General features: G+C 45.8%; 2 protein-coding genes and 1 long non-coding RNA gene across 5 annotated transcripts; 2 read left to right on the forward strand and 1 right to left on the reverse strand.

Moving 5' to 3' along the window:
- Nucleotides 1-14,305: 14,305 nt before the first annotated feature.
- Dusp10 (dual specificity phosphatase 10) lies at nt 14,306-54,435 on the reverse strand. 3 transcript variants are annotated; one of them, XM_028894547.2, is made up of 4 exons: nt 54,331-54,435; nt 51,305-52,156; nt 19,451-19,822; nt 14,306-14,866 (listed from the first exon to the last, which is right to left on the reverse strand). In XM_028894547.2, the coding sequence occupies exons 2-4, from the start codon at nt 52,113-52,115 to the stop codon at nt 14,601-14,603; spliced, it is 1,449 nt and encodes a 482-aa protein (XP_028750380.1). In that variant the 5' UTR covers nt 52,116-52,156; nt 54,331-54,435; the 3' UTR covers nt 14,306-14,600. The 3 variants fall into 3 exon arrangements, with proteins under 3 accessions (XP_028750380.1, XP_028750381.1, XP_028750382.1); XM_028894548.2 differs by lacking the exon at nt 54,331-54,435 and adding an exon at nt 53,686-54,240; XM_028894549.2 differs by lacking the exon at nt 54,331-54,435 and adding an exon at nt 53,333-53,538.
- On the forward strand, nt 14,754-18,389 carry LOC119089140. Its single transcript, XR_005092979.1, has 2 exons — nt 14,754-14,855; nt 18,024-18,389. It is a non-coding gene; the product is annotated as an uncharacterized LOC119089140 (long non-coding RNA).
- A 129-nt stretch (nt 54,436-54,564) lies between the features above and the next one.
- On the forward strand, nt 54,565-55,893 carry LOC114710426 (translation initiation factor IF-2-like). The gene has a single exon (XM_028894574.2). It carries the CDS (start codon nt 55,056-55,058, stop codon nt 55,758-55,760), a length of 705 nt encoding a protein of 234 aa, XP_028750407.1. The 5' UTR covers nt 54,565-55,055; the 3' UTR covers nt 55,761-55,893.
- The last annotated feature ends 15,924 nt before the right edge of the window (nt 55,894-71,817 follow it).

A 71,817-nucleotide genomic window follows, 5' to 3' on the forward strand; every position in this document is an offset into this window, starting at 1 on the left:
AAGGTTTGAAGACCATCTATCTATCTAAAATATATCTCTATATATGATCTGGAAAGCACACCTAACATATCTACAAATTTGATTGTTATGAGTGACTAACTAACTACTGACCTATGTTTCTTGATTGTCCTATATATTGCATAATAATAGCTTTCAAAAACTAGAACTTTATCTTACATTTTTAAATAAACTGCATAAGTACAATACTTTAACCAAGAGTAGAAGCACAGATACAATATGCTGTAACAAAAACAACCTTAAATTTGCATTGATATACAAAAACCCCTCAGACAAGAATGGAAACATATACAGTGTAACAAAAATACCTTTAATTTTATATCAGTATACTATATTCTCCTAAATGATAACAAACATCCATACTCCCCCAAAAGAAAACCCCCCAACAACAAATTGGCATAATGACTTGGAGCTTGTATATCAATCTAGAGCCTGAGAAGGTTGAACAACAATAAAAAAGGGATATGGCTTATTTAAGAGTTTCAGTCAGACAGATCCTACTGGTCATTGAGCCCTTGAGCAGCTAGTACATTAAGGTGGAACAAAAAACTAAGTAAAAACGCCTGCCGCAGTGCAAGCATCAGCATTCTAGAGCTCTAGGAAAGTTGGATGCAGTTCCTGATCAGACAAACCTCCTACCGGCCTCATGCTTGGCTTTCCAGCTGAGAGCTGCTCATGTGGAGAATCCAGGTGTACCTTATTAGCTTAAAAGTTTGCTCATACAGTCAAAAAAGGTTAAAAGATACACAATAAAAGAGATCCAGACAGAAAAATGTCGAAACAGGTTCCAGTATGTTTTACAATGTACGTAGGCTTAAGAGAGAAAGAAAAAGGGTATGGACAGTCAAAGAAAAAAATAGTTTAAAAATAATAAAGTCTTTGAAGAGAGAAGTACAATAATAAAAAAAATAAGCCATGTAGAAATGGGAAATACACAGAGAGTTTGGATCCTGTATGTTGTGTTGATTTTGAATTTTTTAAATGGTCATAAGCAAACAAGAGCCACTAAGAGACATATGATTGAAAGAAGGAGTGTTGAAATAAATCAGCCTTTATACTTAGGAATGCCTTAACTTTTGAAAAGTCAAAAAATGTATTTGTCAAATAAAAATCAAAAATGCCTTGGAGATTTGTTCCCACAGGAGATGAGAGGCTGTGGATTCCTTCAGGGTTAATATGGATCAGGTTTGATCAGGCGAGACCTCCTGAACCTTGACTGTAGAGAGCTGCATACAGCCGCACCCCAAAATGGTGCTGGCTTCCGCCTTCCACCCTCCCGACGGTGAGTGCTCTCTGTGAAAAACAACTCCATATTTGGCTTGGCATCATGACATGGTTTGCTCAGGCAGACGTGTACCAATTCAATAGCCCCACATGGCGTAAGGAGGTTGGTGAAACAGGACCTATATAAGGTTGGGACGGAGCTCCTCTGGAGAGAAAAGACACTTGTTAACAGCCTGAATAAACAGCTTGAAGAAGAGCTTGGTGTTGCGTTTTCCTTGCTGGTCGAGGAAGCCACGACACTTGACAGATGATATCTATCAGCAAAGGTCACTGCTGGTCTTCCCAGGACTTGGTTATTATCTCACAATTTTCTCTTTAGGACCCTAAAGATACTTCATTCACAAACAGCTGGAAGAAGAATGGAGAAAACTATACCATATTCCCAAGAATTGGGAGCTGGGGGTAGTTTTTGGCTATTTGGTGGGTTATGGATGTTGGTTATCATTTAGGAGAATATAGAATATTGATACAAATTTAAAGTTATTTTTGTTACACTGTATATATGTTTCTACTCTTGTTTAAAGGATTTTCTTGTATACTGATAAAAATTTAAGTTTATTTTTGTTACAACATATTGTACATGTTTCTTTTTTGGGGGTTTTCAAGATAGGATTTCTCTGTGTAGCTTTGCACCTTTCCTGGAACTCACTCTGTAGCCCAGGCTAGCCTTGAACTCACAGAGATCCCCCTGGCTCTGCCTCCCAAGTGCTGGGATTAAAGGTGTGCACCACCACCGCCCAGCCATATGTTTCTATTCTTGTTTAAGGTATTGTACCTATGCAGTTTATTTTAAAATGTAAGGTAAGAATTTTAATTTTTGAAAGCTGTTATTATAAACTATATTTACTAATCAGGAAACACAGGTTAGTGGCTAGTCATTTATAACCATCAAATCTGTAGATATGTTAGGTATACTTTCCAGATCATATAAAGAGATATACTTTAGATAGATAGATGGTCTTCAAACTTTTCAAGGCCTACAGAATATGGCATTTAAAATGTTTTGTTAACTTTGAGTTTTTCATGACAATGAGACACATCTGCTCCTGGCAGCACCAATTTACTTCAGAGAAAATGATGGGCACTGAAGAAACTCCTTATGGGTTTGCTTTCATTGTGTCAAGGTTAGCCACTGGGCAAAGAAACTATTCTTGCCTTTGACTGCTGACAATGTGCTGAGCAGACTGGACATGCAGGACATACAGGAAAAGGACTGTTGAACTTTGCCAAAACAAGGCAGGACAGCCCTTCAAAATTCCTGCTTCACAGAAGAGTCTGCCAGACATTCTGCAGGACACAGAGGAAAGTGACTGATGAACTTTGCCAAAATAAGGCAGGACAGTTCATAATTCCTGCTTCATATAAAAGTCTGCCACATACTCTAGGCCTGTAAGCTGAAGATGGATGCCCCAATGTTACAGAAGAACTTTGGCTGACTTTCCAGCAGTGAAATGTCTCTGTTGTTAGGTAATATTACATCCTTCTGGGTCTTTGATGGAATTCAAAACTAGATAGTTATAGTGGCAGTTTTTCTTAGTTATGATAGAAAGTAAGTTGGGTATAAAACATTGGATTCACTAATATAGGATAGATAATACATTATTTTCTCTGACTATGCTAACTAAAAATGGACTGAATATTGTAAATTAATTCTTGATAACTGTTTTTGTTATATGTAGTTATATTTTGTTAAAGTTAAAACCTTTCTTTTTATTTAGACAAAATGGGGGAAATGTAGTAGAATATTATTTCAAGGTGTGATACTTTTGTTTATGTTGCATTTTTTAACTCTGTGAAGCTGTGTTACTTTGCCTGTCTAAAACAACAGATGGTCTAATAAAGGGCTGAATAGCCAATAGCAAGGCAGGAGAGAGAAATAGGTGGGCCTGGCAGGCAGAGAGGATATATAGAAGGAGATATCTGGGAGGAAAAAAGAGAAGTAGCCAGAGAAGATGGAGAATTCCAGGGGCCAGCTACCCAGCCACACACACAGCAAGCCATGGCATAAGAGTGAAATTTACAGAAGAGAATGGGAAAAGCCAGATGCAAAAGGTAGATGGAATAGTTTAAGTTAAGGAAAGCTGGCTTGAAATTTAGTCAAGCTAAGGCCAGGCATTCATAATTAAGAATAAGCCTCTGTATGTGAATTTATTTGGGAGCTAGGTGACGACCCCCTCCCCCAAAAAAGTAAAAAACAAAACAAAACAAAACAATTCTTTCCAGGCAAGAGACTGGTCTGAGCACAGATTCTCCCTAGAGTTTCTTCTCCCAAGAAGAAAATTAGAGCATGATGTGAACGGAGGTCAGTTTGGTGGGGCTTTGTGTGCCTCCAGTGCAAGGATGTGCCTCTCATTGCTGTCCTCATCATCACTTGAGGCATGAGGATCCTGGGCAGCAGAAGGACGGAACAAAGTAGAAAGCAACAGATCCGAACTCAGGTCTTTCTCCAAACCACCTGTATATACTTTCTGCTGCTCTTCTGCTGAAACTGGAAGAGCAGGCAAGGGCCACACATTCCAGGAACGGGTGAAATTTGGGCTGTGCTTCTAGGAATAGCACATAACTCACCTCTCAAGGCATTTCTCTGGGCAGGCAATTTTTTACCTATTTGATTCAGAGGACACTGGGAAATTTGATGGGACGTGTAGACATACTCGTTGTAATGAACACATGTGCAGATTTGCACATGGTTTCTGGGGCTTCAGTGAAACCCTAAAGCTGGATTGTAACCTCTGTGATTCAAAAACTTTAGGGGAACGGCCCCCATGGTTGCAGCTTCCCATGCTGCCGTCTTTCTCTTGCTTGATTGTGAACATCCTGTCTCTGGTGAGGGGGATGATCCTCACCCTCTGTCTGCCATCTTACTAGGTGTCTTTTAGCTTCTCTTGTTATTGGTATAACAAGAGATTTGTCTTTTATTGGTGTCCCCAGGCCATGTCATTTAAAATACCTCTTCCAAGGGTGTTGGATTAGAATGATTTCCATTATCCTGAGCACTGACAACTTTGTCCCCTGCGTCTCTAGCCACCACGTGATATTCCATTAACACCTATTTTTAGTGCTCCCTTTGAAGACCCGTGCCCTTGGACACCCTTTGTTAAAAATGTGTCATTAAAATATCCCTGAGTCTTTCAGCAGTTCAATTTCCAATAAATCCACTTTACATGGACTAAATTATACTCATGAGTAAATTTCTTTTTTCTTTTTTTGGTTTTTTTAATGTACTAAATTTGATGAGTAAACTTCCAATGTAGTTGCTCTTCTTTCTTCACAATTCAATTTAAAGGAGCCTTTTTGAAAAGTGTTATGAACCCTTTGAAAATAAAGAGCCATTAAAACACAGAGCTTACAATCCTGACTATAATTATTTTGCTTCAGTTCTAGTACTGTGCCCCATCTCACTTCCAAACCTTCCAATAAGGAAGAATAGGTTTAAGTTAAAGATGAGCTCCCACAGCCTCATGAGTTCTATGATCTCTCCTCTATTCGGCCACACATAAATACATTGGCCCATGAAAGCTCATAGAGCTCCTGAGAGTTAACAGTTAAAATAGTCAGGAATTTTGTGAGCTGTCAACTGTTTCAGATGAGAAACACTAATGGGGGAAAGATGCTCTCATCAGCCAGTAATAAAATAATGAGCAATATGGCCATCGAGGAATAGCACTGGAGGTGATGAGCGGACCATGTCCTGTGGAATCGCGCAGTCTAATACTCTGTTTGGGATTCTGTGGGCTCCTCTCAAGGGTGTAGTCTGGCTATGCAGTGGGCCACAGCTCCATAAAAACGAAGCAAGTATTTGTTGAATGGATACATGCTAAGGCATTCATAAAAATCACCCCAGGAGAATTCCAGTCACTCACATCCAGGTTAAGAAAAATTATGCATTTCAGAAGATTTTCATATGGACATATTGGACTTCTGTTAACTTATGGATGGAGCCTAATGTCCTTTCCTCTGCGCCTTTGCCTTGTCTCTATTTAGATGACCGGCCACTTGAACTTCTGCCCAGTGGCCCACCCATGAGTCAGAAGTATCTGTGAGGGTTGATGATTGTCTCACTAAGTTTCATCTTGGAGAAGTGACATTTGTCCGACTCCGAGTTCTGCATTAGTCACTTGCTACATACTTTGCTCATATGAGCTCATTAGCTCACTTCATCCTCCAAAAATGTGATGGAGGCAAATAAGACTCAGAGGAGCGAAATGACTTGGCAAGTGATACATAGCATTCATGACTTGAGTTTCTATTATTCAAGAGGAACTCATAAGAAAAAAAAAGTGTGATATTTAATCTTCCAGGATACTTCAGAGGGCACTTACCCAGAGGCAATACCCTGCCTATCATAGGATGGGTGTAATAATGAAGAAAAGATCATTGTCTCGAGTTTTCATGCCTCACTTTGAACTTCAGATTTATTTACTCTTGAGTCAGGAGGAAATAATTATAATTTAATCATTCTCTGAAGTAATCATCATTCTGATATGTATGCCCATGGAGTGCTCAGCAGCCTCATGATCAAAACTTCATTTTTAGTTTCGTACCAAACCTAAGTGGCTTCTGAGGAATTCTTTTTAAGCACATCTCCCCTTTTAGTAACAACAAACACACATCTAAGTTGCTGAAAGCACACTGGCCGGGTGATGGGTACAGATGCAGGATGAACTAGAAACTGAAGAATCCGAGGGCCTAGGGTATGGATGTAGGAAGCCAATCATCAAACACTAGAGACTCTTTGGAAGTAAATTGGGCTTCAGAAAGTTTAACTCTTTCAATGATAATAATAATAATAATAATAATAATAATAATAATAATAAATCAAGAGGGGAAAAATGAAAGGAAAAAGAATTCAGAGTGCTGTTAGTAAGAAATAATAATGTCCATGAGTTGAACAAGAGGGGAAATGAGCAAATATGATAAGTCTCCTACACAATGTAGGAATGGCTCCCCTTAGCCTTTGCTGAACCTATTTTCACTGGAACTGTGAAGGGTGGAAGGTTTTGGTGAACTCTACCAGCTGCAAGTCCTGTAGCCCATAGGATCGTGTTCAGTCCAGTTTTGTATCACTTAGCATTTCTGAGACAATGAAGTGTGTTTTCTAAGTGGTAGAATCTGATTCCCTGAGGACATTCTCTGGCCATTGTGCCTTCCCTCTAATAAGACTGGAAGTAGAGGGGATGGACATGCCCTCACCTACTCAAGGAAACTTGATCTAATGACTAATGAGAGTTGATGAACAAATGCACCAGCTCCCATCCCTATGAGGGTAATTCTTTCATGTTCTACATTGGAAACAAGATCTTGTTTTTTAATTTGTTTGTCCATTCATTTCCCTAAATCCTGGCCTTAGTCCTCCTCTCCATTGCCAGTTTTATTGGATCATTTTGTCCACTGCTTCTTTTAAAATCTCTGCCTTGATTTCTGCTTCAGAAAAAGAAAGACAGACAGGAAGGAAGGAAGGAAGGAAGGAAGGAAGGAAGGAAGGAAGGAAGGAAGGAAGGAAGAAGGAAGGAAGGAAAATTGAAGTTTACTTCCACCATCACAGAGTGGGCTAATAGGGAATGAGCCACCCTGTAGAAGATTGTTATTTAAAAGTTCATGCTGTGCAGGCACATGGAACAGCCATCCCCGATGACGGCAAGGGACCAGTTCAAATGCCAATGGCAGACCTGCATTTTGGTCCCCAAGTCCTCAGGCATGACATAATATATAGAAATCGGACAGATTCATAGAATGATCATTGTTTTTGGTCTTCAGGTGCATTCAGGTTTCTCTTTGAAATATAGCAAGCCAAAGGGAGAAAAGATGCCCAGACGCTTGGCCACGAGTTATGGAGCATCAAATGCCTCTCAGATCAGTAACTTTACATGTAGTACATTGCTGAAGTATGATTTAGGTGAGCCAAGATAGTGGGTGGTCACGAAAGCTGGCACCCCATCAGAAGCAGGAGGGCAGCAATCATCAGCAGATGCAACTCTCCCCTTGTGACCTTTACCCTTATCCCTGGGGCGTGGTTTGGGGCAAAAAGAGTAGTTCAACTTTAACCTTGAATTACAACACTATTTGAAGCAATATTTGGAGGAAGCTGATGTCATTGCCTGACTTGCTGTCATTCCAACAGCCCTGCCTCCTGTAAACTATTTTCCACACACTGGTTTGGTTGTGCAAAAAGAGCTAGTGTAGATTAAAAATGTTTGCAAGTTTCTGGCTGCTCTTGCTGTTGAGAGGCGGAACCCAATTGCCCTCCCCTGGAATTTGTGCTTGAGTTTGTGGATTTCTTTAATGACAGAACTTTGAAGAAGTGATCTGAGACATCTGTGTTTATATGATTTTAGGAGCCTTGCAACTTCCATCTCCATCACTTGGAAAGTAACTACCATGTCTTGAGAAAGCCCCAGCACCTTTGAGGAGAGGAGCCAAGGTATTCAGTGGACAACTCTGGCTGAATTTCCAGTCAGTTAAAGCAGCACTTGCAAGACCTTGGTAATATATCCTCCAGCACCCCCCAAAGCCACCCCAGTTCTCATCCTTGATGAGTTTACGGCCTGGAAGGACCTGTCTGTTGAACATGTTGAAACAAATGCATGAACAAACCCAACAATTTGAATTCTTTTAAGTCACTAGGTTTTGACATAGTTTGTTATGAAGCCACCAGTAGCAAAGGTGGTAAATGCAAGAGCAATACTGAACTCCTGAAGGATTGTAGGGATTAGGGACAGCAACAGGAACTGAAACAAAATGCAAAGATTTGATTCCTTCCATGCTCCCCTTTTATTTCAGCCATTTGTCCTATGCAGAAAAGAGGTGAATTTTGAAGGAAAGTGGGACTTTAAAAATGTCTTTCAGTTGTTGGCTCCTATTACAGATGCTACAGCAGTTGTGTTTTATTAATGGAGCCACTCCACATGGCTCTTGTAACCTGTGAGTACCTGTTGATATGGCAAATGCTTATTTTTCTATAGTTGTTGTAAATTTGTTAAGAAAGAATAGGAATTAGCAGTCACTTCCTGTCTGTCTGTCCAGACCTCCAAGCCTTTATGGTTAATTAGTGTTGGAATTTAAGGCATGTGCTACCAAGCCTGGATCTGTTCCCAGTGTGGCATTGAACTCACAGAGATCCAGAGAGATCCCTGCTTCCTGAATGATAGGACTAAAGGCATGTGCTACCATTGCCTGACTTCTATGTTTAATATCGTGGCTGGCTTTTTCCTCTGATCCTCAGATAAACTTTATTGGGTTGCACAAATAAAATATCACCATAGGGACAAATTAAAAGGATCAACTTTTCCTAGTGGGGGCAGATTGTCCCCTGCCCACAAAGACTAAATGTTAGGACAGAAGTAAAGACTGATCAAGTTCACCAATTCTGAGGATTCTGAGTATCTCTGTTCAGTCTCCCTTCTCTATCAATGAGCTCCTGGTCAAAGTCGCCATGGTGGTCAATCAGGCACATGATCATCTACTCACCCAAGTCTAGTCTGACTATAGCAACTAATATGTGTCCAACAAACTCCAAACAAAGCCAACACTGATTTCCTGAACCAGCAAACCACCCTAGGGGGAATTACTCAGCTATCTGATGACCAAACCATGTTTATCCTGGAAGGCAATAGTATCTTTTTACTCCATAGAAACGTACTTTTTATATGGATTTGCCTTTCCTACTTACAATAGCTTGCCAAATACAGCAAGTGGACACTTAGAGAATTATTCTTACCCATCACCATGATATTTCATGCTTTGTCTCTGACTGAGGAACTTACTTTGTGGTAAGTCGTGCATGGAAACAGGTTCTGCTCATAGAATTCATGAGTCCCACCATGTTGTCTCACACTCTGCAGCAGCAGAAAGGTGGAGCGGTTCTTCTCATCTTCTCACAAATCTGTTGCTATGCTAATGAATGGAAATATTTTACAGACTAGAGTAATGTCGGGTAAGATGCAGTCAAGTCTGAGTCATCAACCAGTATATGTTGTTTCTCCTTTATCCAAGATTCCTAAATCCAGAAATCAAAGGACAGAAATAGGACAAGCTTCTCTAGCTGCTGTCATTGAAGAACAAAACTTGTTCTTTCTAGCCTTAAATTTAGAAGTTTTCCTTCCTATGGTAGAAACACTTCTACTGGAAGATGCAATATGGATCCATTATGCTAGAAGCTGACATTGATGCCTACCTTGGGTACCTCATATTTGGAATCAAAAGTAGGGTTGGACAAGCACTGGGCTGAGCTCCAGGAGTCTTGCTGAAGAAAGGGAGGAGGTAGGGGAGCTAGGGGAGCTAGGGGAGCTAGGGGAGTCATAATGGAGGAACCCACAGAGACAGCCAACCTAAGCTGGTAGGAGCTCATGGTCTCTGGACCAACAGTTAGGGAGCCTCTGTGGAACTGACCTAGGCTCTCTGCATGCATGTGACAATTATGTAGCTTGGTCTTTTTGTAAGGCTTCTAGCAGTGAGATCAGGACCTGTCTCTGGCACTTAGCTGGCTTTTGGGAACCTGTTCCCCATGCTGAATTACCTCACCCAGCCTTGATGCAAGGGGAGGAGCTCCATCCTGCCTCAACTTGATGTGCCATGCTTTGTTCAAGTCAATGGGAGGCCTGTCCCTTTCTGAATGGAGATGGAGGAGGAGTGGGAGGGAAGGGGATAGATGGGAAGTGTGTGTGGGGGGGGGCAGGAGGGAGGGGGTTGGAGGGTAGGGCAGATGGAAACTGTGATCAGTATGTAAAATAATGAAAAAAATGTATTTAAATAAAATAAATTTTAAAAAATTATCGCTTGATAGATTTAGAAACAATAAGCAAGCAAACAGACAAAAAACAAAAAACAAAAAAAACAAAAGTAGGGCTGGAGAGATTGCTCGTCTGTGAAAAGCGCATGCTGGTCTTATAGAGGTCCCAAGTTCAGGTACCAACACCCATGTTGAGCAGCTCATACCTGCCTGTAACTCCAGCTCCAGGGAATCTAACACACTCTTCTAACCTTAGAAGATACCTGCACTTACATGCACATACTCAACACACACACACACACACACACACACACACACACACACACACACACCCCACAATTAAAAAGGAAATACATATATATATACATATATATTTTTAAAGAATCAAAAATAAAGTAGATTTTGTTCCCCTGACTGACATGACTGTGACTGTCGCAGTACCTTGGGCTGGAACTGGACTATAAGGTTAGGTAGAAGTTCATCTGGAATGCTGGAGTGTCTCTTGCACTGCTGTTGCCTTGTAAATAATTGCTTTTGTTGCTCTAACACAATAAATGGAAAGTAATCTCAGTTGGCAAGGTTTGGACCCCTCGGAAGGCAAGGATGAAGGATGCTCTTGCTGAGGACAAGGGATGTGATAAGCAATGAAAGAGGGAATTTTATAAACACTATGACAACAAGATCAGCCCCGACAGAAACTACCTTTCCTGGAATTCCCTTGCCAGTGTCTTCCAGGGTCACACTGCATCAAGAAGTCTTAGAAGAAATATGCATCGAGTTGGGAAAGAATCGAAGATAAGTAGTCACCACACTGCAGAGGGGGGACCTGGGAGAATTTCAGTGAGCATGCATTGCCTTGACCCTGTGACTTACCTGGACTTAGCAGAAGCCATAATTTCAGCTCCTGTGCTCTCTCCAGGTCCCCTCCTTCACCATCTTCAAGTCATATGCTAAGTGTACACCTTCAGCAAAGGGTGCTAGGTCCTTCAAGTGTCCCACATCAAGGTGGACAGAGGGCTGATGTGGATCCTAGCTTGCCTTTGTAATTTCATCTTTCACCCCTCTATTTCAAGTCCAGTTTTTCTCTCTCAGCATTACCGACAGAGATTTCAGGTCACATCACGGAGACGCAATACTCCGCCATGAGTCTTCCAATGTTTCTGCTTTTGATCAAATCCTGATTATTTCACACCATTGATGAAGGTAACCACAGAGACAGAAATCAGGAGCCAAGGACACTATTGTCATCCACCTCCAAAGGGCAGCCCTTCTACAGGTGGGTAAAGCTATGGCCCTAAGCATGTTATTACTCATCCTTTTGGTGCTTCTACATTTTCTACTGTGCCCTGTCCCAGTATCCACCTACAACAAATGCCGGATCAGAGGGTAGAACATCTGAGACGTAAGATTAAAAATAGGATCACATATGTCCATAGAGTTCAGGCCCAAGCTCCAGTTCACAAAACAGGTGAAGGTTAAGACTGCTACATCTGCCATTTGGCTCATCAGGCTTGCCCCTCAGAAGACCTAGAGAAATTGGAACTCTTTCAACTTTCGGAATATGATTTGGATCCTAATTCCACATGAGTGCTCTACCTTCCCATTTTCTCCTGTTTCTGGTCTCTTTAGCTTTTCGGGTCATCTCTTATTTGCCGGCCAGCATGTGATCACTGAGTCCTATGAACTTTTTTCCTCTATGCCGTTTTGCAAACACCTTCTTGTCAGCTTCCTTCCTCACTCTCCACCCCGCCTGCCTACCTCAGCCCAAAGTTAGCTAGCAGGAGCAAGCTGGGAACTGAGCTGTCTATCCTGATTGGTACTCCCTGACTGGAAAAGTACCTGTCAGCAACTGAAATCTATGTGGGGGATCTGGAGCTGTACTGTTCATAGCAAGATAAGGAGGCCAACTCAACCTTTCTACGTCATTAGATATATTACCGATTCATTCTATTAAATCATCATATTCTTTCAGCATGGACCATGGACCCTGAGAATGATGCACGAAGAGGATGGAGACCGCTTTCTCAGAAGACACAATCATTTCCCAGCTCCATCCTGAAAGTCCCAGGCAGCTAGTGAGGCCTGAATGCTGGGGAAGCTGCTCTCCAGAGCAAGGGCAGGGCTGCTCCAGCGTGTTCATGAAGCGATTAACATTCCTCATGAAGAAATGGAGGCTAAGTGACTCAGAGCAGATTAGGAAAAAAGACCTGAGTCCTTCTCAGAATTCTTGGTATGCTGGTTGGCAGGATTCCTGTCTGCCTCAAGTAGGCAGACCGCTTCTTAAGCCCCTAAACTTCCAAACACACAAATCACCTGGCTATTGATTCTTTCCCTTCCTTTGCAGAAGAAATGATTTTTAAAAAAGGCAAAGAGAAAGAAGAGGAAGAGAGAGAGAGAGAGAGAGAGAGAGAGAGAGAGAGAGAGAGAGAGAGAGAGAATTTTCTACCCTATCACAACTTGAACATTTAAACTTAGGGAATGAGCCTGCCACACTACTGTTTCTAAGTCTCTGTGAATCAGCAGCAGACTCTTTCAGTATACTCTGGTTGACAGTAAAAAACAAAAATAAATAAACAACAACAAAAAACTGTTGACAGTACAGAAACACTAAATAGAAATTTACGTTTTGCCCACTTCATACTTTATATTAGACCAAAATAATTCCAACTAGCTCTCAGTTAATCCCAGTTATGTTCAATTTCCACTTTTCTAATGGCAGAAAAATTTAAATGACTCTCGGCAGACAAGCTATTTGAAAGCAGAAATCAATGTCAAAATATTTCTGGTGTAACATTTGTAAGCAAATGTTCGCAAAAATATTTATGTCAAATGTAGTCACATAGAGCCAGCCAGCCATGCTGGAATTCTTAGTGCTTACTCCCACCAAGCACGCGTTGGAGTACTGCAGATCTCCCTGGGGCTGAGTCCCTCCAGGTGTGCACTCTAACAAAATGTGGGAAACACTGGGTATGTTATACTCCCCTCCCATCGCGCTCCAACTGTTTCTGGGTTGACTACCCAGCATTGTCACCGCCAAGGTATACATAAAGAGCCAAGTTCTATGGACTGGGAAAAAGCTGGGAAAAGCACATTTTACAACTTGTACTACAGGGTGAATGTCCCTAAAAAATGTCAGGTGAGCTAGTGTCAATGGAGGTGGGACTGGGAAAACCAGAAATAACAGATTGTCCCTGATACTTACATATAGCTACCAGGGAGATGACTGGATTCTAAATCCTTAGTTCGGTAGTGATTTTGCTTTCATGTCTGATGGGAGCCCCTCAGAATCCCCAAGTCCACTGCCCTGTGGAAGAGGATGGGAAGGAGAGGAAAGGGATGTGGTCCTGGGATCCTCAGCCTCCCTGAGCATCCTCCCGACTTTACACCTGCATCCCCATCTCCCTAGATAAAAACCTGTGCTTTATTTCTAACTATGTTGTGTGTACAACACCAAAGGCAAGAGAAGCCTGAGCCTAACCAGATGAAAGAGGGGTGCGTGCAAAGAACGACACATCCCCAAACAAGTTTCATTTGTATAATGAAAACACGTCTTTACACCACCATCAAAAACACACCAAGAATTTTTTTTTGCGAAAAATATTTTTAAATAAAGTTTTGTCTTTTGTTTTTTTACATTCTGATATACATATGTAACATGGTTTATGGCACTGTAACCAGACCCAAATCAAAAACGAGAAACAAAAAAAAAAAAAGAGAAAAGAAAGAAAGAAAAAAACAGAGGGAGAGCAGGGGGAGGGGAAGCCACTGGTATTGTTGGATTCCTCTCTCCGAGCTGGTGCGATCCGTCACTCGCGTGCCAGCTCTAACTCACCCGCACACTACCAACACCATTTTTACTGCGCACGTGCCAGCGAAGGCACGTGGAATAACGGTCAGTTTCTCTCTACTAAAAAGAAAAAAGAAGAAGAAGAAAAGAAAGTTCTTTCAAACCCACAGACGGGGAGAAACTATCCAGAGCATGAAACACACAAAATCAACACTACCCGAAGTCTCTCCAGAGCGCACGAGGTCATCTGCGACCACTGAGGCTGCCCGCCCTTCCCTTCACACCCGTGAGCACAAACAGGGCAGGGTCGGGCGGGGTCTGCTTGCCACGCGGGTGCCCAGGTAGGTTCCAGGTCTTCGCAAGGCGATGTCTTGTCCACTGCCTCTGGCTTCCTTGTCACTGAAGTGTGCTATCTTCGGTCTATGAGCCCGCACAGACGATTTAGTCAGAAACTCTACAACAGCTCACAAGGAAAACTGGGGAGAAGCAAGTTTCATAATCTTTTTATTTGTTGGCTTAAAAAAAAAAAAAAATGACCTCTTTAACCTCCTTGCAATACCAGATAAAGAGAAGTGGTTCTCAGTGGCATCAGAAGTTATAGTCTCCTCACACTTATTAAAAATAGAGTCTCTAGACAGGTTTGTTTCCTTTCACAAACATTTCCCCAACTTAAAAAAAAAAAAAAAAAAAAAAAAAGAAAAACAGAAAAAAAACCAAAACCAGAACCCTCTTCACGCCTGTTCGTCTCCCGACAGAGCCACGGCCCTTGCATCCTGCCCGCCGTCACACGACCGTCTCCATGCCCATCAGCTTTGGTGTAAGGATCCGTGGCGTCACACCATTGTTCAGGTCTTCCTCGAATTCCAGCAACTGCCCCATGAAGTTGAGGTTCGGGGAGATAATTGGCCGTTTGCCTTTGACGAATTTGTACGCGTCAGTCATGGTCATCCGCGTGTGCTTCATCAGGTAGGCGATGACGATGGTGGCGGAACGGGAGACACCAGCCTGGCAGTGGATGAGAAGGCCCTTTCCACACTGGTGAGCTTCCTCTGCGGGACAGAGAGACAGGTGGTCAGGGCGGGGTGAAGAGGGGGGGGCAGAGGGAGGTGAGCGCCTGCCTGGGGCCGCAGGGTTTCCTTTTGCACAGGAAGAATAGACTCAGATGGCTTCAAAGCAGAATGCACCAGTGGATTCTACGTGTTCAAGTCACAAGCTACAGAAATTGGCTACAAGCAGGAGCTGCTAGTCTACATCTTACTAAATTATTAAAAAAAATTGGGGAGGGGGATACACATGCCACAGTGGGCATGGGGAGGTCAAAGGGCCACTTGGAGGAGTCCGTTCTCTTTCCACAACCTGAGTTTGTGGGGATTGAACTCATGTCGTCACTCTTAGCAGCAAGCCCCTTCTGCCCACTGAACCATCTTATTGACCCTCATTTTTTTTGAGGTGTGGGTGTGGGTGCGTGGGGGGTGCATGTTCCCAAGTGTCTGTGGAAGGCCATGGTTGCTATATCGTGTGTCTTCCAGTTCACTCTCCATGGTATTGGACACAGCATCACTTGCTGAACCTGGGGCTTGCTATCTCTGCTGGTCCCGATAGGCAGCTTGCTCTGGGGTGCCCCATCTCAGGCCCGTGTGCCATGGGATTGCCGGCAGGCCGCTGCAGCTGCATGGCCTTTGTGTGGGTTCTGGTGGTCTGGGCCCCCATCCTCACGCTTGCGTGAGAAGTGCGCTACCTGCTGAGCCGTCTCCCCAGCCCCCTACAGTTCTGTATTTAGAGACAAGATAGAGAAAGGGAGTCATCTGTGAAAACAGCACATGTCACAGGAGATGGGGGAAGACACACGGACACACTCATGACAAGCAAGCTACTAAGCTCGCCACAAATGTTACCAGACCTCTTTCTCAACTATATTGTTCTTTTTCTGTTTTTATCTAAAATCATACCACTGACAAAAAGGAAAGGAAAAGTAAGGAAAGGACAACAGAGGAAATGGAAATTATATTACACACACAAATGTTCATGTATGATAAAAATTCTTCTTCTGACAACAATGTTAATTCTACTTTCTGGGTTATATGATTATATGACTGAAAAACAAGTGTTATTAGCAATGTATCTTCTACAAGCAAGACACACACACACACACACACACACACACACACACACACACACACACTGTACCTATAGAAAATTGTTCTCTATAAGAGCTAACATTTAATGCATAAGATTTACTAAATCTCCATGGCAGAGAAGGAATAAAGCTCAGCTAGAAGGTTCCTACACTCAGCTTCTCACCAGAGACGCCAACTGTTGTCAAAGTTAGACTTGTAGAGTACTGACCTACTGCATGGCCAGCCCTCTCCCACACATTTAACCCCCCCGCCCCCCCACATACACTGTTCCCACACGGCAACCATTTGGAAGGCAGGAGTCCCAAGTAGCTTAGAACCAAGAGCGACAGAAATTGGCATGTTTAATATTAAAAGCTTTGGCTGTCTGTTTGCACTGGACAACATTTTTTGACACTTCTAGATTAAAACACATTCCCAAGGAAGGGTTGCTGGAGGAATGCAGGTCAGTGATAAGGTAGACAAGAACTGGGTAAAGAGGATTTATCCCTTAGCTTAAATCATCTGCACCCGCTGCTCACCAGTAGACTAAACAACAAACAGGATGTAAATCTCTTTCTTACCAACCCATAGACAAGCTTATATCAATTGCTCCCTTTGCCAACTTCTCTTCGGCACACACTAAATGGCCTCCCAAACCAAGAACATCAAACATGGTAGTAAGAGAAAGATCAAGGTGTACCACGGCTTTGACCACCTGTTTCACTAACACACTAGCTGAGTGACCCCCAGGACCTCAGTCTTCCTGCCTGGCTAATACAAAGGACACTAGCTCACCAGCCTCTAGAACTGTGGAAACAAAGTTGTTTGATTCAGTGGTTAAACTGGCATTGTTACACCCTAAACCTGGCCATTCCGTAGTTTATATTAAACTTGGATGAGTGTTATTATGCTGTGAACCCCCTGAAGCCATACTATAAAATCTCAGTGTGTCCAATCACAGGGCAAGGAGAATGAAGTTGAGCCCAAACACGTGATCCCGAATTGCTGTGGGCTAGATGTTGCTTGTTATTAGTTTTGTTTTCTTCTAAAAGAACAGGTAAGCCTGAATAATCCAGAAGGAATGTGAGCACCATGGCTGTAATCTTAGAACAAGCCCATCCCAGGCTGCTCACTAAATGGAAAACAATTTCCCAACTTCCTCCACCTGGAATTAAGTCAGGTGGACTCTCCTTTATAACAGCCTCTATCGACCAGGAACTTCCTTGTCTCTCTGGTGACAGGCATTTCTTATTCACGATTCAAGGTTTAGCTCTGATTTTATGAATAAAGGATCCAGGGCATCTTTACCCAGTGTTAGGAACTAATTAACGGGGCATGGCAAACATGGGCCCAGAGTGTCGGATGAGGAGTCCTGGCTAGGAGTCTAGAACACTAGGATGCTAGGGCCTTTGCTTTTATTTTTTTAATTCTCATTCTGTCCTCTCTCCCTCTCTCTCCCTCCCTCTCCTCTCTCTCTCTCCTCCTCCTCCTCCTCATTTTCTTCTCCCTCTCTCTCCCTCCCTCTCCTCTCTCTCTCTCCTCCTCCTCCTCCTCATTTTCTTCTCTCTCTCTCTCTCTTTCTCTCTGTATACAGGTATAGGCATACCACAGCACACAGGTGGAGGTCAGTGTGGGTCCTTGCCTACCACCTTCTTTGAGACAGGATTTCTTGTGCGCTGCAGACACCAAGCTAGCTATCCTGTGAGTGTCTAGGGGTTGTCCGTCTCCCATCTTGCTATAGGAGAGAAGGTTTTACAGATTTGTATGCCTGCACCTGACTTGCCTTGGGTTCTGGGGGTTCAAACTCAGCTCTTCACTCTTATGCAGCCAACACTTTCCCCACTGTGCCTTTTCTTCAACCCCCAGCTCCCTCTTAACACTAGAATCCTGACATGGAAAGGTCACCTCACTTTTGAGTTTAAGAACACTCTGGCTATCCTTCCAGAGTGTTCATGTTAGGGCCCAGCATTGGAGGACAAACTGGAAAGGGAAACAGACAAGCAAGTGTTCAGAACTACCAGCTTGCCAGGAAATCCATCACCCTGGTGGCTGCCAAACTTGAGACTATTTTTTTTTTCTGTCAAAACAGCAACAATCATGGGTGTTCTTGAGACAGAGACCAGTGGCAACCAGAGGCAATAATGTGAAGCACTCGGCTGCCTCTTTGTGCTGATGAAAGTTGGGATTGCTTGGAAACAGTGTCGAGAATCTGTCCTCTGCTCCTGCTGTCCTAGTCACCCTCAGAGTCTCGACACAATGCTACAAGAGCTATAAAAGCTAAGGTCATCATCGAGCTGGTGGTGGCTTCCTTCTGAGGGTAGAGCCTAGTGTGGCTAGAATTTTCCTTTGGGGTCCTACAGGGGCCTGATGGTTCTTGTTTCCCTGAGCCTGAGACAAAGCGTCAAAGAGAACATGTACCTTTTCATGAGCACTAACATCAGTCTTCGTCACTCAGCGTTTATGACCTGAGATCGATCACTGGGGGGGGGGGGGGGGGGGAACAATCCATGCCACTCTCCCTTCCCTTGTCTGCAAGGACGCAAGGCATGAAGGGACTCAGCACATCACGGTCTGCTGTCTGAAGGAGTTTCTTCAGAACCAGCCCTTTCACAAAGGCTGCCTTTGCCTCAGCCTCAAGGGAAGAGGCCACGCACACTAGAACTCATGGTGCTGAATGGAAATCACTTTCCCTGTGCTGGATGAAGAAAGCTGAGCCAGGTGGTACGGAGGGTTGGGGACAGTGAGAGGTGATGTCACAGTCTCTACTTGGAGCTTCCTTCAGAGCGGGCGGCGGGGTGGGGGGTGCTGCAGGGACTAGGCAGCAGGCCCAGCTCTGACCAGTTCCTCACGTTCCCCTTCATTCTTCGGGTCGTACACTACCTAACCGCCCACCCTCCGCTGTTGGTTCTTTGTAACCTGGAGGCCAGATAGGAACTTCTGGTTGAATAGGCGTTGGATAAAGAGTGATAATTTCTTTAGTCTGAACAGGCAATGGCTCCACAGACTTGTATCAAATGCTTGGTCTCCAGCAGGTGGTACCACTTCCAAAGGTCTTTAAAACTTCAGAAGGGGACCCTTGCCTTGGGAAGTAGGTCACCCACTGTGTATCACTGAAGGCAATATGTTGTCCTGGTCCCTCCCTCCCTAGTCTCCATGAATCCAGCAGTCTCCATTATACATCCCCCCCTGCCATGCTCTGTCTCAGCACAGGCCCAGACTCAACGGAGCCAAGGACTGAAGCCTCTCAGATGATAAGCTAAGAGAATTCCTCCCTTCAGGGCAGCCTCTCAGGTAGTTTAGCCACGGAAATGGAAAGCTCACTAACTCAACTATTGTGTCCAATCCAGATAGTTACAAGACTTGAAGAAAGGGCTACAGCTTAGGGTTTGTTTGTTTGTTTGTTTGTTTGTTTGTTTGTTTTCCTCTAACATAGGAATAAACCTTGGACCTTTTACCAAACCCAGAGCTGGAGGGAAGGGAGAGCTCCCACACACACACACCCTGGGAGATAGTTACCAATGAATTCAAACGCCTCTTCAAAGTACTGCCGCAAATTCTGCTTGTTGCTGTCAGTGGCTGGCAGCCTCTTGTAGTTGAAGAGGCCTTTCTCATAGTGGTACAGGGGAAGGTGAGTGGTGACGTTGATGACGTAGCCGATGTTGAGCCTCTGCATGGTGTCCAGGTCCTGAGCATCTTGCTCATTGCCGAGGAACAGGAAGGGCAGGATGGGCGTCAGCTCCGCGTTCTCGATGTCAGGGGTGGTGGGGACAGACTGAGGTAGCATGCTCGAGGCCGCAGATGCGCCGCCCCCCACCTCCCGGCACTCTTGGAGCTGGAGGGAGTTGTCACAGAGGTTTTCATGGTTCTGTTTAAAACTACTGAGTCCCCCTGGAAGGAAAGCGCAGAAAGCATGTGTGAATAAGACAGAGCCCACGGAAAATGTCAGCTTCCCCATAGGGATGGCCGTCATTGTGGCTATGTACATGTTTAACATTTCTAAAATAAAAACAAAAACCAGAAGTCTATTGGGACACGCAGAGCCAGCTTCAGAGGGCTTGTGCTCCTTATTGCACAAACTGGGCCAAGGTGCCTGGGAACAAGTTCCATACAACAGCCAGTCATTTCATCAACTGCAAATTTGATTTGCTTCTAACAGACATATGGTCCCTGGCCTACATAGAGCCTTGTGCTTTGGGAGCTGAGGACAGCAGGGATGACACTGTCCTACAGAGAACTTCTGCGTGTATCCTGGCATTGTGCACATGTGTCCCCACCACCTATAACTCACCTTACAGAAAGCCAAGCTCCCTCCTTATGCAGCCAGCAGGGACAAGCAGGTGCTGTGGGAAAGCAGACTATGCTGGCTGCACCCTGCCTGCCGAGTCGCACACACTCATTTCTCTGTGTGCCTCAGTAACCCCACAGGCATACACTGTGTCTCTCTGTGTGTGAGTCTGAGATGGGGGGGGCGGTAAAAACAGGTCACGTGTTCAGTCTACCCTCCACCCCCAGGCTTGCATGGTCACTCTACATAGACAAACTATTTCTATTCCTGTTATTTCTATGGCTGTCCAAAGGTAGAAAGAGCAGAGGTAATCTGGGGGCAAGGTCAGTTACCCCTGGGAGAATGACTCGGAATCTACAGGACTTTCCACACAGGTCCTTGACATCTCTAGATCTTGACTTCCAGGAGAGTGGCTTCTGAGAGTGGCCCAATTTCCTGCACTTAGCTTTTAGAGGACTGTGAGTACCCTAACTGCTAATGGTGACCTCTGATGGATCTCCTAATGCACACCCTGAGCTTGGGGCTCTGCTCTAACTCCAAGAGCTGAGTCTGAAACACTTCAGAGGTCTACGCTGCACCTGCTTCTCCACTTTCAGCATGCAGACATGGCCTCCTGTTAGTACAGAGTCACTTATGGAAATCACACAGCCACGGGGGTGTGATTAGACACACGACGATAGTCACACAGCACCGTCTGCTTAAGGGTGGGAGCAGAGACCTGGCTCCACAAATTCTCCTCTGACTTACACACACACACACACACACACACACACACACACACACACACACACACACACTAATAGTAAGTTAAAAACAGAAAAGGCTAAGTAAATACCAAAACAAAATTTAATAAGTATGTTCATCCATGGAATATTATGTAGCCATTAAAAGAATAACTGTGTAAAGAATATAAAAATCAAAGAAAGTGTTTCCATTTAATGTTAAATGAGAAACAGCTAATTCAAAACATTTTGAAAAAGCCTAAAGCCTATACACAAAAAGAAGAATTAAGGAAATTTATGGATCAGAATTTGCCACTTAACTTTCCCTCTCTTACGTTACACGCAATTACACATGGACAAATCTGAAGGATTACAAAGCTCAAGTTCTACAAGGTGCATGAGACACATCAAGAGACATCCAGGCAGGGTCACCAGATGAGCATAAATCCCAGGAGAGCAGGATGGGTCATTTGAGGCCTTCTGGGAAAGGGGAGGCACTGGGAAGTTCCTGGAAGTAATATCTTGCCAGTCATATAGCTCTTGCTATTCCCCAGGCATGAGGCCAAAAGCACAAAACCTGACTAGGATACATGCCTGTGCTAACAGAGGGGCAGCACATCTATTTGTCTACCAGCTTCCGAATTGACACCACATTCCTCCCCATCTCAGTTTTGACCTCTAGAGCAGGGGACCCGAGGAGAGCATGTCCCCAACCAATGGGCACAGCCAGCTGTAGAAGAGAAGACAAGTCATCGTTTCCGTAGGAAATAGTAACGATCCACAGACAACTTAGGAGGGCCATCCTGTGCTCAGACATGTCAAAAAGGAGAAAAGTAAAGAAAAGAAAAAACTGTTTTTAGGAGAGCACATAGGAGCTTTAAATTCATTTGGCTTCATTTCTGTGATTACACTCTGCCCTTGCTGTTACTGTCTGTTGTGAAATCATTATACCTGGGTGAGTAGCACAGAGGGAGCCTTCCAACTACAAAAAAAAATGCAAGACACTAGAAAAACATAACCAGTGAATGCGTAAAAACTGCCCACTGCCACTGTCCCAAACTCCACAGAGGACAGAGGACACTGGAAGGAGCTGTGTGGAAATCTGCTGGGCTCCACAAAACCCCCAGTAAACAGCGCCATGCTGATCCTGCTAGGGGAACCTAATTCACTTTTTCCTTAAGAAAAAGACGCTCGCAGCATTTTTTTCCATGTAAGTTGAGAAGAAGAACTGGGCAACTACACTCAAAAGAAGAGGCTAGGAGGTGGGAAAGGAGGATTCTCATTCCTCTTTAGTGTACTTGAGCTGTAATTTGTCTTAAAAGCCGCTAGTTAGAAAAGAGAATCAAAATAAAAGCATGCCAAGCCCCCTTCCACCCCCATACACAAAAAATAACCAGCATAGAGCTTCTTAAAATCCCGTCTCTGCCCCTCCTTTCCCAGTGACATCAGCCGGAGGCTCCCCACCTGCCCAGTTGCCATGGCAGTCACACAAAGACACACAATGACATCAGTTGGCATGATATCAGCTCTTTGAATGCAAACAATACAAGAAGAACTACTTTGTTTAAGGCCTCGGGTACAACTGTGTTCTGGGGAGCCAATGACGTAATGCTAACAGGTGGCAAGGGGCCTTCCATTTGCCTAATGGGGGGAAAAACATGGGGGAGGGGCGGGTCAGAGGGAGTCTGAGAGTTCTACTGTAGGGTGTTATGTGCCAGTGTGAAATGGTGTGCGTTGTATGTCTGAGACATGTGGGAAGGACGCTTGCGCACTATCTGCAGGCAGAGGAGAGGGGAAAGGCCACGTGACTCACACATCTCAGCTGGACAAGGAAGTTCTCACCGAGGGTCGATCTGAAAAGAGCCTCCAGTTAGGTCTGCTCATGCCAGGCATCCGTCCTCACACACCGGTGGTGTGCCGTGACTCCCTGTCCTGGATGGCCTTTAAGGCACCGTGAAACAGTCGTATCCCACAGGAGTGTTTCAGGGAACTGCATGGAGGTTGTTCCTGCCTCTTAGGGGTGGGAGAGGAGACGGGGTGGGGCTGGATTGGTAGCAGCAGGGGAAGGGAAGAGCAGAGCTAAGCAGGTCATTTTTGGCCCTCTGGCCCCAACAGAGGATTACTTAATGATGTTCCGCGTGACTATGTAAGAGCTACGAGGGGCTGGGAAGATGGCTGAGTCGGTACAGGGCCTGCAGCAGAAGCATTACAATCTGTGTTTGGATCCCCAGCACTCCTGAGAAGGCAAGGAACAACGTGTCTGTAACCCCCGTCCTGGGGAGGAGAAGACAGGGACATCCCTTGTACTGCACGCACGCACGCACACCCACAAGAATCAAAGCATCACTAACAGACCGTCAGAGTGGAGGGAGGTACAGTATGGGGGGGGGGCGTTGAGGACACATGGGCCCAGCCTACAGTGAGGACTTAGTCTCCTAGGAACCTGTATGAATCCCTTTCCCTTAGGAAGGCTCCGCTTACTGTACATCAGGCATAAGAGAGCCTATGTCTAGTGCTGGGTAGAGGACACCTAGGTGAAGGCTTAGAGATACATCACATGGCATTCGATACATCGCATCTCATTATGTTCACATCATCACCATGGCCCTCACCTACACTCAATCTAGTAATGAGATAAAGCTGCCGGAATCGGAGCCTGCCCTGACAAACGCTTGCTATGAGACCCTAGGCAGGTTTCTCATCTGTCTCTTCCTCGGTTTCCCCCTACCAAAGACAGAGATAACAGTAGTGCCTACCTCAATACTATCCTAAGAACAAAATAAGTTAACAAACATAGTTTGGCGAAATCATATTGGGTACGGGATGAACACTTTGTTCATTACTAGAAATAAAAGCCAGTGTCACACAAAAACTCTGACAAGTGAACGTTCTAGAATTTTCATATTTTAATATTTATTCATTTGATATTTCTCTGTAGATCTGGCTATCTTGGTACTGTGTCGACCAAGGTGGCCTCAAACTCATGGCAATCCTCTGCCTCAGGCTCTACCCTGAGTACTACACCATCATGCCCAGTTTAATTTTTATTTACGAAATAACTAGGAGCCAACTTATCCAAGAAGTTTCAAAATCTGAATAACATAATTCTATCTTAAAGTAAACCACAGGCCCTGTCTTTCCTGAACAACAGATCTGACTTTCTTTCTTTATCCTGGATTAGCTTTCCCAATAAAAACTTGGGATTCCTGTTTTTGCCAGGAACTGGGCTTTTAAAAAATGAAATGGCTTTTATCCTTTACTCCAGTCCCTGACTCCAAACTGGGTAGGCTTTGCACAAACAGTTTGTGGTATCAATGCAAATATTTTTGGGATATACACAACAATGCGGAGAAACAAGCATTTTCAAACCTTGTCTCAAAATCGCATTTCCTCGGCTTTGAGTCCATGAGTTTGAAAGGTGATTAGAAAATATCCAGCACCTCAAAAGAAAAACACACCTAGGTGCTACCTGCTATGACCAGGTGAGTTCAGGGGCAGCCCAGGATGGTGACACATTCTCACTGTGGTGGGAAAACCCCCTTTTGTAGCCACGCTTCTGCTCCTGTCCTTAGCTACGGCAGTGACTTCTGTGGCATGATTCCCTGACTACAGGGCGAAAGACCTGATGTTCACATGCAGAATCTATAAGCAGGAGACAGCCATGTTCTACAGAGGACAGCCAGAGTGAGGCTTAGCCAGCAATGTAAGAACACTGGCCGAAGGTCAACAAATAGAATTAGTGTCTACAGAAGGGCGCGGGCTGCTATTAGAAAACTGGACTCTTACTGTTTGAGGCAAGAATATTGTTTTCCTTACTGTGTTCCCAGTCAGGACATTGGTAGCAGTGAAGATCAGGGATTGGATGGAGCAAGTCTGAATTAAAACCCGACCCTAGCCCTAACCATCTGCATTACCTCCAGTGGGTTTTTTTTAACACACATGCACCTGAGTCCCCACATCAGTCAGTTGGACATATCCATCCCCCAGATCTCAACGCAGACACAAACTACATAATAATAGATCTTACAGATGACAGGATTATTGGCATATAATAAATATTATTTTGTAGACCCCCAGTGGAAACAATAATACACCAGGTGTAGTCTCCTAAAGTTCTGTAGGCACAGAGAGAAGATGAAAGAACACAGCTCAGCCGGAGCCAAGCATTTAGGGTGGAAAAGTCCAGAGATGGGGTCGGAGCACTTCACACCACCTTAATATGGGAACTACACGGAGTTCCAGCCTCAGCCATCAGAAGGCTTTCTACTACTTTTCTTTGAACTTATTCATATGCTCCACAGACGTGATTGGCTATTTGACAGCACCAGTGATATTAAGTTCGATACCAGGAGGCATCGTTAGGTTGTCTTAGGATCCTGTGGAAAGCTACATGTCTTTCCCAAGGAGAGGGAAAGGAAGCCAGGCTGAAGAGAGAGGGGAGCGAAGGTAGTCTCCTAGCACAGAAGGGATGAAACAAAGACAACGAGAAACAGGAAAGGAGAGACGAGGAGACTGAGTCCGGCCGCTTTGTGGGTGAGTGCTGGGGAAAGACTCTTCTTACACATAGACCATTTGGTGGCTTCTTCAAACCAGTGTGGCTGCCTTCACTGTGAAATGCCCAGTGTATGAAAAGACATAATCAAGGAGGCATCTTTAAACTTTAAAACCAGTTTATAAGCCGAGTGGGGGCCGTGTCTTGTGGGTGGGGGTCCTCCCTGGAAATGTGTCTGCAGTTAGCCCTTTACATCTGAGTGTTTCAGAGGAACAGAGGAGGGGCAAGGCCAGCTGAGGTGAGCAAGCTGCAAAATCTGCATTCCTGGAAAACTTGAATATATGAAAAAAGCATGTATTTGTAGAAACGATATGTAAGAATACGATATATGGTCTTAGAAATTATAGAAATGAAATTATGATGGGCTGGGGATATGGCTCAGTTGGTAGAGGCTTACCTAGTATACACACAGCCCTGGGTTCAGTTCTCAACACCACATAAACTGGGTATAGTGGCATATACTTGTAATCCCAGCACTTGAAAGGCAGAAACAGGAAGATCAGAAGTTCAAAGTCAAAGTCATCCTTTACTACAAAGTGAGTTCAAGGTCAGCCTGGGCCATGTGAAACCTTGTCACAAACAAACATCTTGAATTATGAAACACACACATACACACACACACTTCTGCAAGCAACTCAATACATTAAGGATATGGTAATCTAGAGAAAAGATACACAAAACACACTATGTACATACACAAAATATTTATATAAAGAACATGAATACCTCTAGATCCTCAATAGTTGGGGGTTCACAACTTTTCTCAGAGCTGTTCTCATAAAGCTTCAGCAACCAGACGTATGTGTGCAAAATGATGCTAGAATATTCTATTTTTGTATTTGTCTCTTGTTTATGTTTCCAGATTAATTGCTTTGGTGGAAGCTAGTTTCTTGGGGAGAAGGCTCAATTCCCTTTGTACATAGGACCTATCCATCTCCTCCAGGGGGACAGGTATCTTCCTGTGATGTTGGGTACAACAGGAGCTAAAGGGGGAGTAGGGAGTTATGGGTTTGATCTCATGAAAATCATTTATGAACACTAAAACGCAAAATAAATGTCTCTCCCTGGTGTCTACTTTAGGACAAATCCTAGGTAGAGATCACTTCAAAAATACCACATGTGACCAGGCATGGTGACACATACTTGTGGTCCTAGCCCTAGGGAGGCTAGAGGTAGGATCATCAAGAGTTCAAAGCCAGCCTCAGCTATATAGGAAGTTCAAGGCCAGCCTGGGTTACATGAAATCCTGTTTCAAAACCAAAACCCCACACAAACTATCTTCTTACCTCGGTCTAAAGGTCATTTTAGTTCCTCGCATTAGTTAATCTAACTCAGCTGGATTTCATAACATTTTGAGAGAAGAAAGGAGGGAAAAATCTGGTAAATCTATACCAGAATTTGCTTGAATTTGGAATTCATTGAATTATTTCTTTGGATTTTTGTGGACAAAAGAACATGACCTAGACCATCGCTGCTTACAGGAACTAGACGCTGCTCCACAGTCTTCTGAACCTGTTTATTGCTGCTTCCCTCGGAGTGTCTGCCACTCCTCTGCCTCAGCTGTGTGCGGTGGAAAAACAACAGCAACAACAACAACTAGCCACTGGAGAGAAACTATCCTGGACTATAACTGTACTGAGACTCCGAACCAGCAACTGCTCCTTCCTGATGTCCTTGTGTGCTTAGCAAGAGGCTTGCTTCTGAATCTGTGGTTCTACAGACCCATCCATTGGCAGCTAGGGGGATGACTGCTTACATTTTGTTCATGATGTTTCATGTTTCTTTTGGTAACATCTTTACAAAAACCTCAACAGGAATATGCTTTTAAAAAGTCGTGCCCAGGGTGCTGAGTGATAGCTCAGACAGTAAAAAGTGCATGCTTGGCAAGCAGGAGGACCTGAGTTTGGATTCCCAGAACCCACATAAGGGCTGGGTGGCATGAATCCCAGCCCTGGGAAGGCGGAGACAGGAGGGTCCCCAGAGTTCCCTGGCCACCAAACGTAGCTGAATTGGTGAGTCTCAGGTTCGACAAGAGACCCTTTCAAATAACAAGGTGGAGTGTGAGGGAGACACAAAATGTCAACCTTTGACCTCCATATACATAAACACACACACACACACACACACACACACACACACACACACACAGAGCTGCACATACACACAAACACCACCCTTCCCTTCCCCCCCCCAAAAAAAATCTTGCCTAAATATTTACCTGCAAAAAGTAGAACTGAGTCAGAAGGATCCTATGATTTATAAAAATTGAAAATCTAGTTTTTTGGGGGGAGCCTTCCAAGACACACTGACCCTGGCATGTTTTATCAGCATTCACATGATTCCTCTCTGTTCTGCCACCTCGCCCTCCCAGCTCTGAAGCAGTTCAGGGCTCTTCCAAATGCACTCCTTACAGAACTGCTGGTGATTAAATGTCTGCTTGTGGAGGAAAACCAATCCTCACCAAAAAGGTGGCCTTCAGTCAAAACCCCATGAAGGGAGGCACCCTTCGGCTCCTCTCCACAACCGGCAGCCCTCAGGCTCTAAGGAGCAACCTGCATTCAGGAAGCCACACATTTCATATGTGTGTGTTTGAATAACACAGGCGGATCAAGGCTGCTTCACAAGTATGTAAACATAGCCTGCTCCTTTAAACCTGTGACCTCATTTATTTACATTAGTACAGAAAGCACAGCCAGAAGCGACAGCTGATGACAGTCATGTAACTTTCCACAACGACGACAATTAAAACGCTCCAGGCCTGCTTTCACGCACATATGACTTTTATGTGAACCGGTTTCAAACTGTAAGATCTCCAAGTCTCTGTGCCAAGAACCGGCTTAGGCTTTGCACAAATCAGTGTGATTCAGAGGTGGAGCAGCCCTGGGCTCCTTCCATCCACCTGCAGCTGGCCTCTGCCTCCTGTTCCTCCCCTTTCCCCACTTCTGATCTCCATAGTACACTATTAAATGTGCACACCTGCCACACACACACACACACACACACACACACATACACACACACACACACACACTCACTCACTCACTCACACCACCACTATCACTACCACCACCAACAACAACAACAAATAGGTTGGGTGAAGGTTTGGGTGTGAGAAAATAACCAGTCAAGTCCTGGTTTCTTCAATCTTGCATGTTTTACAATTCTGCCTCTTGAGCTAGGAGAGAACTAATTCCTGTTGCTTAAGTTACGCAGCCCCTGGGGTTTTGTTAGAGCAACCTGCTGTGGTCTGGATGTGCTTTGAGCAAGTACTCAAAGTCCAAACACTAGGAGCTTTGTCTGTAGGGTAGAGCCTTTAACAGGCAGGGCACAATGGGAGGTAATAGGGTCAACAGGCCCTGGGCTTGGAAGGGATGAACATATTTCTCATATGACCCAAGTTAGTACCAGTGAGAGCAGGCCTAGGCTCTGACTGTCTCTAGCTTCCATTCTTGGCATATGATCTCTTTTGTACACATTTCTAAAATGGAAATGTTATCCACAATGAAGTCCTCATTAAAGGCCCAACAGACAGAGCTACCTGACCTTGAACTCCCGGCTTCTAAAACCATGAAATCAATAAAAATGCTCTTCGAAAGTATGCAGCACTGAGCATTTTGTTATTGCACCAAAAAACTGACTAATACATAACACGAGCAGACTAATACAGTACCACTTTTCACTTTATTTCCCAGTTGTACTGGCTGGTTTTGTGTGTCAACTTGACACAAGCTAGAGTCATCAGAGAGGAAGGAGCCTCAGTTGAGGAAATGCTTCCAGGAGATTCAGCTGTAAGGCATTTTCTCAATTAGTGATCAATGGGAGAGGGTCTAGCCCATGATGGGTGGTATCTTCCCTGTGTTGGTCGTCCTGGGTTCTATAAGAAAGCAGACTGAGCAAGCCATGTAAAGCAAGCCAGTAAGCAGCCACCCCCCCACCCCCCAACAGCCTCTGTAGCAGCTCCTGCCTCCAGGATCCTGCCCTGTTTGAGTTCCTGTTCTGACTTCCTTCAATGATAAACAGCAATGCTGAAGTGTAAACCAAATAAACCTTTTCCTCCCCAACTTGCTTTTTGGTCATGGTGTTTAGTAGAAGCAATAGAAACCCTAAGACACCAGTATAACACACTCTCTCTCTCTCTCTCTCTCTCTCTCTCTCTATATATATATATATATATATATATAAATATATATATATATATATATATATATATATAACCTACTTTTCAAGAGTCACACCAGAACTTGTATGCTACCTAAGAACAAGGCTCCTGGGAGTCAATCCAAGTTGATACCATACCTTATAGACAAGCCATAAATGGTTCAAGACCAGGATGGCGGGTAGCAGTGGGTGGGGTAGGGAGAAGAGGAACGATATGCCTTAACCACCTGTCAAGCCCATAAGAAGCAAACTCACAGAACCTTCTAGAACTTTAGTTCCACTTGCTGGCAGCAATCACAGAAGCCATCCTTTCTCAAAGACATTCCTTAACTTCATCATGGACCAGCCCTGGCTCAAGCCTGCCCTGAGACATCTTTCTGAGCCAAGAATAGTCCTCGATGGAGACTTTGTGAGTGTTTAGGAGAGTGTTCTGTACTGTGTCAAAACTCCACCTTCCCTGGTTAATCAAGAGGGAAAGGGGGCATGCCAGGGGACATGTGCAAGGCTGACGAAGAGGAATGTTGGTAAAGATGGTGCTGGAAAACAAAGCCATGTTTTTCCCAAGAGCTGAACACGCTGCTCATTTAATTCTCTGAAGAGGGGGCAAACATTCTTTGCTTTTCAGGGAAGAAGAAGCTTAAATAATGAAGCATTGCTAAATAAACAAACAGACAGAGCTACTCATTAAACCAGCCTTCAGCACAAAAGGAAAACTTGCTTCACCATCTATACAAACCCCACCCAGGACCACATTTATCTTAGACCCTGAATTAAACACATCACAACTTCATAGTGAAAATATGTTTCCCAACGGGATTAAAGTAAAGTCTAATTGAATAAATTCCTAGAAATGTCAAGAACAAGCCTCAAGAGACTACATTCTTCTACCGTGAAATATTCCCGCTGGAAATTACACGCAGAGAAGGTCATCGAAAATCATGGTAGGAGGAGGAAAAGCAGGACACAAGACAAGGTTTATAAGTGAGTTCTAGATTGGGACCCATGGCTATGGCGATATATGGAATTGGACAGTCAAATGCATAAGCCACTCAAACTTGTTTTGAAGGACACCCTACACTCAAACAATGGCTTTTACAACCAAGGATTCTGGAATGCTCTGAAGGTCAAAGGGCTTTGGCTTGGGGAATTCAGGAAGTGACTAGGGAGAGTCAAATGCTCCTATCACAATTTCGAGTGCTTTCTTGGGCCAGTGTTTTCAGTCCACAAAAAGTATAGCAACAGCTTCCTTAAGTCAGGGCTGAAGTCTATATTTGGCAAGGCTAGTTAGCAAGGGTAAGCATTAACCATCAGCGACCAGAAGGAGAAGGCAAGGCAGAAGCTGCCTATGCGGCCACATGCCACAGTCAGATCACCCCACGGTGGCTGAGCTTTGCAAGGTCAGAATGAAGCCAGGCACGGTCTCCATTCGTACAAAGAGATAGGAGGGTCTGGAAACCCCTGATGGTGGGCATTGTAGTGCCAGGCTGCAGTACCGGGTAAAAAGCTAGGATGTCTTCATAGGGTATACCACATTATGGCCCAACCATAAAAGCCTGCTTACGTCTGAGGAGCTGAGCTGGGATCATATATTATCAACATGGGCTCAAGGTTCCTGGAGGACCATAAAAGTAACAGTCACTACAGCCTGGGAGACAAGAGAACTGCCCCTGTGTGCACTCCACATCGGGCACCAGAGGACTTCACAGGCACATCCCCTGGAGACCACACCCAACACAGCACCGGGTGGAAGACTCCCTGAGGGCAGGGACTCAGAGCAGTTCTGCTTTGCACACCGAAGGGACACTGGGTTCTATCTTATGGCGTGGATTGTCCAACCTCTGTGGAATCAAGCCCATAGGTGATCCTTAAGTGTCTTCCCTCTGAGCATCTGTATGTAAATCAGGTGAAGTTGAGCCACAGCAAGAACACAGTCAGGTGGGGAGGTGTGAGGCCTGCATGATCTAACTGTTCCAGGGCCCTCTGTGTCTGCTGCTGGCTCTTCCAGGGTTCCTTCAGTGTTATACTATGATACACACCTCAGCCCTAACTCCTGGTACCCAGCTCTACAACCCTGCAATCTCCAAAGAGATAAACGTAACTATTTATATGCTAATGGAGTGGCTGGTGGTCTGGGAGCCCTTAACACCTCTGTATGGAACCAGTATCAGAAAGTACAAAGCCTGATTAGAGGCTAGGGAATTTCAGCTCCAGCCCTCCATCTTGATCTAAAGATGAAGATGAAATTGAATTGCTCACCTATGGCCAAAAATTTAATCAGTCGTTCCTTCTTAATGAGAACTCCATAAAAACTCAAAAGAACAAGGTTTGGAGAGCTTCCAGGTGGTTGAGCAGCGTGGAAGTGTGTGTGGCGAGATGGCTTGCCCACATAGGATACAAAGGCTGCTGCCCACGCTTTCCCTCGATGTGTCTTATACATCTCTGCTGTCTGCCTGTTCACGTGCATGCTTTATAATATCCTTTATAACAAGCAAGGTCATAGAAATGTCTCCCCAATCATGTCAAACTAATCAAATCCAGAGAAGGAGTTGCGAGAACTTTGATTGACAGCTAGTTGGTCAGAAGCGCAAGCCACGCCCTTGGGACTTGCAACCGGTACCAGGAGTTGGGGAGTTCTTGTGGTTTGGGGCCTTTGTCCTGTGAGATCCGACACTATCTCCAGGGACATGGTGTCAGAATTGTGTTAACTAGCGTTAGGGCATCCTGCTGCTGTTGGCTGAGGAACTATTTGGTAGGTGGAGGAAGCCTCCACAGAAGTATTCCGGAGGGGGAGGGTGGAGAAGTTTGTTTGCTATTCCCATAACAAAATAACTGAGGCTGAGTATAAAGAAGAAAGGGGTGTTGAGTTCCCAGTTTCGGAGACTAAAATTCTGAACAGTCCAACACTAACTCTGGTGAAGGTCACCTTGGCTGTGTCAGCCGTGACAGGTGGCACCACAGGTGGGCTAGTGACAAAGGGGGACAGAAAACCAGTCTAACAGAGGGGCTGGGCTTGCCACTTCCTCCTCCTCCTCTTCTTCTATTTTTATTTATTTATTTATTTTATACGTCCATAACACCAATCTCATGTTCTTCCAAGGACAATGCCCCCAGCTGACTTCCTATGAGGTACCACAACTTTTCAACATCAGCATGCTGGGGAAGACGTTTCCAACACATGGACCTTGGAGGGCCACCCTCCACCATATCCTAACCTTAGCAGAGCAGACAGCATGAGGACGCTGGTCTCCTCTGTGACCCACGCAGGTGATGCAGGGCTCAGCAAATGTGGTCTGCTAGAAGGTTCTTCCCTGACATTTGATTTACAACTCTTCCCTCAGCCCACTCTGACCACCCCATCCTGGCATTTTATTGTCTTCAGAACACCTGCCGCTATCTGAAATTATCGATGCCACCCTTTACTTTCTATTATTACTAAGAAGTGGAGCCCAGGAAAGCCCAGGTGATATTAGTCTCGGAGGAGGCAGGGCACGTCTGCCCGGTGTGCCGGTGGCAGGCTGCCCCACACCTCTTCCGTCCAGCCTTGCGAAGGCTGTTCAGCATCTTCACATCCGAGTTTCCTTCTGGGTAAAGTAGAGCATCACCGGCAAACAGAGTTGATGCAATAATTAAATGAACTACTACTAAATGAGTTATTCAGAGAAATGGTGAGTATTCACTCTGTACCGTCTGCTCTGAATAGCAAGTGCTCATTAAATATTTTTAGATGAAATGAACATCGGAATGAGCCAGAAAGGGCCATTAATTATGTGTTGTTCCGCATTATGCTAGAGATCCAGGAGATTAAAAATAGTCCCCAAAGATAAATCTAATTGGAGAGAAAAGAAGGGATGAGAATGAGGGAGCATTAGAAGAAACTGTAGTGCAGTGTCAATGCCAGAATGTTCTGAGAACACCGAGGAGCCTGGCCTGGAGGATGTCACAGGCCATGACTCATGCAAGCAGCTGTGGGACAGGTGACTCTTGCTGACCCTAGGCTGAGGAAGAGGTAGAGAGCCAGTGTCGAGACGTTGGTGTGACCAGCGGGCCCCCAGGTGGGGTTAGATCGACATGCACCACACTTGGAGGTCTCTAACCCCTTCCTCCTCTCCCATGCCTCTCATCTTCAGACGCTCTTCATGAGCAGTGGGTGACAGAGATGGAGGGAAAGAAGTTGTGGGGAAGAAGGTTTATGAGGGACACACAGGCTGAGAGGAGTCAGGAAGCAGGCCGGGTGGCCCTGAGTTCAGCTCAGCATGCATTCATGAAGTGTGCACTGGGGGCTTAGGGGCACGGGGCTCTTTTGCAGGCATATGCCTAAGAAAGGTCTGGCTTCACCCTCAGACCTGGCACCTCTCCCACCTAAACAGGGTCAACAGTCACAGGTGCTTTGGACGGTCTCCCCTGACTCAGTGAGGTACCACAATACCACATCTGCCGTCAGGCATTTTCCAGGGACCCTCTTATTTGCCTTATTAACTCTAAACTTGTGGGCTGGTTATTTACGTTTGAGGTCACCTAAAATCACATTATCAAAGACACAGAGAGACGGCTCAGTGGGTAAAACACTTACTGGGCAAATATGAGGATGTGAGTTCAGATCCCAGCACCCACAGAAAAATCCAAGCATCGCTGGGAGGCAGAGACAGGAGAATCCCAGGGGCTCACTAGCCACATCCAGGCAAGCGTGCACTCTTGCACATGTGCGTGCACATACACGTACACTAGATAAATAATATACTAGGATTGTATCCTGAGCTTTTACTTCAATGATGAGATTTTTCTCTCCCCTATAAAGGGTTCTTACAGCCCTAGTTATCTCTCAGGGCTGTAGCTTACACTTGTGCCTTGAAAGGCGCACCATGAAGCCTGTAGTCCACAGGAAGCAAGCATTTGGAGGTGCCATGGGAGAGGGAACATTCAATCTTGGTGCCTTTAGTCAGTTCTGACTATCTGTACTATGTCTTATAGAAACTGAGTGACCCCCTTACCTTCACCAAAGGTGAGGGGGAGATGCTGACACCCTCACCTTCCCTGAGGGAGGGGGAGATGCTGACACCCTCACCTTCCCTGAGGGAGGGGGATTTGCTGTCGGTCATTTGGCCGAACTTCAGAACTTCAGCCACCGTTAAACCTCTAATGAGCAAGCCTGCATGGGTGGTAGAGCGCAAAGTGCCCATGGCCAGCACAAGTGAAACAGATTCTAGGTCACTGTGGGTGTTTCAGGAGACCTCACGACCCCGAGGCCTGTTCGCTGCATCCCTGTTACTTGCAGAAAGGAACCCTCCCTCCAATTAATGACAGAGTTTTTCTTTTCATTTCTAAGACAACCCACCTTCCAGAGCGGCCCCATCACATGCCCAAGAGGGGGTTTGCAGGACAAGACTGGTCTGAGCATGGCTGAAAAGTAATGGCTAGCAGGACCACAAAGGCAGACCGTGTCTATTTTAAGTCAAGAAGGAGAAAGCAAAGCAAAACAAAACAAAACGTAAAAACAAACATACAGGGTCATGGCTAAAATATCCAAACAGGGATGTCTAAAGAAAAGGCACTGTTGGATTTGACACTGTATGTATGAAACATAGTAAGATACACCACATGACAATGAATCCCAACAACGCAAATTATCAAACAATAAAAAAATCCTTACTCAGGGTATTCCTGAACATCAGTTTCCTTAAAGGAACAAAATCTCAACATCAATATTCAAGAATTTCTGCTAATGAGGCGAGACCAACATGTACAGGTCACTCCATCCAGGTGGTGACACCTGAGAGTTGATATAGAGGGGTCCCCAAAGGTTGCAGCCTGGAAGGTCCTGGGCCTGGAAGTATCCTAGGTCTGCCTGCTGTCAGGAAAGCCTTGTAGTCTGAAGAGGTTGTCCAAGACTGCGTCATTTCATAAGAGTAGAATTAAGCTGGCTGTGGTCACCAAGGAAATGAAGTTAGGGAGACAAGCAAGTCTTAGATACCTTACCAAATGCTGTGGTGTTCTCTCAACACCAGGGCCTTCAAGCCGATGCCAAGAGGCAGTTTATTCTCAAAATACTGCAATGCAGCTCTGACAAAAGAGACTCCAAGGTTGACTCTGGTTGAAGGCCACAGTCCCCAGGACGACTGACCTCACTTCCAAACAAATGCCAGTAGCAAGTACAGGGCTTCCCAGGCCACTGACACGGGTTACAAATTCTCTGCTTCCCTTAACACCTTGGGTTCAAGATTCCGATAGAATGATTCACTGAACACAGGAAAGTACTTAATGCTGTGCTTATAGTTCTATTATGAAGGATCCAAGCCAGGACCAGCAAAATGAAGAAGCACACAGTGTAGGTCTGAGAATATCCCAAACAGGGCACTTCTGTGTTCAGTGCCATGAAATCAAGACGCTCCATCCTGCGGGTGTGTCCCTGTACGTGTGCAAGGAGGGGGCACAACCAAGCTGAGAGGCCACAGTTTGTGTTAGTGTTTCATTAGGAGCAACTGGAATGGATTCATCACTAGCCCATGACTGAACCTAATCCTCGGTCCAGCCACCTCTTCTGCAGAGGTTGGATACATTCCAAGCCTCAAGCCTCCAGGCACAAGTCTGGCCCTTCTGATAGATGACTAGCTCATCCCCTGAGTCATCTCATTAACATGAACTCAGGTGTGAGCCAAGGGACTCCACAAGAGCAAGGAAGGCACCCTTATCTCCCAGAGGATTCCAGAGGGTGAGAGGTCATCACCCAGAAATCAGGGGCAAGGGGCAGAAAAATAAACTTACAACACTTCCATAGTGATAAGTCTGTGGACCTGAGAGTCAGCCTAGGCTTCATGTGACTCTGAGTAACTCCTTTAACTGTTCTTAGCCTCTGAACAGTTGCACAAAGATCGCTCTCACTGGATAGACATGCAAGCAAGCTACTGTATGGCAAGACTATTTTTCTAGTCACTATACTAAGAAAAATGTAAAAGGAAACAGGCCCAAATTAATGGTAATACTGTATTTTATCATGTATATTATCATTTCAACACTTAACTGAGCTCTTACATTGCAACCCACAGAGGGTCTTTGAAATCCAATATGAATGACTCAGCTCAGCTTCCCCTAGCTCTGTTGACTACCCTGTGGACCAGCCCACTCTCAACAGTCCACAGTCAGGTAGGGCACAGCCACCAGGAGAGGACAGCTCAGGCACAGGTGTTGTCCCTATTGAATGAGTCCCTGCTGAGGGCCAAAGTCATTACTATGTCTGCCCAGGTTAACAGAAAGAAGCATGTGTATACGTGCACACGTGTTCACATGAGTTAATGACCAATAACAAAACTCAATACTTAATGACCAACTGCAAAAATTAGAAGTTCTATAAGCTACATGGTAGCAGAGAGTCAGCTGTCTCCCCCAAGGCGTCAAATAGCCACTCTTTTCTCTGGAAAAGAACACTCCAATCCATCATCTGTAGTGTGTTCTGTTCCCAGGCCCTCATACCTCCTCAGCACATATTTTAACCCTTGCAAAATCAAGTGGCCAGGGATAACAGCTTTGGATGGGCAAAGGCCCCCTGGAAGACACCCTGTGGCCAGATGGGGGAGGTTCAAGAGCTCCGAATGGCTGAAGAGAAGGAATGAAGAAAAAGATGTAAGAAGGGCCTGGGATTCACCAAGTCACAAAAACGATGCTCATGGTCCTCTTGGGCTACTTTCACCAGCCATTTACATCCAGCCGAGCACCCTACTCCACTGTGTGGAAAAGCTGTACACTGAGAATAAAAAAGACGGTCACTCCTCGGAGACGGATGCCAAGGTCATTATTTGGACAACCTTGGAGCATCTGATTTTCAGGCTTTGAGTGGTTTTCAAAAATTTAGCTAAAAGTGTGAGCTGCATGAGGACCTGAGCTTGCAGTCCTCGACAACCATGTAAAGGCCAGCTACAATGGTACACATCTCAGGGGTTGGGGGGACAAAGAGCTTAAAGGGGGTTCACTAGCCAAGCAATCTAGGCCAAGTGTGAGTCTCAGGTTCAGTGAGAGAGCAAGTCTCAAAAAATAAGGCAGAAATCAGGTGAGATGGCTCAGTAGGTAAGTAGGATGCCGCATACACCTGAGTGCCTGAGTTCAGTTCCCGGGCCCTGCTGTAAAGGGAGAGAACAGACTCCTGAAAGTTATCCTCTGACTATCACATGTATAGTGTGTGTGCGCGTGCGCGCGCACGCACAAACACACACACACACACACACACACAGAGTCTCCATCAATCTGGAAGCTCAATCCCTGTTGATGGTAGTACTTCACATTCACAGCCCCTATTTGTGGGGAGGCTGCTAGGCACCATCATCCCTGCATCCATCTAATTCCATTGACTCTCACCACAGAGGGCTGGGCTTCTAGCTATCCTTCAAGGAAAATGAAGAGATCCACCTAGTAAGGGCAGGTAAGTGGACTTTTACATGCAAAATCAATTACAATGAGTTCAACCCGACTTGTACTTTGTCAAGGAAGACAAGCTAATTCTCTGTTAGAGAATTAGCTCCTATTTAAAGGGTATTTTACCTATGCAAAAAAGAACTGACAGGAATTTTCCTCCATTCTGATTATATCCATATTCTTGTGTTTCTGCATTTGCTTAAGGACTTCGGGGACTTTTGTGGTGTACCCAAAAATGGGACATGGGGGAAATAAATGTATATACTTAGCATCTCACAGAGCCTAGTTCTTTCTGTTCTCACTGACATCTTAATGTGTTTTATCAAGGTCAATCTCAGAGGGCCAAGGTATTTGCTGCCAAGATTGATAACCTGAGATCCTGGGACCCACATAGTGGGAAGGAAGAACAGACTCTCATAGGTTGTCTTTGGACCTCCACAGTTGTGCTGTGACGTGTATACACATACATACACACACACACACACACACACACACACACACACAAAGTGCAATAATGTATTTTATCAACAGTGTAAAACTATGAGTGATTCAGATAGTGTTTGTGGTTCTGGCTGATCTTTTATTTCCACAGAATTATCTGGCTGCTTAGGGCATCCAAACTGCCTCACTGTGCCCCACCCAAAGGACAAACTCAGGATCACAGCCCATGTATCAGAGGATATGTGCCATACACACAATAGTGGCCCAAAGGGCAGTGGGTCAAAGATGGGGACTTCCCTTAAAGCTGAGGACTTGGGCCGGAGGCTAGATCTTGCGTTATGAAGGAACTAAAAAGTGAAAGCGAGTTAGGAACAACAGAAAAGACAACTCCCAGCAGGCTGAAGACTGGCACGCACTCCTCTAAAAGGGTCTGGAGTAACATGGAGAAGCTTCTGAAGCAGCAGATTCCCTCCAGAACTTCCTCCATCTAAAAACCTGGCTCCCAGTGTCACGTCCATCAAGAGGCAAACTGGTTAAGCAGAGCGTGGCCACAAGACAGATGCCGACCCTGGAGAAGATAGTCTATGATGACCACGCAGGAAGTAAGGCAGCCTGCAACAGAGTGAGAATCAACTGGGGTTTCTATATGAGAATCTGCAAAACATGTACATATATGGGTAAGGAATGAAGAGAATATGTAAAACTGAAACCAGGGTGGTCAGGGCAGGATTAGTATATCTTTTTTTTTTTTCCATTCTAAAATGTTCTTAATGTTCTAACTGTAAGTGTGTATCGAGGGCTTTTACTAGCACTGAATTTTCTGCAGTTTTCTTAAAGAGAAATTGCATGTACTTCTCCAGCGTAGCACCAATTCAGAAAAACAAAAGGACCTGTGTGGTCCTCTGTCCATCTCACCAAAATACCGAGTCTTCCCCAAACATTGAAACAAGACGCCGTAAGCAGCAAAGTCTTTCCAGGTTGCTTTAGTAGTGATGCCAGACCGTTTTCTGGGACGATGCTACTTAATATTCCTCATTTAAAAAGAGAGTGCATGGCTTATTACTATAGATATTTTATACTATAATCATGGTGCAGTTTTAATCAGTATCAGCTTTCCAGGCAGACATTGTTTATAGCACTTAAATAAAGAACTACCTAAGTTGTCCTCCCGACCTCCATCCCATGAAAACAGCATCATTACCATCTCCGTTCTCACAGACATGGTAACTGAGGAATGGAAAAGTTCACTTGTCCAAGTGTGAAATGACATGATCAGAACTCCAGGCCAGAAATCTGCTCCAGAATCTTGACTCCTAACCACCAACCTCCACTACTTCCCCCGAAGAAAATCAATGCATTGATAATAGGGAGGTTGAAGGTGTTTGTGAGGCAAGGCAGAATCACGGGTTCACTCAATAGCCCATGAATGAGGGCCAGGTATCAGGTATGGGTGACGCACGATTGTAGCCTCATCAGCTGCGAGACAGACGCACGAGGATTAGGGGTTCAAGGTCATCCTCAGCAACACACAGCCTGGGCTATGTGAAACCTTGTTAGAGAAAGACAGAAGTCCAAGAGTGGGGAAGTGGGGGTGGGGTGGGAGGGTGGGGGGTTGAAGGAGAAAGGAGGAGGGGGAAGAGGGAGAGGGAGAAGGACAAAGGACAGAGGAAAATAGAGCTAAGAAACAAAAAAGTAAAGAAATCACAGAGTAACCTGCCTAACAGGACTGGCTTATTTAATATAACTTAGAAACACACAAGAGGATGATATGTTCACAGGGGCTTTAAAAAAACTCTCAACTATAAGCTAGCTGTGTCTTCTTGGGGACATATTCAGTTTCCAGATCTATAAAGTAGCAGAGTTGCACCAAGATCTCAATAAGGACTTTCTAATTGTATCCTAACATGCTTCATGAAAGTATCTTTTTTTTTTTTTTTCAATGTACGCACAGTGACCAAATGCTTAATGAGGCAGGACTGTAAGCAACATGCTCCTTAAAGGTTTCATATGTTGTACTGAGGCTGCCAGGGTCCAGAAAGAGATCACATAGATGTGAAAACTTACCAACCCCAAATCTATTGAAAACGTTAACGAAGTTGTGAGTTTTATTTTTCTGACTAAAGATGCTTTATAGTTTTAGATTTTCTTTCTTGTCCCACTATCCCCATGATGCCTTGCACGTACCTCCCTCCATCCCACCTCTTCAGGACCTGAGGTGATAACACTTACAGTTAGCTTTTGAGTTTCCATGTTTCTAATATATGAAGCTGGGTACCTGATCCAGAGACAGGAGCCTGCCTAAGAGCATGCTACTCTCAACACGGGTTCCTGGGGCCATTTATCTACCCACTCCCTCCAAACCCTCGAGGTATCTCAGCCTTGGACTGCAGAACCGGGGAGAACAGAGGTGAGAAAGGACAGGAAAGGAGATGTCAAAACCCAGCAACCAGGCAAGAGTTTGATGGTGTGTCTCTGGGGGCTTATCTCAGAGAAGCCACAAGCCTGATAAGACAGCCAGGCCTCATACATAGGATGGAAAACTTGTAATTAACGTCCCAATCCCCGCTAACTAGAGAGCACAAGCCACAGACCTGGGCACTCAGGGACGACATCAGAGGGACCAACCAACCACATGCTCTGCTCACCCACTCTAGCTTTACACCTGCCTTCCTTTTCCTTTGTCTGGTGCCCACTATGGAGAGTGGGATATATTCATATTTAGCATCCTTACAGATCTATGTTATTAAGATTCTGAACATTTAAAAATAAACTAATTAGAAGTCCTATCACAAAATGCCCAGGTTCCACCATGTACCAGGTCAAGGGCCTGCACCTCTGAGTCTTAGCCACTGGTGTTTCATGGCATAGGACACTGACAGTACAGAAATGCTTCATAAATACGAGAAATAACATCGCCATTTCAAAGTTTCTCTGACTGAGTTACCACTAAGAAACCAAATCAAAACGAACAAAAAAAGCAAAACCTTCTGACACATTATAAGTTAACGTTTCCAGAGTCCGGTGTATAACCTGGGTTAAGATCGATTGCAAAGTTAGCTGTAAGGACAGAGCAGGCCATTTTCACCTGAGGATAGCTAAGGAAATGGGGGGAGGGGAGAGGCATTTAACTGAAGGCACCTCTGAGATAAAACAACAGAGAGACCCACGGGCCACTTTTAACTAGGAATATGATAGGCCTGAAAGGTACTCAGACCTTAACATCCAAAGAACAGCTATGGCTTTGTCCATCCAGTGCTGGGGATACACCAAGGTCCTGCCCATGCTTCCAAATGCTCTACCACCAAATGCACGTCCCACCCCTGCTCTTTCTTGCTCACCCCTACCTCCCTGCCCTGGGAATTGAACTCAAAACCTGGTACAAGCCAGTCAATTACTGGATGGTACATTAAAACATCACGTTTAGAGAATCATATGTCTCATTCTTTTCAAAATTTCACCATTTAAAAAAAAATGTAATGTCCAAGAAAATAGTCCCCTTTTCTTCAGTAATGATCGCCTAGTCCTATTATTTCAAGAGGGAAACAGTGGCAGCTCAGTCTTGAATCCTGGGGCCCAGAACTCAAGCCTGGCAGCTGAGGTCTGTGGCTATCACCTCTCATCATCAAGTTATGGCTTTTTCCCACCACTCCTCTTGCCCCGCCCCCTTTCCATGCGATTTCTTTTTCTTTTTCTCTCTTTCCAGTAGCAACATCTGGTACTATTTAGTGCAGCAGTAGTGGACCTCAGGGCCATGACTCAAAGGGTGTGAGATTATTCCTTCCATGGAATAAATAGAGGGTATGGAGCTGGGCAGCAATGTCCTGCTTCTTACTTCAGGCACAAGATAAGGTCGGCGGCGTGCCTACCACAATCTGTGAGATACATTAAAGACTCTCACAAGCAAAGGGGGCTGACACCACCCCTGGACCAGACATGTTTCTTCAGACTTGACATTAGAAATGGGCAACAGATGCCCAATGGGGTCCTACTCATTTTGTAAGACAAGAAGGCAAAACCCTTCCTGGAAATACAAAGACCAGTTGGACTTTGTTTTGCTTTCCATGAAATTCAGGCCTGGGGTTGGGCTGTGAGGAGGCTTTTCTCATAAATAAAACATTGAAGAAGTCAGATAATCTGTTGAACCTACACCCATTCTCCTCTGTAAGACACCTCTACTTTGTCAGGGAAGATCATGGATTTATGGCTTGCTAGTGATGTACTGGATGCCAAGTTGACAAGGGACAGACTTGTGATGACTCACCTGCGCTGTCAACTTAACTGGATTGAGAATCACCTTGGAGACAGACCTCTGATGGGTCCCTAAGGATGGTTCAGAAAGATGTAACTACAGAGGGATGGCCCCATCTCGTAGGCTGGAGGTCTAGACCACGTGAAAGGGGATAAAGTCTAGAAAGCTCAGCAAGGGCAAACAGCTTCCTGTTCCCACCACTCGGCCTCCTCACCACGATGGCCGTTACCCACTCAAACTGTAGGCCACAGGAGAGCCTGCCTCCCTTACACTGCTTTCTGTAGGGTGTTTCATCACAGCAGTGAGAAGTGTAACATATTTATGATGTAATTTCCTTTATCTCCTGTGAAAGCTCCAAGAGGACACAGCTTATTTCCTATGCAAAGTAAAATTCAACCTTTCCTTTCTGTAAGCCACATAGAATATGGGTCCTGCTGCCGGGAGGGATACCGATTTACTAACTTTCAGGTAATGATATACAGGTATATTCTCAAAATGAAAATGATGCTAAGATTTTGTTTTTAGGTTCTAGATGAAAACATCTAGAGAACAGATATCATGATCAGAAAGCATTAGCAAGCTGAATGTAAAACATGCCTTTTATTTATTGTACAATAAAAGTTTTTTTTGAGATGGGAATTCAACTACCTACAATAAAATTTGAGAATAAATGCAGAGCTAGAGAGGAGGCTCAGAAGTTAAGAGCACCGTTTGTTCTTCCAGAGGACCTGGGTTCAATTCCCAGCACCCACATGGCAGCTCACAACTGCCTGTAACTCCATCTCCAGTGGATCTGATATTCACACAGACATACCTGCTAACAAAATACAAATGCCCCTAAAATAAAAATAAATAAATCATTTAAAAAAGAAAAGAAATGCAGACTCATTGTTTGTTCTTTAATTTTTCTGAATTAGTAAGATCAGAATCTAAGTCAGTAACACATATGGTATGTGGAAACGAAGCCAACAAATATTTACCAAAGAGGGATTGTGATGGTTCATCTCAACCACCACTTTGAAGGGACCTAGAGTCACCAAAAGACAAGCCTCTGGGCATGCCTGTGGAGGGCCATTTGATTAGGTTAAATATACAGGGAAGACCCATTTTAACTGTGGGTGTCAACATGCCTGTGGGGTGGGGCGGGGGTCCCGGATTGGAGAAAAAGGAGGAGGCAAACTGCTTGCAAGCATCCAAGCTCTCTGCTTCTGGGCTGCAGCTGTGACGTGACCAGCTGCCTCAGGCTCCGGCCGCCATGCCTTCCCCACCATGATAAACTGTATGTACCTTCAAGCTGTGAGTTGCAATGAACCTTTCCTGGCTTCAGGCTAGAGCACCTTCTCATGGCAACAGGAAAACTAACACAGGGACCTTCACCATTTAGGGGACACAAGGAAGGCTCAGGAGCCAAAGAGAACTGCATTTGCATCCTGGCATCCTACCTCAGTGGCACTTGAAAACATAACACAGGCTAAACCCTGCCCGTGAAGCGCTGTTCAGCTCGCCTGTTTACCTCGTGTGTCCTTTTTCTCCGAGAGGACACATGGTAAAATTAAACACAGGTCTTGTTCCTATCAGAAACACATCCTAAGCAGTGCGGCTCAAATGACAAAGTTCCACTCTGGTGCACAGTGGAGCCCTGTCTGCCCCGCACTGTGGAGGCACAAGGAGCATGCAATAGTTCCCTTTCCATTAAAAAAAAAAAACAGCATATTGTTTCTTTTCAGGCCACGGCCTTGGGAAGAAATTCTGTAGGCCCATAGTGTACTTAGAGAAAGTTAGAATCATTCTGGAAAAAGAAAGCTGAGAAAAACACAAAGGTACTTAGCAGAACATTTCCTAAAGATAAACTATTCCCTAAACAAACTGGGGGATAAGGAAAACACACACACACATTCCCCAGCTTCACATAGTACCTCACACAAGAAGGGACTACTAGCAGTTATGAGACCTATGATCAAACCTTTCTACTCACCAGGTTGTACCACCATAATGCCACCTGCCTAAAAGTTGTTAGCATCTGAGATGTTGACTGTATTTTAGTTTGTTTGTTTTTGTTTTTTGCTTGAAACTCTGGGGATCAAACCCAGGGCCTTGTACCTGCTGAGCAAGTACTCTAAGCTTAGATATCCCTTTCCCAGCCCTTTACATGCATGCATCTTGGCATATTTCTTTTAATCTCTTCTTTAAACATTAAGTTCCTTAGAAAATAAGATTGGATCAATGCTAATAGCTGGCCCATATTCCACGACCCAGGTAAAATCTGAACCATGCGGTACTGGTTTCCAAAATCCTTTGACTTAAGTCTTTTATTTTTGTTGTTGTTCTGATTGAAAACAAAAAAGGTTAGGTACTACTATTCAAAACCACTAAGTAAATTATTTTATTTCATGTCGTGCCCTATACACTGGATGTTGCTACGATGTGATAATCATGTACACATATATATCAGGACCTGGCAAGACCTATTTTAGCAGCAAAGACCAAGGCTGTGGAATTAATCATGCACGTGACCTTGGATTAGTCATAAACCTCTCCAGGCTTCATTTCCATAACTGCATAACAAGCTTGAACTAGATCGACAGTTTTCCAATTTCCCTATGCAGTAGATTCATTTGGTGAGCTTTTCAAAATCCTGGCATGTGCAGGCTGCACCCTAGACCAACTGAATCAAAATCTTCGGGAGGGGGCACCTGATAGACTGTCATGTGTCAGCATGAGCTGCCCTGGGGAGCAGCCACAGAATCAACGACCTTCCGATTAGATGACCATTCTGAGGATCAGAATTTCTATCCCTAAGCTGGATGTATGGCACATGTCCATAATCCCAGCACTTGGGAGAGGAGTCAAGAAGATAAGGCTAGCCTGAGCTCCACTGTGACCCGGTCTCTCACGACAAAAACAAACAGTGTGGAGCTAGCCTTTGCTATCAAAGTGGATGAGGTTGCCTAAGCATTGTCATATGGATCCTGGAGGATGGAGGTGACTGTTGACCACAGCAGCAGATCTAAGGAAACATGTTCGGCTACAAAAGCCTCCCTGGCCTCTGAGGGTCTCTGCCCAGGACCTTTTCTGCCCTTGTGATCCTGTCAGACCTCCCGATGAGCTGTCCCAAATCGACTAAGTGAGGAAGCACACCTTTCCACCCTTGCCCCTGCTCATGCCTCCTAGAGGAACATGCTTTAGAGCTAGGTGGGCTGTTTTCCTGTCAGCTTCCTGCCCCCATGCTCACGTTTGTACCCGGCACCCAGCACTACCAGAGTTTCCCGAACTCATCTTTAACAACCCAGGTGGCCGAACCCAGGTCAGTTCACAGAGTCCTGGGTTGAGGCCAACCTGCCCCTTCCCTCTGTTTGAGTTACAAAAGCATCTCAAGGAACATGGGGCCTGGCGAAGAGAGACCTGGATGGACCACTCTTTATACCCCTCCTCTCGGTTGTCCCATACCATCGGGAACTATCCAATCTCACAGTACAGCCAACCTAAGCCTCTGAGAGGTCACCCTGGAGGGGTCACACGAGCTCTTTAGATGTATGCACTTTAGTCTCGTGGAAAAAAAAAAAACCAACTATAAAGAGTAAAAGGATTAAGACAGGTGTGGGAGGAGGAGCCTTAAGTCCATCTGTCTTCCACTTGCATTATTGCAAGGAGGCAGAGGAGGGCAGGCCAGCCTGTGGTCCTTCAGGGGGAGCATTCAGGACCCGCTCAGAAAATGAGCCACATCAACTCCTCTTCGCCTTCCCTCATACTCCAGCTCCTCTACGCCACTCAGGGCTGCAGCAGCCCACACCCCCTCCTTCCATCTACCCTTTTATAGTCAGACTACAATCCTCTTTCCAAAAATAAATCAAGGAGAGGCCAGAGAAAACAAAGTTGAAAAGTTTTATACTTTCACTGCTCTATCCAGGACATGAGCTGGGCAGATCTACCCGTCTCACTTTCCTAAACTCCCTACAAATAAATAATTCTAGGGTATGCCCAAATTACTCAGCCTCTTGACCCAACATGTTTGTGCAATTACTTGGCACAACTGTATGCTACTTAAATTAGGTAACAGTCACCAGGTTATTTTTAGGCCCTAGCAACACACACACACACACACACACACACACACACACACACAGAGAGAGAGAGAGAGAGAGAGAGAGAGAGAGAGAGAGAGAGAGAGAGAGGGGAGCGCTACACCTAGGTTGTTATACTCCCTGGAGAGAAGAGCACAAACTATCTTTTGACGGACACATTTCAATCCACAGAAATAATGTTGAGCTACATGTAGGGACACACACTGAGCTCGGCTGAACACTTTGCAAGCCATCGCTTGTTGAGTTCCTAAGTGCTGTTGTGTGCCCCCCTTTTACAAATGAGGAAGCCAGGGAGCTAAAGGCTTAAGCAACCTGCCCAAGGACACTGAACGGAGGAACCAGGAAACCTCAGGCCTGCTGATTCGCTGTTCTTCCGACATTTGTCCACTTTTACAGATCTAGTGTGTGGCATTTAGCCTTGAGTACTAATCAGGAACTCAGAAAAGCAAGAACAAAGTTAAGTTCGAGATATAGGTATGTCTTAGAAGAGCATTATCACATCCCAGACAAAGAAAGGGGGATATAGTTCTCCTCCAAAAGAGAGCAGAGTCAGACTATTTCACAGGTCTCTAATTAAAGCATAGTCATCCAGTGTCCAGCAACTCTGCACCGCTTCCTAATGCATACTTCAGAATCAGCTTTGACCAAGGGAAAATGTTAGGCCAACTTTGCTCTTTGTTCAGGAGTTAAGTGGAAGGTTTGGGGGCTTTTTTTTTTTTTTTTTGGAGGGGCTATATATGTAATATGAACTTACATATTTTTATATGACTAGGTTTTTATGTACATGCCATTTTTACATTGAAAAATAGTTCAACCGTGTTTGTATATTTTAATAGGAAATATTTTCAATATGAAAATGCAGAGTGGAGAGCAGGAGCAAGTTTTTCATGTGGATCTCACTCCCTGTGTCTCCCCTCGTTCTACAACCATCTTTTAAGCGACTTCTCGGTCAGTCATCTGCAGTCACTACCACCCCACACACCCCCTCAACCCCTCTGGTAAAAGGGGTTGTAAAAATCCACAGCAGACAGTCTATCGTTACTTTGCAATGGCATGAAGCGTGTACAGGCCTGGCCTCTGACATACCACGACACAGGCAGAGACAGAGGCCCTGAGGGGTCTCCTGGACTGGGAGGGAAGCTTTTCCTCAGACTCAAGAGCCAGTCATTAACAGTGGCATTCCACATTTGAAGAATACTCATGGGCAGGTATATGACACGAAGTGTTTAGCAGGCAAAATGTCTATACCACCCTGTAAAATACTCCCAGCTCCATTAAATGTATAATGCTAACTCTAAACATTAGACTACTGTCTATGATGTAGAATATTTCAAAACAAAAGAAGGGAAGGTGAACAGGGAAATACATGTTTAATCTGGCTGGTAGGTATGGGGGTGTTTGTTGTATACTCTAATACTTCCCTAAATGTTTGAAATTTTTGATCATTAAATTGTAAAGGCCTAGATTGCTCTGAGGGAGGGAGTGGTAGGAGACTTGCCCTTCCCACATACATAAAGGACAAATTTTCCTGAACCCAGTGTTGTTGAAATGGAAGATAGCCTTATAAACACGACAGCAAAAAGAGCAGCTCTCCTTTTAGAAGGTCAAGGATTGTCAAGCCTTCTTTCTTAGGCCAGAAACCAAATTGCAGTTGATTAAAACAACCAACATTAGGTGGAAAAGGATGCAGCTCTTTCAAAGACTGAATCCCTAAAGAGCTATTCATTTGGATCACTCAGATGAAGTTGATGAGAAGCAAGGGTCTGAGGCCCCCTTCAGTGGGTAAGAATGAGACATAGACTCGGACCTAGGTCATAGCAGGGCGGAGACTATAAATTAGACCAGTAACTTAATCCAGGGGCTTCTGTGCCTCTGATCAGTTTCACCCCAACCTGACACTGCTTGACTAAAATGGCAACCCAGCCGCCACTGGACTCAGACAGGCAGCTCCAAAAATGGAGAACGGGGCACTGGAACTGAGGGACATAAAAGTTGGACCGGGAGGGTAGCAACCAGTGTTTACAAACACGAATCAGAGTCTCAGAAGGATCAGGCATCTCTGAAAATAAATCAACAAGGCCTGGGGACTTCCGACCATATATTCTAACCATCTACTCCCACCCCACCAGCCACATGCTCCCTACAAAATTCACTCGCTCCAAAATGGTACCATTCCCAAACTAGCTGAAATACAATCTTAGATCACCAACAAGGGGAGTCCTAAAATAAACCTCAGAAGACAAGCCAGACCAGGATGCTCTGCCCCATCCACTCAAGAACCTAGGAGAAGCTCCACACCATGCTTGGTGAGAGAAGCTCACCTCATCCTTCACCTCCAGGACGCTCTGAAATTAACCTCTGGTTTGACCAGACAAGAGGGTAACAGAGAGACTCAGTAGACCATCTCCTTTTCCTCTTCCCTAACTTGGTCCTGAATTTAGACCATTCCTCCCAAAGGTACCAAACTAATAATGATACCAAAGAAGACAACGGACCCTAAACTACATATTTTCAATAAAATTCCAAGATATTTGAAGGAAAATCCCCCCCCAAAAAACTACAAATAACCCAACCTCTACCACCAGAGCGTCTTCCAAGCTGGCCGCCACGGTGTCGCACCAATCCGAAATGACGAGCCCTCAGCGCAGCTGCCCAGGGCGCCTGGTGGTGAGGTCAGCAGCGTGTCCAGCCCCGCCCCACTGAGGCAGTCTTAACTCTGACACTGATGCGCAAGCCCAGGCTGCAGGGATCCTCAGACGTGTCTACAGGAAATGGGGAGAGGAGCCCCTTCTTCCTCACTGGTCCCCAGAAGAGACATTTCTCAGCAACTGATGGGCCACCCCTTTGCCCACCAAGCTCCATAGCAAGCGAGAGGGTAGGATCCACTACACCTCACAATCAGCTCCATGTGCGAGTTCAGAATCATCTTAAAGTGAGGGACTTGCTAACTCTTCTTAGATTACCTATATGAAAAGGGCTGATGTTTACCAAACCTATCCCGACGACAGGAGGAAAAAAAGAAGCCTGAAAGCTGTTTGTCTTGGTTAGCCAAGACAAAGTGTTAAGAGTTGGGGAATTTGTAGATGGTGTTTTCTCATCTGCAAAAAAAGACAAGACAAGATCATGCTGGGAGAAGACCAGTGGGGTGAAAGCCATTCGGGGATTCTAAAAGTCAACCAAACAAGAATTCCGAAGTAAAGACCAGAGCCACACCACAGAACCCTGACACACTTGTGACTCTAAGGAAACCTACTGCCACCATCATAACAGTGCCCTAGAATGGAGAACCCACATGTCCCCAAGGAAAGCTGTGTCTTTGTGACAATTGTCTGCCAAGACAGCAAAGGAGCCGAGAGTGGGAAGGAACACCGCAAAGCAAAGGGTGACTAAGCCATGCTTCTAAGAGCACTGCCCACTACAAAAGTCACTTGGGAGAAAAGAAGCATGGGTAGAGCTGTCCCACAAAGACAAATCCTTGCTTGCTTACCTAAGCAGCCTGTTCCAACTTCAACAGGAAAAGCGCTCAACGGAACCCAGCAACACTGATGATCAACACCACTTTAGGACATTGGCTGAAGATGTGACATGCCCCACTCCCCAATGGCTCAAAACACAAAGGTAGTTTCCATCATGACCAGGTAGACATTATCAGAAGAGTAACGCTTAGAGCCCAGAAGGACGGTGTTGGAAGACAAAGATGAGCAAGTGGGACGTGCCCAAGGTCAGGGCAACACTGTGTGGAAGATCAGAGAAGAGCGGGTCGTTCAATCCTTTTGGGGGTTCCAACCACCACGTTAGGGGAAACTGATGCGTGACTCCTTCTTGGGAAGAACCAGAAGCCAACTGTTGTCAGGTAACACCAGAGAGAACAAAAGGTTGTAAGGCAGTTCATATCTCCATTCCCTCGGAGCTTTCCTCGAGGAATGGATGTATTTGGAGAAGTCACAATTTCAATATGGCTTTAAAACAAAATTTTCTGCCTTCATTGAAGATAACTTTATAAACAATGTGAAAGTCAAGACAATCAGACTGGTGAGAAACAGTGAGAGTTCCTCACACAAACAACTGGCACCTGCAGATTTATTTACTGCCTCTTTTGGGCCATCAGCATTAGTTAGTTCTTGAGAAACACAGACTTTCCAACCACTCACAGACTGAAATAGAGCTCCCAGAGAAGCTCTGACTGAGATATACCACCTTGGCTGTACAAAGCATCTTTTGAAAACCCTATCAGGTGAAATGTCTTAGGCACTTCAGAAGTCAGATCCAGGCTGGGAATTCAGTTCTGGATATCAACTCATTGCTACTTGGATTTTCTTACTATACTAAAATAAAAAGAAAAGGAGAGAAGAAAAGAAGACTGACTATTTTGGTTCATGGGGTCTGGGAGGGGGAAAGAGAAGGCTGCCACTTCTCAGAGAACCACAGGAGGGAAGCTAACTGATCGGGATGGTATTTGGGAAAGGAGTTGGGGTCATTACCTTTCAACACCACGGGCTCTTTGCCTTCTCTCTTCAGGGACTCGAGGACTACGTGAAGTGGCTGGGACGGCGTCACTCGGCTCGGCTCATTCGTATTCTCATCATAAACTATAATTTCTTTGGAAAAGATCCTCTTGAAAGAGTCTTTGCCTTCCCTACAGGAAATCAAGTCTAAGACAGTGATCTTGCCCTGCTGCAGCCTCCGCCGGCTGATCTTATCGGCACAGTTAATGTGGACAGCTCCTTGGATATGACTCTTGTTGTACTCCATGAAAGGCCTGCAGTCAATGATGACAGGACCCTGGCTGGACAGGTGACTCTTGCTGCATTTGGTCATCTTCTTCGCCAGGTCATTGGGGTAGATGATTTTGATGCTGGCTAGCTGCTTGGGAGTCCCTGACACAGGGCTGCCCACCCCACCCGCTGGACTTAGAGAGCCTGTGTTCTCACTATTGTTGACCATCTGGTTAGCAGGGCAGGTGGTCGAGGTTCCTATGGCGCTGGTGGCTGTGCCGGCTGCAATGGCTTGAGTCTGGGTCTGGTGATCCTTGTCGTAGGTTGCCACAGTGCAGCAGCTAGTACTGCTGCATCCACAATTCAGGGAGCGGGCAGAGCCGCTGGATGAGGGCATATACGTCAGATTCGCAGCCTTGAGGGTCACAACGGCGGTGGCAATGGCAGGAGGGTGGCTACTACTGCCTGGGGTGGCAGAGCCAAGGTAGCTAGAGTCTAAACAAAGGTTGAGATCCTGAGGTCGGACAGGCCTAGACAGTGTCACTACTACCCTGTCGTCTAAAGGAGATGGAGGCATGAGGAGGCTGAAAACTGGCAATTCAAGAAGAACTCAAGAGTCTGTAAAGAAGGGGAAGAAGGAAAGAAAGAATAAAGTCATGTGACACAAAAGGCAGTCTCATCCAATCCCTGGGAAAGACTTCTGCATATCTCTGAGCAAAGTCAACATCCTCCTCTAGGTGCCCTTGGTCATGATACTATCAAAGCCTGAAGTTCACTTTGATGCATTCCGAGAGGATGCATCCTTGAGGGACCACATCCATTCTGATGCTAAGTGGAGGGTTAAAATCGGAAGTGATGTTAGAAATGGTAATGGGCATCCTTTCATAGACCGGAATCAAAGTTCAGCCTTAGTGAAGGTAAAGGCACAGGGAACTGGGGACAATGAAGACAGGCAGGGAGGCTCTTACATTTATTCTGAGCCTCCTCTCCTGGGTAGAAGTATATTTCACCTGTGATGGATGCATTTGTCCTCCCTTGCATGCATTCTATTTCATTTCTCTACCCACTGCCAAGGCAAAGAGATAAGCAAGAGCCCTGTCAGAGCTCACAGAGAGCCTCAGAAATGAACGGCAGCTAAATTTACATGGGGCAGATGTCAACTTTCTGCGTATCAGGAATGTATCTTCTTAAGTCAATCTCCAGGGCTAGGAGCTAATCTTGCTTTCCGTTCTGATGGCTCCTTTGAAAAGCTCAACACAGTCCTATTCAAAGCTTCCATGTCTTCTGTGAGCCTCTTCCAAATCAAGCCGTAGGTCCCCTTTCACTATGAATAACTGTCCTAAAACCAAATCTCCAAAGGAATAGGTCTGGGACCCCAACCCAGGCTGACCCATAACCCATTCTTCCTTGGCCCCACTTACCCTTACCCTTCCTTGTGCTGTGCCCCTAAGCAAAGAAGGGTTTGGATTTCATCCGGGTAGTACAGACTCTGCATCTCCATTGGAGTGGCAACTCTCAAAGATTTTTTTTTTTTCCCAGTCCTATACTGATATTCCTCTTGGAGACAGTATGGATTTCATGAGGGCAACTTCGCTTGTCCCTTCACCACAGACAGGCTAATTAGGAAGCTGAGACGTGGTGCCCACAGGGGTTACCTCTGCCTCCCCTAGGGTGCCTGCAATGGGTCACTTCCCTCCTCTTCCTGGGCACAAGGCCACCCTACAACACAGCTAGAAATCCTCTACTAGACATGTACACAGCAAAGAAATCAAACCCCAAGCAAGAGCCACTCACCTAAAGGAACTTTAAGATTTGTCTGGAAAAACATCATAGATCATCGGTCTACTCATGACCGTCACCGTTCTCTGACACCGAGCCACGGTGTCACCGGCGGAATCCACACAAGCACACTCAGGAGCACGTACCCACCCGGGGCGGCATATCCCCACTGACTCAGGTTTCTCTCACCCACCTTTGGATGGGAGCAAAGGATCCAACCTCCTGCCTTCCTCCCTCCCTCCCCATCTCACTCCCTGCCTCCCTTGCGTAGTTTTTTTTTTTTTTTTTCAGAGCGAGTACTATTCCAGAAGCTTAACTGTGTCCCAGCTAGACCACGAATGCAGTCAAAGTCTTTGCTATTGTGTTACCTGGTAGGGGATGTCCGGGATCAGTAGCCCATTCCTTAGGAGCAGGACCCAAGAACGTGTTCCCAGAGACAGGCTGGGACCCGCACCTCCACACAGAGTGCGCGGCTCGCTCACAGGCACAGAGTGTGCACCAAGATCTGCATCCTTGCAGCAGATAGCTCCAAAGCCATCCAGCCTGGCCCGGGGAAACCTCCCACAAAAATAGCGCTTTCCCCCTACCCTGTTTCTCGCTAAGCTCCCTTCTACCACTAAACAGGGACAGGAGGAAAAAAACCAAGTGGTTAGAGAGTGCTCCTTCCCCACTCCTGGGGCACTTAGCATCCCCCTTCCTCGCCACCGCTGAGCATCAGCAAAGCCTTGGGCTTTGAAAACTGCCACAAAGCATCTTAACGGAACCCAAACTCATTTTCCCCCTTCATCCCAGGGGAAACAGACCCAAGAGCCTAAACCTTAGGACCTTCCTTACCTGATGTGGATCTCTCTGTCTCTGACTCTCTGTCTGTCTCTGTCTCTGTCTCTGTCTCTCTCTCTCTCTCTCTCACACACACACACACACACACACACACACACACACACACACACACACAAAACTACACGGGACCCTCCAGCCTCGGGCTCTGAGTGGCCGCGATGACTTCCACTTACTTCATCAATAAGCGCAGCCCTCCACCATCTGGCGCCCGCTCTAGCTATGCGCTCGCGCAGTGCGCCCCCATTCACTCAGCTTCATTGATCCCCAGCAGCAACACAGAGTTACTTTCTCTTTTGCTACAGCGTAAATGTAAGCTTCGGAGGGGGCGGGGCTGCCGCCGAGCGACGTCGCACTGCGCCAATGAGGATCCAGAGACCGCCGCCCGCTACCTCACAGTGGCCTGTGGCCAATGGGCGGTCGAGGGGGCGGAGAAAGAGGCGTGGCCCCGCCGCGGGACGGAGGCCCGCTCAGTTGCGCTTGTGGGTTTGGTGTGTTAGAACGCGGGCGGTGATGTCATTGGCAACCAATCAAAAACTTAAAAGAGCCAGCCCGGGCCCGCGCGGAGCAGCAGCTCTCTATTTACATGTAAACCTAGGCGGCAGGACGCGGTTTAACCCTTCCCGGGACTGAAGTGTCAATGGCTTGCGCTGGCCGCTCCGGCTGAAACTGGTTCTTCCGGCGCCCCGGACCCTCCCACGCCACCTGGTGCGGACACAGGCCTCGCGGGGTCTCCATTCCACCTCGTGACTCCGGGTGGGGGCTCAGAAGTGTCCGGCCAACTTTCCCGAGGCCGGAGGCGACTCGAAGCCGGGTCCCTCCATGGCCGTGACAGCGCCGCGCGGGACGTGAGCGCGCACAGGGCTGGCCTCCCCGCCGCCCCGCTCGGCCCGGCCCGCAGATGTCGCTGCCTCTCCGGCTGCCCTACTGCTCTCCCGCGCGGCGGCTGCGCGCCGTGCTCCTGTTCCCCTACTTCCGTGCCCCGATCACTCCCCCGCCGTCCCCGGCCTGTGCGCAGGAGCTCGACTCGGAACCCGAAGGTGGCACCCAGGAGAGCTACGCGGAGGAGGAGGCTTGGCTCTACTCCGGCAGCCACTGGGGGCGCGTGCTGAGAGGCAGCGTGGGCGCCATCCCGCAAGGCTGGGCGTGGCCAGGCGCGCCGAGCATCCAGCAAGCGCCACAGCCCCGGCACTTGCCCCCACCCCCGCCCTCCGCGGCCCCGGCGCCTTCCCCTGACACCTCCCCGATCGCCGTGTCTTGGCGCTCGCAGTCCATCCGCCCCACGGTGCTGGGCCGTCGGCCCTCGCTAACGCAGGGTACTCGGCGAGCCAAGGAGCGCCAGCCCGGAACTGCAAGCGCGGGAGGGAAGGAGCCCGAGCCTAGGGTGAACAGCCAAAATGAGTGGCGTTTGAGGAACGTGGAGGAGCCGACACCTGCTCTCTCGGTTCCCCGAACTTTGGCCTTTAGAGGGGTCGCTGGTCGCAGCCTGTGTTCGGGGAAGAGAAGTGGGAAGCTGAGCAAGCCTGCCAGCACCTCGCCAGAAAAATATCAGGGAAGCTGCCGAAGAGTGACCCTGGAGTTCAAAGGAGTGGAAAAGCCTAGATGAACTATGACGAAGATGCATCAAAGAATCCTAAAGCAATAGAGCTTTTTATACCTCCCCACCCCTCCTAGCTCAGAGAGGAAGACCAAACTGTGAAGTAATTGAAATGGAATAAAACATTATCTGCTCTGTGGAAGGTTCAGCTGTCCTTACTAATGGGAAGTGTTTGAAGGCATGCCTTAGACCCCAGACATTCTCTGGCCATTGAATTAAGTGTCCATCTAGGAGCAGAAGGTTTCCAGCCATCACCTTTGCTGGCCCTCTATCAATTGACAGTGATCTCCCTTGAGTTCTTTCATACAAGTGCACATTGGTGTTGCAAAAAGATTATTGTGTAGCCCTTTTCTAACCCAAATACGCAAATAACACCCCCCACACACACACACACACTCCTGAAAGCCAGCTCATCAGTGTCCAGGACACACCATTTGGTCCTTAGATCTTTGAGGACCAGCAAGGTGAGCCTATCAAGTTAGGCTGTATGTACTTTCCATAGAGGCCAGAAAAGGTCCCAGACAAACTCAGTCGCCTTGTAGATGAAATGTCACAAACTATCCCATTACAGTTCCTGGAGGGAAGGAGGGTCCCTATTTACGATTTGAATCCTAGATATTGAGTCTGACTTTTCTCTGTCCAACCAGATGCCCTGTGTTTATCTGTGTATCTATAAAACATAAATTCCCCCACCCAGGAAAAAAAAGAGGGGGATGAAAAGATACTTGTGGGAGTGATCGGGGATGGTGAGGTAGGTTCTCTGTTGGTTAAAGACATTAGAAGAATAAAGGTACTTATAACCTGTAAATTGTGATTCACAAAGCCCCAAGGGGTTAATGTGAGAAAGTAATTCATTTAATGAGATGATTATTTTATTATAGTTTCAAACTAATAAATGATTGCAATTTGGTTAACTAAAAATCTAAGTCATCCAGGCTGAAAAAAAAATGGGAAAACTGACCAAGCTACTCATCATCAATCAAACCTGAAGCGTAGAGTAATTACCAGATTACTAACATATGCAAAGACATGGAGGCTGTTTAAATTAGGCAGCACATTTGCATAGCTTATACTCAAGGAAGAAGTCAGAGTTCAGATTTTTGCACTCTGTTCTGCAATGCTTTTATAAGAGAGGGGTGATTTTGTTCCTGATTTGGAGTCATAATGAGATATAGCCTTTAAGTTTAAATGCATGGAATCAGTCAGCCTAGGCCATGAACACAGCCTTATCAAACACACAGCAAAGCCTTGCTGTTCGACATTCGTCCCAGAGAAAGAGCAAAGAATCTTCATCGCCGTTGGGATTTGTAACAAGCTTGTGTTGGTTTGTAGCTTTATTCCTACAAACTCTAAGGAGCATAAGGTTTCTACCAGAGCCTTGTGCTATGTGTTGGAGCGGAAGGATGAAGCTAACAGAAAACATGTCTGTTTGGCAGACATGTTCTACAGGTTAAGCCAGGTGTCTAAAGCAGAATAATGAGGTCTGCAAAATAATCCTGAAGGAAAAGGGAGATTCTGAAATTAAGTTGGGGAGAGGCTTACAGGACATTTGGCAAGACTGAATCTCAAACCAGGTGGTGGTGGTGGTGGTGCACGCCTTTAATCCCAGCACTCAAGAAGCAGAGGCAGGCGGATCTCTGTGAGTTCAAGGTCATCCTGGGCTGCAGAGTGAGTTCCAGGAAAGGCGCAAAGCTACACAGAGAAACCCCGTCTCAAAAACAACAACAACAAAAAAGATTGAATCCCAAGATAAAGGTGATATTCAATCATCAAGAAGTAGGGAATGTACTGAGGAACAGAAAATGAGGAGGTGGGAGGATAAGGTCATGGAAGTCAGCCTAGGGCAAGGTGAGGCGGAGCCCCTGGAGGAAATGGCACTGAAGATCTTTTCACCTGTTGAGTTTAAATGCCTTAATGAGATAGTATCAAGGGGTAAATACCTTTCTGAGCTGATGATGTAATGAGGGCACAGCTTTTGTGAATGATTGGGAATTCTGTCCTTTCTGCCATGTGCACACATAGTGTTTATTTCCTCCCAATTACATAGTAACAAGCGCCATCTTGGAAACAGGGGCCAGACCCTCACCAGAGGCTCTCTGAGTCTTGGTTTCTCAGACTGGGGGACAGTGGGAAGTCCAGCTGTTTTTAACTGAAGAGGCAGGATTAGTCCAGGACCGTGTTCATTAGAGCAAGTCCTAGCCCCGGAGGCCCAAATATACGTCTTCACTACTGTGAGCAGCAAACATTTATAACTCAGAAAAAGACTCTGTTTCATTGTAGTGGCCACTTACAGATGACTTGGCACACTTGAAAAGTGGTCAGTTGGAACTGAGACACGTTGAGAAAGACACACCTTGGATTTTGAAAACTTGTGAAACGTATAAAGGATGTCACAGTATGTGTGGATTGCTTACGTTTTGGATGTGCTGGGTTAAATAGCATGTCGTTGAAATAAATTTCACAGGCAGGCGGTGGTGGCACACGCCTTTAATCCCAGCATTCGGGAGGCAGAGGCAGGCAGATCTCTGTGAGTTTAAGGCCAGCCTGGTCTACAAAGCATGATCCAGGACAGGCACCAAAACTACACAGAGAAACCCTGTCTTGAAAAACCAAAATAAATAAATAAATAAAATTCACTCATCTTTAGTTTAAATGTGGCTAGTGGATCACTTACAATGATTTACTTACTCTGCCTAGTTCTGCTGGATGACACCATTCTAGAACCTGCTTTAATCTGAAGCCATGTGGATACCAAAAATCACTACACCAGAACTTCAGAGCCTCTCTAGGCCTTCAGTTAGGATCATCTAAGGGGGTGAGACCTGCTGTGGGTCTCTGTGACCTGACCTCACCCTACCCCCACCCTTGACACAGGTGGATAGATCTACAGATCTGGAAGGGGACTGTTTTACTCAAGAGACCACAAAACAGTCTTTCTTTTAAAGACAGTCTAACATCTCTGTCTCTATTGTTTTTGAACCTCTGAAATCAGTTTACCTGTAAGGAGATTAGAGGCCCAAAGAATAGAGATGACATAGCCCAAACCATGTTTGATATTGGAACTTGGCCCCAGACATCTTTTCAAAACTCAAGCCTGGCCTCCACTGGCCACACAGAGGTGACTAGCTGGACAGGGGAGTCCTAAGCTCCCTGTCTTCACTTAGGCGGCAAGACCCCCTTCTCTAAAGCTGCCTTTGCTTCTGCTCCACAGACTGCCCCTGACTTGTGATGTCACAAATATCTCCTCTTCATCAGAAGAGTATTCGGGCTAGGCCCAAGGGTCATGGTCATATACCCAATGTACTAGCCATGGGTTGCTGGCAATACCTCAGCTGTAACTGATGGCTTCTAATTATCATATGTTGCCACACCAAAGCCTGTCCACATTTCCCCCATCACCAAGCTGAGCAATTACGTTTCCTCTTTGGAAATCACTGCCAGGACTAGTCTCAGCACCGAGTGTGACTTCACTGAGGACCCAGGGAGGGCACTGGAAGGGAAACATGTGCTGTGGGCATTGCTAACCACCCTGGGACTCGCTCCAGCTCTAACACAGGTTGAGCATTCTTAATCTGAAAATCCAAAATGCTCCCAAATTAAACACATTTTGATCACCAATATGATGTCACAAGTGGGAATTTCAAAATGCAGGTGTGTTAAAAATGTTTATACTATCACCTCTGGGTCTGTATAAGACATAAATGACGGAACTGGAGAGATGCCTCAGTAGCTAAAGAATGCTTTGCTGCTCCCACAGAGGACCCGAGTTCAGTCCCAGCACTTAATGGCAGTATGTGACCAAATTGAACTCCAGTTCCAGAGGCTTGCCTGGCCTCCACGGACACCTTCACTCATGTGTACACACACACACACACACACACACACACACACACACACACACACACACATTTAAAAATAAAATCTTTCCAAACCATAAATGAGGGCTGGGGAAATGGCCCAGTGGGTAAAGTACTCCCTGTGTAAGCATGAGGTCCGAGGCTCTTCTCCTAACCCTAGAGCTTCCCAGTCAGGGCAGCTGATGCTTGCTTGTAAAAACAGCAGAGCACATTAGAGCACACGGGGACATCTGAAGAAAGTGCTACACCTGCAGGCAGGCAAGAGTTGCTAAGATGAAGCTGGTAAACAGAGCAGGCTCAATATCTCAACCTCAAAGTGCTTGAGAACAGGGCTGCAGGTTTTCTTTGGGGCTTGTGAAATTCTTACGTACAATGAGCTATTTCGGGGCTGGTTTAAATGAGACGTGTCCCTCACGGGCTCAAACATTTGGAGGCTTGGTCTCCGGCTGGTGGCTCTGTCTGGAGACTTTATGGGGAGGTGCAGCCTTGCCAGAGGAAGTGCATCACTAGGGTAGGCTTTGAGGGTTTTCAAAGCCTTGCTCCACTTCCTGTTTCCTCTGTTGTATAGTTGTGGTTAAATATGTGAGCTCTCAACTTCCTGTTCCTGCCAAGCTGGTGGCTTGCTTCCATGCCTCCACCTGTCACGATGGACTTCTCTCCCTTTGGAAGCATGAACCCAAATAAACTCTCCTGTAAGCTACCTTAGTTATGGTGTTCGATCACAGCAACTGAAAAGTAACTAATAAGCCAAATCTAATACCACGAAATTTCTTTATTGTGTGTGCATGCCTGCTCATATATGGGTGTGTTCATCTGAGGGCATGTGTGGAGGTCAGAAGTGAACATTTGGGTATTTTTTTTTAATTTTGTGTGTGTGGATATTTTGTCTGGATGTACATATATATGCATCATGTGCATGCCTGGAGCCCATGGAAGCCAGAGGAGGGCATTGGATTCCCTGGGACTGGAGTTGTGATGGTTGTGAGTTGGGCTGTGTAGGTGCTAGGAATGGAATCCAGGTTCTCTGGAAGAGCAGCAAGTGCTCTTAACTGGTGAGCCATCCATCCCTCCAACCCCTAGGATGTCTTCGCATCTCACTTCTCAACCTTACTTTTGAGGGGGTAGGTTTTCTTCTTGTCTCTGTCCGTCAGCACGGGTTACAGGCACGGGTTTCCCTACCTGTCCTTTTACCTGAGTGCTGGCCATCTAAACTCGGTCCTCATGCAAAGGGACTGCACTCATGGGGGTTGAGCAATGTTGTGATTATTTACAAACATGGACTCCTTTAAATCTCCACATTTAGTGGAGTGCTAAAGTAGCTTTCATTTGAAGATGAGGGTGTGGCAAGCGCAAAGGTTAAGTGATTTACCCAAACTCATCCAGCCAGAAAACAGCAGAACTAGCCCTTGAGACCAGAGATACAGAGCAGCTGTTTGCAAGCCCCTGTGCTATTTAGTCCATCCTCTTCTTGCTTTTGTGGATGTCTTCCTCAGCCCTTAGCCTCCAGACTGCCAGGGTACCTTGAGTCAACTCTTAAAAAGTTGTCTATTTGTTGTTGTTGTTGTTGTTGTTTCTTTTCCACTGGTCTTCTGGGAGTCCCAAGAGCTTTGCTTAGGTGATGGAACATGAGGGTTCTGACCTCTTATTCAGATTAACTCTCTTACTGGAGTAGCTTGGAGATAGTAGAAACTTAAGTGGGGTGGAGCCTAGTAGTGTGTAGATTATAGGAGTGGGCCACTAAAGGGTATATTTTGTGTCCGTTCCTTTTGTCTCTTGTCTTTGCCTCCTGGCCACCGTGAGGTAAGCAGCTTTCCTCCCCGCTGTCATGTGACTTACCACATGTCCATTACCACATGTCCAGAAACAATGTGTCGTCAACTCAATCGACCATGCCCCGAAACCCCTGAGACCAGGGGCCAGGCAGCTCCTCTCCTTCAAACTGATCCTCACAGGAAGTTTGTCACAGCAGCAGAAGGATGGCTCACATGGAGCTTTGATTGGAGGTTTTCATTTTCTTAACATGGGTGGCGTTAGGAAGGGTATGCTTGAGAACGGAGAAGGCAAGGAGTGTGCAAGCAGAAGGAAATGGTGTCAAGCCCAGAACCGTTGGTTTCCTAAGCCAAACTGACTAGAATGGGGTCTGCTGACAGGTTTGTTGAGTCCTTGGCAACTAAGCTTTCTTGTTCCTGAAGTTCAGTGTGACCATTCTCAACAGACAGTGGGACTCTGCTGTAGGGGAGGGAGGAGGACTTTTTAGGGAAAGTGTCCTGATTCAGATGGCAGTCACCACTTTTATACCCAGGACTTCTAGATGAAAGAGGCCAAAAATAGGCCTCTAGGAAAGCTGAGGGAGTTAATGCTGAGAGATGTTCAAGGACATGCTCAGAGTCACTCTCCCCTAACCTAGAAGTCCAAAGATGAAACCCTGTGCCTAATCTTTGTAAGGGTGCAGACTTTTTCCCTCCACGAGTTCAAGCCAGTGCCAACTTTCCCTAGATCATTGGTTCTCAACCTGTGAGTCCCAACTGCTTTGGATCAATTTGTAGCAATGAAAATACATCCTGCATATCAGATATTTACATTAAGATTCGTAACAGTAGCAAAATTACAGTTATGAAATAGCAATGAAAACAATTTTATGGTTGGGGGTCAGCACACCATGAGGAATTATATGAAAGGGTCACAGCCTTAGGAAAGTTGAAAACCACTGCTCTAGGTGTTTAAACTCATTTGTTAACTTGACAGGGCCCCAGAGCCCAGATATGTGAGCAGATGTGACTCAGCTTGTTTCTCTGAGGATGTTTGGGGACAAGATTAACATTTGAATCGATGGACTTTGAGTAAAGAGAACATTCTCAAGAATGTGGGTGAGCCTTATCCAATAAGTCCAGTGTCCGCCTGAGTCAAAAGACTGATCTCCCTCTGCAAGGCAGGTTCCGCCAGAAGGCATTTGAGTTCAATCCCAACCTTGACTTCCCTAGGCCTCCAGCCTAGTGGCTGACTTCCCCACCCTACAGATTCCTTTGAGTTTTGCCATCTTTCATATGGAGGGAGAGAAAAGAAAGGAGGGAGAGGGAGAGAGAGAGAGAGGGAGAGAGAGAGAGAGATCTGTCTATCTTTTCTTTCTCTCTCTCTCTCTCTTTCTTTCTTTCTTTTTCTTTTCAAGCATTCCACTGACTCTGTTTCATCCCAACTCCTCCTTCTTCCCCTTTGGCGGCACAACAAACCCTAAAATATAAGCATTGTATTCTGTCCTTCATTCCTGCCCTGCCCTACTAAAAAGTACTTAACTGAGTTCATTAACCATTTTTTATTTTCAGAAGTTTAAAACTATCCTGAAGGGATGATAAAGATACATTTACCAAACTTAAGAGTGATACAGAAAACAAACACTTTTCTCTACCTTTTGTTAGGGGAAAGTAGGAAATCCAGGCAAGCTTTCTGGCTGTGGGATTCTGAGGCAATCTGAAGAGCAGACAGATAAGTACAGATAGATTTCGCAGTCTCTAGTTTGTGCCCATTCTGCCTGAGGGAAGGAAGATAGAAATATTTTCCTTTTCCCAAGTGCATATCTAATCTGTACCTAAGCATTCTGAGTTTTGAACCTGTCAGGAGTTCCCACAGTTAAATACAGACTGCTTTCCCAATTTTATAGCATGCATTAAGGAAAGCCACTTTAAGTCCTGGTATTACTATTGACATCTTATTGTTGCTAGTTCTCATTACTTCTGCTTCCCCAGGTTAATTGGCATGCTGTGGAGTCTTTGTAAAATCGCAGCATACGGGCCCACACACTGGATTACTCTGGCGGGGAGCAGGGTTCACTAAAGCAAACAGCCGAGCAGAACTCCCTCTATTTTCAAAGCCTCTTGATGCCCCTGTTTCCCCAGCTCTCTCGTGGGGATGTGCAGTGTGTGTGGCTGTGAATACAGTATTTGTCTACATCCTCCTTGGGTTCTGCTCCACTGGAAGCTACTGGTCCACTATCTGGGCCTGTGTGTCTCCAACCCTAAATGAACCTAGCGTTGGTATTTGCGGCGCTCTTACCCTGCGAGGAAAAGTCACAAAACACGACAGAATCCACTAACAAGAGTTTTATTAAGATAAGGGAGAGGGACAGATGTGCACAGGCCTGTGGAAAGACACATGAGTGAAGTGGGACCGGGAATCATGGCACCTGCTTATAAAGGCTGGGCCGCGCCTGCGCACACAGGCCCATATGGCTATTCCACGCATGCGCGTAGATCACATGGTTGCGCTGCGTGCTTTACGCAAAGCCACGGCGTCCTGGTCATGCAAGACGTTTTGACCCAGAAATGACTAGGCCGAAATGACTAGACTGAAATGACTAGGTCCTGCTGGTCATGTGCGGCCATGCCCAACCGTGAGGGCGTGTTGTGATCACCTAGATCATCGGGGGTCCCTCCAGGTCAGGAGTGTTCTACATTTTTCCATCCAGTGTTATGATTTAAAAAAATTTTTTTTTCAGTACTAGGAATCAAACCTAGGGCTTTGCACATGATATACAAGCACCTCACCCCTGAGACACTTTCCAGACCCCTTGATGGTGACCTTGATGTTGCTAGTCCACATACTATATGGGTTTTATCTAAATCCACACTGTTGGATAGGAAGCCAGTAGCCAGTTTAAGTAGTTAACCACTTAAACTGTAACTAGTGTTAATTAAGAAATAATAAAGTACAAAATATGTCTGCTAGATGGCTCAATAAAAAACAGCCCATCATATTTATTTGCTTTATTATACCACTCTACTGTAGCATGAATCTTAACAGGTCTTATTAATAAAAACAAACCTAGAGTCACGTATTGGGGTGAACATTGGAAGATCAGAGAAGCAGAACAAGCCATAGCCACCTCACCTTGCCAATTCCTCAGCTGATCCTGTTTCCTCAGACTGGATGCCTCTCAGTTGAACTGGGCTGCTCAAAAGCCTAAAAGCTTAACCAGGCTCTAGTTCCTCATCCTCACACCTTAAATACCTTTCTGCTTCCTGCCATCACTTCCTGGGATTAAAGGTGTGTGTCACCAGGCCTGGCTGTTTCCAGTGTGGCTTTGAACTCACAGAGATCCAGAGGGATCTCTGCCTCTGGAATGCTAGGATTAAAGGCGTGTGTGCCACCATTTTCTGGCCTCTATATCTAGTGGCTGTTCTGTTCTCTGACCCCAGATAAGTTTATTAGGGTGCACAATATTTTGGGGAACACAATACCACCACACTCTACAAAGTGTTGGCAGTAGCTGGTTGGGGTACTGTCTGGTTGACTCCTGTTATAGTCTGTGTCTCTTGAGTGCCTTTTCCATGCCTATTCTTAGCATGTACAAAGCGTGCAGTAAAGGTTTCTTTGATAAGACTGAAATTACTTACCAGGAACACACTTGTAATAACAGTTCTGGAAAAAAAATCACAGTGGTCATGGCTTCCAGGCACTTGGGGAAGGGGAGACCTTAGGAAGAAATGTATGGAGAACTGGGGAGAAGTCTTTAGAGACGATGGGGAGAGGACTCAATAAAATGCTTGTCATGCAAACATGAGGACCTGGATTCAAATCCTCAGAACCAGTGTAGCATAAGAGTGAGCTCCAAGTTCACTGAGAGACCCCCCACACACACACACAATGCATTATGTATGTACATGAAAACATATGGAACCCACTGTTTTGTATAGTTAATATGTGCTAATAATCCTTCAAATCATAAAGTGGAGAAGTGATTTAAGGAGATACTGGTCATCAACCTTTGGTCTACACACACACACACACACACACACACACACACACACACACACACAGGAGGAGGGAGGCACTGGTGCACTTGGCTAAGGGCTGCTAAGAAGCATGTGTGCAAGGGGAGGGACTCTCCAAGAGAACAAACAGCTCTAGAGTGGCAGAGGAGTGAGGACATGAAGAGCAGGACTCTTCAGGAAACTCTAGTGAGACAGAGGAGGTCACTGAAGAGCTAGCTCCACGGAGGCAGAGGAGCCCCTGCAGGCCCTTTCTTCTGTCTTCTTTCAGAATGGAGGACTTGAGCACGTGGGAGCATGGGATGAGGAGTGTGTTGATGGAGAACGCACGGAGTAGAAGTGAAGAGGAGGCCATCACCAGCATCCAGGACTACATGGAAGCAGGAGAATGGGTGGATGGCAAAGCAGGCCTGGGGGTTCCTGAGCCTTTGAGAGGGAGGGGCCCCGTTTGATGAGAAGAAAAGGTGGGGGAAATGTAGCCAAATGTTAAGGGGAGAAAATGGCCGTTGAGAAAATAATGACTCTAAGATCATTGGGGCAGCAAGAGAAGGATGCCATGTGCTGACAGCTCTCTTGACTCTTCACCTGGACCTAGGCTTCTTCAAGTTGAGACGTCAGAGAAGGAGCCAGTGTCCAAATCCATAGAAGCATCATGACTGTTACGGTTCATGTGTGACACATGTCCCAGAGACACATAGGTTTGGAGATTTGGACTCTAGCTGGTGGTGGTGTTTGGGGAGGTGTTGGAGAAACTTTGTGGTGGGGGGCAGTTACCTAGAGGAAATGATTGGTCATTGTGGGGGGTTGGGGAGGGAAAGGGGACCAGGCAGTGAGAATAGTCTGAACATGCTAGAGAACATCCCAGCCACAAGGTATTCCCATCACAAAACTGGGAGTTGATAAAAGTCCATCCTTCCCTAAGACGCTTCTTGTCAGATATACAGTCAGTGATGACAGAGGAATGAATACAATCACTAAGCAGACCTATAGCTCAGCTGAGGTGGTTTCCTCCCTTTCAGACTCACAGCAGGTCACCTCACCTTCCGGCAGGGCTCTGTATCCTGTTACAGTGTGCAGAACGGGCTCTTTGGAGGAACACCGATCCATACAATTGCCTACTGCCACATGCACTGCAGTACCCAGGAGACGTCATCAGTTGGAGTCCAGCCTCAGACTTGCTTCCCTTCTTTGCTCTTGCATGGGTGGCTTTGCTGTCCCTTTCTACCAGGGCACCAAGGCAGAAATATGGAGGAGTCTGTCCTCCCCTTCTCTTTGATCTCCCTGACCAGCTGCTCAGCCAGTTTCATGACCTCCTGTACCGTCCACTTCTCTCCACCCTCGTTATCACCAGTCTCGTCACTTTAGGATTTTCTTTAGCTCTTACTGTCTGACACAGACACACGCTGCTTTACAGTTATCCCCCAGAGGGCTGTCTACCCAAATCTGAGCACTCTATTCCCCTGAACACTCCCTCGGTGGTTCCTAATAGTCCACGTAAATGTCTGGAGCAGCTCAGAAGCCGCCTCCCACCATCCAGGGAACCACTGGCCTTTCCCTTTCTTAGATCTCTGAGTTTTCTCCCTTCACAGGTGAGCCAGTGTTCTTGTCAATCACCTCAATTCCTTATGCCTTGTGGGGCTGGAGGGGTATCATAGCAGTTAAGAGCACTTGCTGTTCTTACAGGGGACCCAGGTTCAGTTCCCAGCACATATAGTCACCTGTAACTCCAGTTCCAAGGGATCTAAGGCCCTCTTCTGGCCTCTGAGAGCAACAGACAAGCATGTGGCATACCCACATATGTGCAGGTATTCATTTATCTACATATGATAAGAATAAATAAATTTTTAAGAAAAAAACATAATTCTAACTCTAGCACCAGGCCCAGAGGTTTGAAAATAGCAGACACCCATTACATGTTTGTTGGATGAATAAACAATGTCAAGATAGACAGAGTCAGTCTGGTTAACCTCATGTTGACCAGGGCTGATGGAAGCAGGGCCAGTAAGATACTGCCTGACTACAGTCAAGGTGGTCTTGCATCTTAAGGCTGTGCTGTGTGTAGATGGAGGGAAATTATGACGACTAGAAGACAGGCAGGCCTTTATTGAAATGGATTTACCATTCTTTTACTCAATCTTGTGTGTTCATCAGTGTTCTCCTAGAGCACATTAAAAACAATAGGGCTATCTTAGGGTTTCTATTGCTATGAGAGACGCCATGACCACGGCAAGTCTTACATGGAAAAACATTTAATTGGGGTGCCTTGCTTACAGTTCAGAGGTTTAGCCCACTATCTCTTGGTGGGAAGCAAGGCAGCACACAGGCAGACATGGTGGTGGAGCTGATAACCCTAACATCTTGATCCAAAGGCAACAGGAAGTAAATTGTCTCACTGGGCGTGGCCCAAGCACATGAGAGACCTCAAAGCCCGCCTCCACAGTGACACACTTCCTGCAACAAGACCACACCTCCTAAGAGTGCCCACTCCTTTGTGGGCTAAGACCATCTTTCAGATTAAGAATCCTGCCGCCATCTATGCGCTCTGCCAGCTGTTCTTTGTGAAGTTTCCCTGGTTTCTCTCTCTTCCAGCTTCCCCATTGCCTTCCTCGTGGGGGCCCCTGCCAAAGCCGCTGCCATTTTGACTTCTGCCCTTGACTTAACCCTGATTTATCTACCATTTCCTTGTTGTCTGAGTTCACCTCGGACATAATTTACCGAGTCTGCCCGCCCGAGAGGGGAAGACAGACCCACCTGCTACTTCACCGCTGTAGGGCAGAGAGAAGGGAGCAGGTGGAGAAAGTGGCACAACCATTTAGAGCCAAAAAATAGATGATGGCTGGAAACTCCCGTCTTGATGTGGCCCCGGGGCCACAGGTATATTTGGCTGGCCCCTGACTGACATAATTATTATTGCCAGAAATTAATTTTAGAAAGAACTTGAAAGGAGGACATGGGTGATTAAAGTTCTAATAATAACACTTTGAGAAAGTCTGGGTTAATGAATCTGTAACTCAGGTAAAGGAAAAGAGGCTGTGCGTGTTCAGGGACCGGCACCTGGAACGGAGCTTGGAAAAAATGAAAGATACTTGACTAGGGAGTCAAGTAGGGCATGGCTGGACCACAGGGCCCTGAGAAAGTTTAGGGAAAAGAGGTAACAGCTTCTTGTACAGTGGAATTGCCCCTGACAATGTGTATGAAGTAAAGCTTCACAACATAAAGAGTGTGAATGTGCGTGTGTGTGTGTGCGCGCGTGCGCGTGTGTGTGTGTGTGTGTGTGTGTGTGTGTGTGTGTGGTGTGTGTGTGCGTGCTCTCGTGCCTGTGTATGTGCAACCAGAGAAAGAACTCAAGCATCAGTCCTTGTCTTCCACCTTGACACAGTGTCTCTTTGGTTTTTTTTTTTTTTTTTTTTTTTTTTTTTTTTTTTTTTTTTTTTTTGTCAGTGAGAAGCACATGCCAGGCTACCCAGCCGGGAACTTCCGGGGATTCTCCTGTCTCTACGTTCCATCTCTCTATGGGAGAGTTTGGATTATGGATGCCCAGCCTTACATGGGTTCTTAGGATTCAAACTCAGGTCCTCACATTTGTGCTTTTCTCAGTCAGGCATCTCCCTAGTTCACTAAACCATGTTTTAAATTCACTCTCTGAGTATCTGCGCCTGACAGACAGTCCACTAGTCCCTTGGGAAGAGTGCTGTGGGCCTGAGCAGAGATGCTGGGAGCATTTTGTCTCTTCATAGCTTTCGCTTTGATTAGGTCAAGGAGCAGTGTGATTGGTGGATGCCTCGGCAGTTGTTAAATATTGTATCCTCTGTGGGTATAGAACTTCCTGCCTTGAGCTGGCTTGGGGTTTAGAAGATGGGAAGCTTACTGATAGCTTTGGCGGATGCTGTCACTGCTCTTTCTGTAAGATGCTTTCTACACATTCTCTCTCTGGATCTTCACAGCGGTGTTTGTGTGTGTGTGTGTGTGCTTATTCTGCAAATCAGAAAGGAAGAAGTTCAGGGAAAGCGTTGAGCTTTCTCCTTCCCCAGAGCGAGAATTCTTCCTGGTGTGTCAACATCTGATTTCCCCTTCAGGATGAACCCTCCATTACCCACAGTCTCCCAGTTGGAAAGGGAAGGTGAGTTGCAGCTAGCCACTCCTCATTTTAAGAGTTCTTAACTTCAAAATCCAGGTTTTCATATCTTAAAACTCCATGAAGCTTCTCCTAAAAAACTACCACTACAATAGGAAAGTTTAAAAAGGTTCATCCTGAGAAAGGAACTCCTGTTGCACAAACCTAAATGGTCTTATAATAAAGACCTGAAGCCAGATATCAGAGTGAAAGCTCAAAGATCAGAGGGAACAAGTCACAGCCACTTTTCACCTCACCAACTCCTCAGCCAAAAAGAGACACTCCTGTCTCCATGAATCCTCAGACAGAATGCCTCTCAGTCCTCAGCAGAAAGGCTCTCTAGTTCCTGTCTCCTCACACCTTATATGACTTTCTCTGCCCAGCCATTTCACTTCCTATCTCAACCTTCCTGGTGCTGGGATTAATGGCATGTGTGCTTCCTAAATACTGGGGTTAAAGGTGTGTGCCACCACTGCCTGGCTCTGTTTGTCTCGTAGACTGAGTCAGTCTCATGTAGCCCTGGGTGGCTTTGAACTCACAGAGATCCAGATGGATCTCTGCCTCCCAAGTGCTAGGATTAAAGGTGTGTGTGTGCTACCACTGCCTGACCTCTATGTTTAACTCTGTGGCTAGCTCTGTCCTCTGATCTTCAGGCAAGCTTTGTTTCTTAGATTAGGAATATCACCACAAATCCCCCAAAGCTAGGTAATATACATCCAAGTCATGGAGGCATCTTCCAGCCTTCTCCTTGGGAGTGATGTGTCAGATCATACAGAGAGAAAAAAAGCAAAAAAGCATGGGCAATGAGAGAGCAGGTCACAGAGGGAAGAGTACACACACACACACACACACACACACACACACACACACACACACACAAGCAAGCAGAGGACAAATGGAAGCATCCGGTTATCTGGGGTCCTATCTGCATTTCAGCATCCGGTTATCTGGGGTCCTATCTGCATTTCAGCATCCGGTTATCTGGGGTCCTATCTGCATTTCAGCATCCAGTTATCTGGGTCCTACTGCATTTCACCATCCGGTTATCTGTGGTCCTATCTGCATTTCAGAATAAGGCACAGAAGGAATGGGAAGAGGTGCCGACTCTAGTGAAAACCAGGTTCCACACTGAGGCACCAAAGTTTGCTGATGTAAATTTGAGTTGTGCATGTGGCTCCCAATGTACAACATGCTGAGAGGCCACCACATCCGTCACGAGATCATGGGGACTGGACAAGTGAGCTTTCGAGTGACTGACCCAAGAGTCTGAGTACCTGGGCTCCACGAGAGACAAGAAACCCGAATATTTTAGCAGCTTTGCCTCTGCGTGTGGCCTGCATGTAGCCACCTTCCAATCTCTATTCCAACCTCTCCGCATAATTTCTTCATCATAACAGAATGAGGATGTCCCAAGGGAAAGGGAGCATTAACCTTCTTCAGGCTGCTCTTTTCCCAAGAAAGGCAAAGGAAACTTAAGGAAATGAGACATATCACTCAAGAGGACAAGAGAGGCTAGTGACCTATCAGTACCAGAGATGCCCATTTCTGGCTCATGTCTCTTGCTTATACTGTGTGGTTTCTGTGTTTGAAATAAACTCACTATCAAAACGCCCATGGAAGCAGGCGATCCACTAAGTGCTGTAATGTCAGTTCCAGAATGAGGCCAGTTTATTAGTACTGCTCACTAGAACATCCTGCTCTCTGTGAGACACTCGATTATTGAGATCCCAGGTTGCATGGGCTCGAGAGTCCCAGGTGTGTATTTGAAAGGACTCCAGAACAAATACTTTGTACTGTGAGGCAGAGGCATATTCCAATTTGGCTTCCTGAGTAATTCTTAAGACAACTCTGTGTTTACCCTCAGAGTGGCATCATCTGCCCTGTTTTGCTTGCTCAGTGATTCTCTTTGCACAGATTAAACTTCCCCAAGGGGAAGGCTATATGTTGAACCCTGACTGCCTGACACAATACTTACAGGGGAGTCTGGAACCGAGGGGGTGCACAATGAGTATTTGATGGCTACGAAATTGATTTTTGCCATGCATCACGGTCCATGCTTTTAATCTCAGCACTCAGGAAGCAGAGGCAGGCAGATCTCTGTGAGTCCGAGGCCAGCCTGATAGACATGGTGGTAAGTTCCAAGCTAGCCAGGGTTGCACAGTGAGATCCTGTGTCAAAAAACTGTTTTCTGTTGTTGTTTCTGGAGGGGAACTCCTGGCCCTGCCCCATCCCTGCCACAGTGTCCAGCTACAGAGATACTTGCCTGTAGCTGTTCTCTCGAGGACTATGGCTACATAGCTACAAACTACCCCTTCCCGACTTGACTTGCAGAA

Source organism: Peromyscus leucopus, chromosome 15, assembly GCF_004664715.2.
Source record: "Peromyscus leucopus breed LL Stock chromosome 15, UCI_PerLeu_2.1, whole genome shotgun sequence".
Lineage (NCBI taxonomy): Eukaryota > Metazoa > Chordata > Mammalia > Rodentia > Cricetidae > Peromyscus > Peromyscus leucopus.

Excerpts from the sequence above, each read along its gene's own strand:
- Dusp10 (XM_028894547.2), bottom strand. The coding sequence starts at position 52,115 with ATGCCTCCATCTCCTTTAGACGACAGGGTAGTAGTGACACTGTCTAGG. Across the intron at positions 19,823-51,304 it reads AGAGCCCGTGGTGTTGAAAG|GGGGACTCAGTAGTTTTAAA; the intron begins GTAATGACCCCA and ends CTTTCCTTCCAG. Across the intron at positions 14,867-19,450 it reads AGAGGCGTTTGAATTCATTG|AGGAAGCTCACCAGTGTGGA; the intron begins GTAACTATCTCC and ends TCTGTCCCGCAG.
- LOC114710426 (XM_028894574.2), top strand. The coding sequence starts at position 55,056 with ATGTCGCTGCCTCTCCGGCTGCCCTACTGCTCTCCCGCGCGGCGGCTG.